This window comes from Sciurus vulgaris, assembly GCF_902686455.1.
Source record: "Sciurus vulgaris genome assembly, chromosome: 8".
Taxonomy (NCBI): domain Eukaryota; kingdom Metazoa; phylum Chordata; class Mammalia; order Rodentia; family Sciuridae; genus Sciurus; species Sciurus vulgaris.
Genome location: NC_136468.1, coordinates 135732876 through 135802356, shown reverse-complemented (window position 1 = coordinate 135802356; position 69481 = coordinate 135732876). Strand labels below are relative to the sequence as shown.

The 69481-nt window shown below is 55.5% G+C and overlaps 1 protein-coding gene and 1 long non-coding RNA gene across 6 annotated transcripts; one reads left to right on the top strand and one right to left on the bottom strand.

Moving 5' to 3' along the window:
• The first annotated feature begins 13059 nt into the window (after window positions 1-13059).
• CMKLR1 (chemerin chemokine-like receptor 1) lies at window positions 13060-51022 on the top strand. Of its 5 annotated transcripts, XM_079151418.1 has the most exons (4): window positions 13060-13170; window positions 13412-13608; window positions 48597-48703; window positions 49228-51022. In XM_079151418.1, the coding sequence occupies exon 4, from the start codon at window positions 49231-49233 to the stop codon at window positions 50344-50346; it is 1116 nt and encodes a 371-aa protein (XP_079007544.1). In that variant the 5' UTR covers window positions 13060-13170; window positions 13412-13608; window positions 48597-48703; window positions 49228-49230; the 3' UTR covers window positions 50347-51022. The 5 variants fall into 5 exon arrangements, with proteins under 5 accessions (XP_079007544.1, XP_079007547.1, XP_079007543.1 ...); XM_079151417.1 differs by lacking the exon at window positions 13060-13170 and having other exon boundaries at window positions 13250-13608; XM_079151419.1 differs by lacking the exon at window positions 13060-13170 and having other exon boundaries at window positions 13250-13715.
• LOC306668251 lies at window positions 25998-31568 on the bottom strand. Its single transcript, XR_013765786.1, has 3 exons — window positions 29682-31568; window positions 27994-28281; window positions 25998-27348 (listed from the first exon to the last, which is right to left on the bottom strand). It is a non-coding gene; the product is annotated as an uncharacterized lncRNA (long non-coding RNA).
• Window positions 51023-69481: the final 18459 nt, after the last annotated feature.

The window sequence follows — 69481 nt, the reverse complement described above, 5'->3', positions numbered from 1 at the left end:
GTTTTTGCAGATTTGAGGGGTTAGGATGCCACTGCAACTGGGGACTCCCCTGGGGAGCTTTCGATATTGCTCATCAGAGATTGAAAAACAAAACAATTTAATGGACACAAATAATCTATTTCTGGGGTGCAGTGCTGTTTCGATACATGTACACACTGTGCAGTGATAGCATCCGGGTAATTAACAATTCCACCGCCACAAAGCGTGTGGTCGCTATGCAGTAATAACTTTCCAAATCCTCTTCCTCCGATTTGGAGGTGGACGACACCTTACTGTGGACTAGCGTCACCCCACTGTGCTAGAGCACCTCGCATCTCACTGCTCCTGTCCCACTGGCCACCCCCCATCTCTGGTCACCACCATTCTAGGACACCGACTTCAGGTTCCACGCGAGTGAGAGCACGTGCTATTCGTCTTTCTGCGCCTGGCTCCGTTACTTAACGAAACGCCTTCCGGATTGGTCCGTGCTGTCATAAATGACAGGAGAGAGTCTAACGCAATTGGCCTGGGCGTGAAAGGGGCGTGGCTTAGTTGCAGGTGGGCGTGGCCTGGGCGTGGAGGTTATAAAAGCTTCCCCGAATCCCAAGTGCAGCCTGGACTGAGAACCACTCCGACCGCTCCAGACCTCGGTTGGAAGTTCTAAGTGGGCAAAATTACTCTTTTAAATCCCACAAGGAGGCGGCTGAGGCCCGAGACCCACAGGGCATCCTCCTCATTTTCCCTCCTATTGGAATCGGAGCGCCGCTTCCTTAGGAAGAGCAGGAACCCGGGCATTTCGGGACCAAGACTGGAAATATACGTCCCGGAGCCCAAGCATCTCAGCCCAGGGGGACGTGCTGTGGCTGCAGGCCAAGCCCCGCCCTTTCAGATCCCTCTTCCTCTTCCACCTCCCCTAGTTCACACCTCTTCTGTCCTAGATCTCAGCTGGGTGGTCACTTCCTCCAGGGAGCCTTCTCTGACCACCCACAGGGTGTTACATATATTCGAAGAATGGGGCTTTTTGGGGAGCCAGGCTGGCAGTTGGGTGCTGAGGCCTGGAAGGCTGGGCTGGAAGCTCGCGGTGTGGTGGCGTTGGTGATGTTGGTGTATTCCAGGGCAGGAAACAGGGACTGACTGACATTGCTCCTGATGAGCGAATGCAGGTCCTTGAAGGTGCCACACGGGGGGAGGGCTCCTCTTTCCCACATGTGCTAGGTGGACATGGTTTATCCAATTCTCGGGAGGTATTTGGTCGGCCCTCCCGTGTGCAGTGAGGCAGAGCCATGATTCCTGGGTCTGTAATTTTCCAATAATTAGACTTTCGTGCTCCTATATCTTGTGGTTGAAATATGATTCAGTTATACCTCTGTTGCTAAAGTAGCTGCATATGCAAGCCCTCAAAAATTTGCTTTAACAGTGCCGGGCTACTGTGGATGTGTGCTATTTAGGTAACTTGCAGTCTACTTTCAGGACAATATAATTACATGGCTGGGTTATTTTTAATTTCATGGGGCAGAATTTCTCAAGCCTCAGTCATTCCAATGCCACTTTTTTTGATTTTTCTCCTCTACGGTGTCGTGAATTTAATATTTTCCTTTAACTCTACCCATTAAAGATATCAGTAAGTGCACTCATTAAAAATATCAGTAAATGCAGCTCAAAAGGAAAATTATATGACCATAGAAAATAGAAAATCAGTTATCACGTTCCTCAGGTAGATGGTAACCGTAAAATAACCTGCTTCCACATAAACAACGAAAATAGAACAAAGCTATTCAATGTTCCCTAGGTACTGCTGCCTGTTCTAGGCTTGGAGGTTGCTTCGTTATAGAGGGAGACTGGCAGGTGTTGGAGTAGGTGTTAAAACCCGTCAGCACCAAATTAAGACCTTGGATAGTTATTCCTACCCAAAGGGATTGAAAAAGAATTGAAAAGAGAATAACTTTCTCACACTGTCATTCAATATTTACTGAGCCAATATGTCACAACAAACCCCCACTTATGCATAATTATAATGCACTAATAAATGTAAAAAGTGTTTCTTCAGTGTCTAGCCCTTGTTATAGGATATCATTTTATCATGCAAACTCGTTTGCATGAGCCAGGTGTGGTGGCGGACACCTGTAATCCCAGCGGCTTGGGAGGCTGAGGCAGGAGAATGGATAGTGCAAAGCCAGCTTCAGCAATTTAGTGAGGACCTAAGCAACTCAGCAAGACTCTGTCTCTAAATAAAAATATACAAAAGGGCTGGGGATGTGACTTGGTGTTTAGATGCCCTGGTTAAGTGCCTGTGGGTTCAATCCCCGGTACAAAAAAAAAAATCAAACTCGTTTGCGTGAACTAACTCATAGTTGCTCTTACGCAAATCAATAGCAATTTCATGTTTGGTCTATAGTTTACCATATTTTATTATTTTTTTCCTCCAGTTCTTTCTTATAGCCAGATCAAAAAGGTGGAGATTGGGTGGGTCTAGAGATCTTTTGTTCTGCCTTAACTGTGAAGTTAAAACCACTGACAATTCCAGGAGTCTTTGTAGTGGAACTGCCCGCAGCTGGAAGTCTGCCTTTATCATTGGTTTGCTCTCTGATCTTGTGCAGAACCCTGGCTTCTCTAATCCCACATCTTCTTAGCTGCAAAGCGTGAACAACAGCATCCTGCAGAGTTCCGTGGGCATCTCCCTCTCACGGGACCCAGGGTCCCTAATTGATAGTTATTGTCCATCCTGGAAGCTCAAGAGAGCCGGACATTGTCTCTCTTACTGTCATAACCTGGCACCTGACTGATGCTCAGTAAAGAGCTCACACTTGAGGCAGGGTGTGGTGTCTGTATTCCTGGCGATTCTGGGAGGCTGAGATAGGCTTGCAAGTTGAAGGCCAGTCTCAGCAATGAAACAAGACCCGGGCTCAAATAAATAGATAGATAGAAAGATGGATAGATAAATGGCTGGGGATGTAGCTCAGTGGTAGAGTCCCCTGGGTCCAATTCCCAGTATATAAAAAAGGGAAAAAAAAAAAAAAAATCTCATGCTTGAGGAAGTTCAAGTGTGCCTTGGGTGAGGAACGCTGTGTGCGCATGAGGCCTTCTTGAGAAATCTCCTATTGGGTGGTTGGAGTATCCTAGAGTATCCTAGGTCAATTTAGAGATTGCCTTTAGGGGCAGAACGGCTCACGAGATTCCTGCCGGGCAGGTACCTTGCTGGAAAGTCAATACAAAGGGCTTCCAACTGTTCCCCGGATGGTGGAAACAAGAGGGCAGACAGCGTCCTCTTTTTATAGAGGAGAAAACCGACATTTGGGGAGAGGAGGTGACTTGACCAAGGTCTGAAGCCAGCAGAGGCCTGAACCCCCGTCTTCGGATGGCTTGTCCAGCGCTCTGCTCCCCCATCTCCTCGGGTCCTGGTTTCCCTCCTCCAACTGTTGTCATATAATGAGGAGCAGCTGGTTTTTCTTCCCAGAACTTTTCAAAGCCTCTGACTTTCTGGGAATCAATCCGCATGCAAGCTGGCACCTGCAGAAAGCAGGCGATGCTGGGAGTCTCCTTGCAGGCCCACATGTTCCCTGCAGGACCAAGCTGCGATCCCGGGGGTGTGAGGTCAGGGTGTGCACAATAGAGGGAGCGCCAAGCCTAATCGACTCCAGAAAGGCGGGGTCTGATGTCTCCCCAGGGTCTCCTCACTTGAATTAAACGATGTTGATTCCTTAATATTATGCAACATGGATGAGAAATATGGAAAAGAAAAAAAGGAATGAAGAAGAAAAACAGCAATTGGAATCCCACTACCCAGAGATAACAACTGTTAGCATCTTACCCCATTTTCTTCCAGTCCTATTCTCTGCGTATATAAAATCATATATATTTCCCTTTCTCTCACCCCCAGTAAGTTCACGAGGGATGTACAGGGCTGTAGCCTGGCTTTTCTCTTACTTGCCATTTTATTATGAGTGTTTGCTCATGTTACTAAAGGTTTTATTTTTTTCTTTTCTCCTGAAGCATCGATTTTATTCATGGGCTTGGAGAAAATAAATTATTTTCATATTTTAAGTAGTACAACCACTTCACATTTTGAAGTAGATGCAAAACGAGCCTGAATTTTGTAAATACATTACAAGGCTTCAAAAAAACTGTAGAAATTTAAAAAGTGTGCTCCTGGCGTGGGCTCCCCTCCAGAGCCTCAGATCTATTTTGTGAGTTCTTTGCTATTTGGGGGGTAGGTGGGAGAAGTATCGGGCTATTTTAAGATGTTTTATCACCAAGCAACACATACGTAATGAGTTATATTTATATAATTATTTCATTATATATGTTTAATAGATCCGGATTTTATATTTTATGAAATGTAATATTCTTAATATATAATAGGTTTATTGAGATATAATTTACATACCCTCCAATTGCATCATTTAAAATACACATTTCAATGGTTTTTAGTATGTTCACAAACTTGTGCAATCATCAGCACAATTTTAGAATGTTTTCATTGCTTCCAAAAGAATTCCTGAATCCCTGCATGCATTAGCAGACACTGGCCATTTCTCTCCAGTCTCTTTCCCCCAGTCCTAGGCAACCTTGATCTACTTTGTTTCTATATATTTGCCTGTACTTTTTTTTTTTTTTTTTTTTTTTTTTTTTGTACTGGGGGTTGAAGCCAGGGGTATGCTACCACTGAGCTACCTCCTCAGTCTTTCTTAAGTTTTTTAAAAATTTTGGGAATTTTGGGAAAGGATCTTGCTAAACTGCTGAGGCTGGCCTAGAATTCAAGATCCTCCTGCCTCAGCCCCCCAAGTTGCCAGGATTGCAGTCCTGAACCACCATGCCTGGCTCGTTCCTGACAATTCCTATAAATGAAATTATGCAATTTGTGACCTTTTGTATCTGACTTCTTCATTTAACATAACATTTTTTAGGTTCATCCATGTTGTAGCCTACATCTGGACTTGATTCCTTTTTAGGGCTGAATAATATTCCATTTTATAGTTGTATCCCATTTTCTTTATCCAGTCAAGCATTGATGGACATTTGGGCTGTTTCAACTTTTTGACTTTGAACATCTGTGTACAGTTTTTGTTTCATTTCACTGAAGGGGGAATTGCTGGGTCAGATGATGATTGCATGTTTCCTTAGGAGTCACCATCTTGCTTTCCAGAGCGGCTGCTCCAAGTTTACACTCCCATGAGCGCTGTAGGAGAGTTCCAGTTCTGTTCCACAGCCCCCCCCCCCCCCCCCGTCCCTGCAACCATTCCAGAGCATATGTTGTGGTCCCTCACTTTGATTTGAATTTGCATCTCCCAACTGATTAATGATGCTGAAGATCTTTTCATATGCTGAGCCACGAGTCATTTGCATTTCTTTGGAGAAGTGTCTATTTGGTTCATTGACCCACTTTAAAATTGAATTATCAGGTTATTTATCCTTTCATTATTGAGTTACAAAAGTTCTTTATATATGCTAGATACGAGTCCCTTAGCAGAGGTATAAATTGCAAATATTTCCCCCTAAGTCTGTGGCTTATCTTCTCACTTTTTGGTTGTTATCCTTTGAAGCACAAAAGATTTTTTTTAAACGTTTTTTTAATGAAGCCTCGAGAGTATTTTCGAGACACGCTTTTATGAGAGGAGTCCATGTTTCCTCTAGGAATGTAGCAACCTGTTGAACTGGCGCTTGTGAAGTGCCTGATTTCCTTGCTGTTATTAGTCTGCTCGACAGCTGGTTGCGGGTGTCACCTAATACGACAGAGGTCTGTGGCCACCAATCGAATGGTTTCCTTGGGATGAAATTCTGGAAGTGCTCCAGGTACGGATGCTCCCGAGACTCACAGCCTGAGCGTTGGACCCTCCTCTGGCTCCTGTCCACCCCAAATGAGCTGGGAGTATCTCGCCACATGTCCTCAGCTACCGCCATTTAAAAAAGACAGCGCTCTTCACCGATTTGTAGGTCTGAATGTTAAAAGGTGAATCTGTGTGTGTTTCTGGCTGATCTGGACTCAGCTGGGCTACAAGCTGATGGGGGGAAAAATTCTGAGGTTGAGCAGAGGCATCTCGGGGCAGAAGAAATAGCTCAGTTCCATCCCAGAAGAGCTTTTTGAGAAATGCAGTTCCGTTCCTTTTGTGGACAAAAATCTTGTGGAAGGACAAAACACCATCTTGGCCCAATTCCTTGGCATCTGCTTTAACCAACGGGGCACCGAGTGGCAATTCTGTCATTTCTGTGCTTGGCGACGGTGGGCACCTTCAACATCTGTCCCTGAGTCCCAATCTTCTGCTTCTCTCATCCTGGTGACAAAAATAATTTGGGTCAAAGGGTCTATTCAAATCACCCTCCAACTCTAGATTAGTAGGGTTTGAACACTCAGGAAATCTCTGGATGATCAGGCAGAATGTGGCTTCAATCTGTCATAGATTTGCATAGATAGGTGTCTTCAGCACCTACTACGTGCTTGTACAGAGTACCAGGGATTTGGGGCACAAATATGAATCAGATGTGTGGTTTTGGGCTTCAAACCACTTGAAGTTCTCAAACCTCTTTGAAAATCTTAGGATCTTCTTCCCCTGTACCCACAGAGGCATGCACACACAATTTGATGGTCCTTGGAGATCACGGAGAGATGACTAAATTCAGAATTGTTATATTCCTATCAATTAAAAAAGATCAGCCGGGCGTAGTGGTGCACGCCTGTCCTTCCAGAAGCTCAGGAGGCTGAGGCAGGAGGATCAAGAGTTCAAGGCCAGCCTCAGCAACTTAGTGAGGGCCTAAGCAACTCAGCACAAACCTGTCTCTAAACAAAATATTAAAAAGGGCAGGGGATGTGACTCAGTGGCTAAGCTTCCCTGGGTACCCCTCTCCCCTCAAAAATAGGATGAAGTTGTCATATTCGCGTCATCTCATGTAACACCTTGAAGCCCTGATGGGGGGTTTCTTTCCTCCCTCTGCAGAATTTGTGGACTTGGATATCGCAACCACGCTGCCTAGTTTCTCTGCAGGAGGAATTTGACCTGTCCCTTGGGGCACCCTCGGATCTCAGGAAAGCATTTGACCACTGGATCTCGCCAACGGCATGTCAGGAAGGAGCCAGAAGACGGGCTGAAGAGAGGGCATGTGGGTGACGGTGGCCGGGTCACCTCCCATCAAGGCGGGGGCTGTGGATGTCTGAGTCCAGCCAGATGAAGGACTAGCAGAGACCAAGGCAGCCGTCTGTGGCAGGACACAAAGCCCAGGAGGTCGGGTACAGGATTCATGATAGAATCTTCTCCACCCCACGACCAAGGTCCCGTTCAGACAGGGAGGAAGGGCAGATGCTCAGCGGCCTCCGGAAGGAGCGAGTCCATTCGAGACAGGAGGGCCTCTTTCTGGGGTGAACGATCCCTGGGTGTCCCTTGCTGAGAAGAACCGAAGACCCCCAGAAACCTTGAGACCGCCGTTTCCTTCCTCTCTCCCAGGATGTGGATGTGTTGGATTTGGGCACGACTGGCTCCCCTGGCCTCTCCTTGGTCACCGATTCCTTTGAGAAGCTCCCGGGACAGTCCTGTGGACAGTTTGAGGAAGGTCCTGGACCCCGGCAGCCCAGTCCTGACTTGCTGGGTGGTACCTCGGGGGCTGATCTTAATTTGCAGAGTCCACTAAGGGACCGGTCATTACCGCTGCTACGCGAGGTCGCCGCAGTATAAACCAGGGGTCGTTTCTGTTGCAACTGCTCAGGCCTGCTGCCTTCCTGGGAAAGCAGCCACAGAGGATGCACCCATTGGGCGTGGCCTGTTCCCATGTTCCAATAAAACTTTATTTATAAAAACAGACAAGGGGCCACATTTAGCTTAAGGGCTGCGGTTTTCTGATGTCTGGTAAAAATAATCGTCAGGGACTAGGAAGGCCGGCCGTGAGCCAGGAGCCGCGCGGTGGGCTTGGGTTCCTGCTCGCGTTGGTCGGGTGAGAAATCCGTTTCAGAGAGGTCCCCACCTGGCCCAAGGCTGCTCAGCAGCTAATGGGTGGAGCCCGGATTCTGATGCTTGGTTCCTAAGAAATGGTCCCTATTGTGTTTCGAAGGTGGAGGACACAGTAAGAGTTTTGATTCTTACCGAATTGTATGTTAACTAGCGCTACTAGTTAATATGAATGAATGGTGAATAGTAAAAAGCATTCATGGGAAGTCTGCTATGCGCCAAGCCCTGGGCCACGTGCCTTATGCGGTGTTACCGTCTGAATGTTGCGTGTCCCCTGAAAAATTCAGATGCTGACATTCTAAACCCCCAGGTGCTAGGAGGTGGGGACTCTTGGAAGGGGACTAGGTCCGGAGGGTGGGGTCCTCATGACTGGAGTTAGTGCCCTCTTAAGAGAGGCTGTAGAGGGATCCACCATCCCTGTGACCGTGAGGTGACAGTGGAAAGATGCGTCCATGAGGAAGCCAGCCCTGACCTGGGGCTTCCCAACCTTCAGAACTGTGAGGAATGACCGTTGTTATAAGCCACTCGGTTTATGATATTTTGTTACAACAGCCCACACAGACTAAAGCATATGGGTTAACACAAGTCACCCTGCCACAATTCTCTTGTTATTATTATGACCTCTACGAGGGAACTGAGGCACAGAGAGGTTAAGCCACTTGCCTTAGGCCACACAGCAAGTACCTACACAGCAGAGTAAGTGGTGGGGTGGGATTGGAACCTGCCCTGTACTCTCTGCCTCTTCCTGGAAGTCTCTGGGCTGTGATTACCTTGCATTCAATGTCTGATAGGACCTGGGCCCTGAGTCCGGATCCTGTGTATCTAGGTTGCCAGGGTTAACCCCTTAGTTCCTGGGTCCTGGGAGGTCCTGGGGATGTGGTGGGCCTTCCGATGGGCCAGGTGATCTTTGAATATTTATAGGTCGGTATATCCCGGGCAGTGCCTTGCAGGGCTGGGCTCTTTGGAAGACGTCTGCTGTGGTAGTCTGCAGGAGGGAGCAGAAAGCCCAGGACAGGGGGTTCCTGAGGCCTGGGACCCCCTGGGAATACCCTGGGCCATTGGGCATCACCCACCGGGTCTGGGGCAGCCCCACCTTGAGTTCTGCGTTGTCCTCTGAGTCAGAATCCCCTGCAGGAAAATAAGCTGTCTGTACCTAGGGGAGGAGGGCGGAGCTCACTTTTCAAAAATAGGAGAGGCAGCCCGTTGCTATGACGAATTCCTCCTGTTTTCAAAATGTAGAATTTTTTCTAATGACCCACATAAACAGGCCCCCACGCGCTCCTTGTGAAAATACACGCAAAACCTCTGCATCTCAGGCTGATCTGAGGGGGTGGGGCGGGGCGGGCAGCTGGTTCCAGATCAGGCCTCCAAGGTGCTGGGATCTTAGGTACTCGGGGTCCCCGACCCCTTGCCAGCCGACCCCACAAGGTCCCCCCCAGAACCACTGCAAATGTGCATTTCTTGCAAAAATATCTGAAAAGGGTTTGAAATAATTGGCACGATACGGGTTTTTATGGAAAGTAAATGTTTCTTGGTGCTCCTGAGCCTGGGCTTGTGTGGCCCGGCTCACGGGTGGCGGGTCCGGCGGATATGAATTTGATTCTGCAGTTTCCGCTTGGCCGCCTGGGGCCAGCTGGCACCTGACTGCAGGCCTCACACGTCTCTGCGGGTCCTGGACAAGCCGCGGCCTCTGAGTTCCGAGCTCCTGATCCTGGCCGTGGGGGGCCGGGCCTCAGTCTTCCCATATGCCAAATGGGAGCGCAGTCCAGGAAGCAATGCAGAGAGACAGATGGAGGGACCGGCAGGGGCAGGAAGGTCCAGCAAAGGGGGCTGAGAACAAATCACTGGCCCCTCCTGGGAGCCCTAAGGGAAGGTCTTGTCACCAACGGCCAGGCAGGGGCGACTCTGCATTAACTGAGCTTTCAGGCTGTGCTGTGATGGAGCCCAGGAGGCCACAGGGGGACCTGGGGGCTGAGGGGCGTGGATTTCATCCAAGCAGGTCCAGTTCCATTCGCCATATAGTTTGGGGTTCCATACGGGTTCTTCTGGAAGAAAGGGTCCTCTACAGAGAAAGACGGAGGCTGGTGGCTGGGAAGGCACCCGAGGGCGAGGAGTCTCGAGGAGTCGGGTGTTCTGACAGCAGGGAGAAGAAACCAGACCGCTGGGTATAGACGAGTCAGTGGATGAAACAGAAGCTCAGAGAGGTAAAGTCACTTTCCTGAGGGTGCACAGCCACACGTGGCAGAACTGAGGTGTAAGGGCAGGCACCCGGCCCCAGGGTGTGGCTCTCCTTCCTCCTTGTGGTGAGAGAGTGGGGGCTGGGGGCAGGCAGGCTCCCAAAACGACCCACAGAGGCAGCGACACCAGGTACTGTGCTGCCCCTGAGTCCTGGGTCACGACCACAGCAGTGGCCACCTAGAGAGCCCTTTTAATTGATCTAAGAGCTGGAGATTACGGTCCCCATTTTACAGAAGGGGCCAGGGAAGCCCAGAGAGGGGCGGTGCCTCACCCAAGTTCACACAGCGAGAAAGTGGCAGGCTTGGATTTGAATGCAGGTCTTTCTGCCTCCAGAAGATTTTCTGCCTGCGCGCGTGCGCAGTGGCTTTGGCACTTCTTGCCCTTTGCTGGGAGCTTCTCCCGACCGCCGGCCCTGGGGAGGAAGGGAGGCCCAAGTCAGGAGCGCTCCGGGGCTGGCGGGGGCCTAGGGTGGAAGCAGGATGGATAGGGCTGGAAGAGAAGGGCCGCCTGGAAGCCTGCCTGGAGGAGGCAACCTCCAAGCGCAGTTTCCAAAGAAACCCGCTACCAGGGGCTGGGCACACGCTGCTGGGGAGCTGGGCTGTTTCGGGACACAAGAAGCCCTTGTGTGTGCCTGTGTGTGTGCATGTATGTGTACATGTGTGTACATGTGTGTATGCATGAAGCGTGTATGCCTGAGCGTGTATGTGGATACATGAGCGTGTATGAGTGCACACGTATGTGTATGGGTTCGTACATGTGTGCACGCATGTATTTTGTATGCATGTGATCTTGTGTGCGTGTATGTTTATGTGCGTGTGTGTGGAGTGGGGTTTGGGAATTAGGATGATTCAGGACTTGCTGTGTGGCTTTTGGGCGGTGGCTAACCCTCTCTGGACCTCTCTTCCACTGGCTGGAAAATGAAAGCTTTCCCAGAACACCGCCACAGGCAGTTCCTGTCACCTGAGAGCTGGCCAACAGCCACATGTCTCGTGTGTCTCCTGCCACCTCTGAGGTCCTCCGTTTGTCTAGGGTTCCAGAAGAAATGGGCTGAAACACCCCTGCAGGCCCCCCCCCCCCATCGCGGGTGGTCTCAGCCCGGGAGTGGAAAGCTGTCTTCCAAGAGGAGGGGCTGGGGCGGAGGCCACCTCGTGCCCCACCGGGAAGGCTCAGCCCCGCCCCCTGGGGCCCCTGGAGGTTAACCCTTTCCCATCATCCGTCTGCTCTTTCATTTGGGAACGCAGGCTTGTCAACGCCCAGTAGGAGGAAGAGAGGAAATCCGACGTTTGTGGCTTGTCGGCTGCATGCCGGACCTGTTCTGACGTCCGTGGAGTGTATCAGGTCATTTCCCCAACAACGGTCTAAGGCAAGCACTCCATCACTTCCACTGGGAGAGCAGAAAGTTGAGATTCAGAGAGGTTAGGAAACTGCACAAGGTCACACAGCCAGAAGTGGAGTAGGGCCTCAGGCCAGATCTACCTGCCACCAAGGTCACTGAAATGGCCCAGCTAGCTTCCTCTGGCTCCACAAGAAACCCCCATGAACTCAATGGTTTAAGACAGTGCAGTTATATTCTTACAGTTATGGAAGCCCAAAGTCCAAGCCGAATGTCACGGGGCCGACACCACGGAGGGCAGGGCTGGGTCCTGGGGCACGCTGTGGGGCAGAATCTGCTCCTCACCTCTTCCGGCGTCCAGAGCTGGCCCCGTGGCTGTGGCTCAGACTCTGCTTCCTTCTCCACCACTTCCTGTTCCCATCTCCTGCCTTCCCCGACACCCACCTGGATGACCCAAGCACATCTCCCCATCTCCAGGTCCAAGAGCAAGTCCCATCTGCAAAGTCCCTTCCATGCCACTATTGAGGTGACATCTTCTCAGGATCTGGGGACTAGGACGGGACATCTTCTGCCGATCACGGCCTCCAGCGATGTCCTTATTTCTGTGGGTCCTGGACACATTCAGGACACATGCCTCCTGTTCACCCCCTAGGACTCCATCCTAGAGATTAAGGGGTTCTTAGAAAACACCGTATCTCATCCGGAGTGGGGAGTCTCCAGCAGGCTCACTCCACCAGGGTGAGGCATGCACGTCCTGCTCACCAGCCTATGCTTGGCACAGAGAAGGGGCCCCGTAAATGGTTCTGGAGGCTTGAATGAATCAGAGAAGTTAGGTGACTGACCCAAGGCCACACAGGCAGTTGGGCCAGAACTGAATTCTTCTCCATGCCTTAAAGAAAGTGCAAACCGGACCCGGTTTGGACTATGGAGGATCCTTCATGTCACAGAAAGCATCTGGCAGCCCAGGCTAGCCATCGGAGGACCAGAGGCAACTTTGGTTTCTAGAACGTTAGGAGCTCAGATTCCCTTGACACACGGCTCCAGGAATCCAGGCCCCAGAGCTGAGCTGGACGTGAAGGTGGAGGCTGATTCTGCGTCCTGACTCCAGAGCGTTCCTTGCACTCTCTGCGCCCGAGCGCCTCTCTCAAGCCCCAGCCTCTCTCTTAGGCCAGGCCTTAACTGCAAAATTCTATTGAAAAATAAAAGTAAAAACAATAAAACAAAAACATGGCTTTCACTCGCGGGGAGAAAACCCCAAACTTTTCAGCCAGGTTCAAAAGGGCGCCGAACACCCTGGCTTCGGATTGGCTGGAAGCCCCTGGTGAGGGTCCTGGGCGGGGAAGCCCAGGGAACTTTTCACTGGGACCCCAGCAGGCTGCCTGTTCCCATGTCCCCCTCCGGGACCCAGGGGCCCAGCTGGCCAGGAGCCCAGCACCCTGGCCTTGCCAGATGTGGCCCCCAGCTAGGAACTCCGAGCTCAGGACAGCGGGGGTGGCTTGGAGGCCCGGCGTGGGCGGGGCGTGGGCGGGGCTTGGGGCGGCGGGGAGCCCCCGGCCCCGCATCAGGTCCAAGGCGGGAGAGGCCCTTTCCTAATGGGACCCATCGGCAGGCTGCTTCTGCCAGCGCCCCTCCCAGGAGCCCAGAGTGTGCCCGAGAGCCGGCGCAGACAGGGCCAGGAACAGCACCCAGGTGGGGAACAGCATGCACCAAGGCCCAGCCCGCAGCCGGTTTGCGCCCAGACAGTGGGCGGGGCGCCCAGCTGCACTCGGCAGCCAGAGGGCGGGTCGCCCCCGGGGCCCTGCGGCCACCCCGAGCCCAGGCCCGGGCTGGCAGCTGGCGCCCCCGCCCTCGCAGCCGCTTCCTGCCCCTCCCGCCCTCTCTCCTCCCTCCAGCTGTTTCTCGGGCTGAGTTCTGTCCCTGTCTCATTCAGGGCAGCAGCCCTGGCAGGCAGGCGGCTGGGGACCGACGGGGCTCCCCTCGAATGAATGGAATGGCCCGCTTCCTGGGGAAAGCCACTACCCGAGGAGCCGTGTGACCGGGAGGACGAGGCCGGGGGCACCAGTCTCCTGGACATCTTGAGTGGCTGAAGCCACAGGAACCCGCGGGAAGACGGAGACCAGAGAGAAGGTACCAGGTGGCTCTGTCGGTCTTCCAGAGGCGCCAGGGGCAGGGACGGCGAGAGCGGTTCCGTTCTTCTGCTGACTCAGCGTTGGCCTGAAGCAAAGAGTTTTAAGGTTCTTTTCAGATTTCCAGAGTAATGCATGCTACTTGTTAAGGGGGGGACTCGGCAAAGACGACATCAGCATAGAACTGTGGACCCCCTCGCACACACACCCACGTGCATGCACACGCACACGAGCTTAGTTTCCCACCCTTAACCACAGACCTTGAACTTCCTTCCAAATCGTTTATATTTTTCCAACATACATTTTAACGGCTGCAGGGAAAGGAAGTTTGGGAATTTCTTGAACTCTTTGCTGTTGCATTCGCTGCCATTTTCTTTTTGTGATTCTAACGGTGCCTGAAGGGACTCTCACCTAGTGCGTCATCTCTGGGTGTTTGTCTTGGGGATCCTTTTCCAGGGCTGAAACGGCTGCCTGTTTGTCCGTCTCTGGACCCTCTTGCCTCCTGGTGGGTCAGCCAGCTCCCATTCTCTACGTCGTTGTATTTGGGCGCTGTATTTGCACAGGCTTACCGGCATCACCTGCGTCGTGTTACCCACCCCTTAAGCCTTCCCCTGAGAATCCGAGACTCTGATCTGGGTGCTTCTACTTGCATTTCTTTATTGATGTTGATTAGTTCATTCTTCTGACTATCCTGTTCAAGTCTGTTCCCATTTTCCCCCTTGAACATGTTTGTCTTTTTATTGATATTTAGGAGTTCTTTGCATATGAAGGATGAGGTCCCTTTGCCAGTGTTCTCTGTTGAAACTACCCTACCCCCCCCACTACCCCGGCCTTCATCCTGGTGCATTCTAAACGGAGGAGCCACGAAAAATGAGCTTTGGGCAAAATTCCAAATAAGCAACACATTGCAATGATCAATTAGCTGCTTTTCGATGTAAGCCGGATTGCTCAAAACTTTGTGGTTCAGAGAGGCCAGGTCACAGGTCTGAGGTCACACAGCAAGGAAGCAACTGAGGAGGCCCTGAGTTGGCCTTCTTTTTTTTCGGTTAGGGAAAGCCCAACTTCCCTTTCTGCACCCCTGCCTCCTTCTCCAGAGCAGGCTTCTCTGTGGTTCTCGCTGTCTCTGGAAGGACAGACTCCTCTAGAGTCCTTCATGCTGAGCTGCGTGGCTGTTCATCCAGGAAGCCACTTTCTGGTGCAGGAAGGCACTTTCTTAAGAAAGAAGGTTTAACTTGAACTTGTGGCACACAGGTGGAAAGTCCAGGGGAAGAGTCACCTTTTCTGGGTGCCTTCTCTGGACTCCCCCAAACTTAGTGGGATAGAACCATTACACTTCAGGCCCCTCTCTGACCGAACCCTTCCAAAAAGTCCCCACACCCAGTAGCCAGGGCCTATTTTCTAGGCCAACCAGGGCTTGCCATTCTGTCTGTCCTGCTAGCCTGGGGGCTCCTGGAGAGCTGAGTACCACTCTCTCTGTATCCTCAGTCCCTTGTGCAAGAACTAAAACACGTTAGATTCATGGAACAGCATTCGTAGAGAAAAGAGGAAGCAGGCCTCAGTTTCCCCATATGGAAAATGGGGTTGGTGGGGGGGTTGGACTAAAGTCCTACCTCTGGGATGTGTCCTCATGGACATCTCTGTTATTAAGATGATTTTCTTGAGTCGTGTGATATGGCTATGTGATAAAGGCAGCAGGAACACACCTGTTTTACAGAATAGAAAACCAAGGCCCAGAGAGGGGTTCCGAGGCTAGACCTCTGCAAGACGCCATCAGGCATTGTGCTCAGGGGTCAGTTTGAACTGGTTGGCCATTTGACAAGTGAGTGACAGGAAACAGGTTATCCCTTCCTTGCAGCCTCTGTTCGAACCTCTTCTAGAGAACGGGGCTGTGAACTGTAGCTGCCTCGGAGGATTTTTATAAAGATTCAGTGGGATCACCCCTGTGAGGCACCTAGCACAGGCTCGTCACACAGTAAGGTAGATGTCAACGTTACTTCTTCTTCTCATCATCATTTTTATACGACCATGCTGTTTAGACCTGTAACATTCATCTGAGCCAAACAGAAATGAAGCCGGGCATGGTGGTGCACACCTGTAATCCCGGCAGCTTGGGAGGCTGAGACAGGAGGATGGCGAATTCAAAGCCAGCCTCAGCAACTTAGCGAGGCCCTTGCTAACTTAGCAAGACCCTGTCTCAAAATAGATCAGTAAATAAAAGGGCTGGGGATGTGACTCTGTGGTTGAATGCCCCTGGGTTCAATCCCCAATAATCCTTCCCACCCCCAAAATATGTACTAATGTCTCTACAATAGATTATTAATGCTTAGATTCCTGCCAACATGCAGGAAAACCAAAAGCCTATTTCATTCCCATTGAGCTACATGCACTGCATCTGTGCAGCCATTGCTGCCTGCTGCAAGGCTATGATGTGGCCTCAGAGCATTTTGAGGTGTGAGCTCCAGACCACTAGGATCAGAACAATCGTGGGTGTTTCAGAGTTTGGAATCAGAGTCTCTGGAGGTGAGGTACAGGTGTCTACATGTTGAACCAACTCCTGGGGAGATGTGATGCACCCCCAAACTTGAGAACTGGCGACACAGTTACTTGAATATCTTTTTTTTTTTGTCCTTTGTTCAGGTTCCTGGGATTTTTGCTAGGCAATGAGGTTTCTTTTTTCCTTTCTAAGCAAATACCCACGTGCTTCTGTGAAGTCAAATGTCCTGTGTCAGCAATTGAGATCAGGAGAGTTGGTGGAGAAGAAGTGAAACTTAGTCTTACAGCAGCACCACAGAAAGTTGGATCACATTAGCAAACCCCCAGTGAGGGAACTTTGAAATTATTGTAAGCCACAGAATCCTCTTCTCAAATGAAAGCAGGCTGGGAGGTGCAATTTGGAAACAGATAAAAGGGGTACAATTCAAGCTGAAATGGAAGTGGGGTGCATCAGTCTGCAGCTCATCTCACCTTCCTCTTGTTGCTGAAGGGCCTCCAAGAATCTGATGGACTCTCTGGGGTGGGTTCAAGACTGCAAATCTACTCCAAGGAGTTAAAAGATCAAGCTTCTAGATCTTTACTGGACTTGCTGTGTGATCTAAGGCAAGGTGTTCCCTGTTGCTGGTCATAATCATTTAATTTATGAATAAGAAGGTTAAATGCCGTATTAGTCAAGGTGGTCTGCAGTAACAAATAGGCCCAGACATGTATAAATGACTTGAATAAGACGTGCTTATTTTAAGGCAGGTGTTTCTTTTTTTCTTCTTTTCTTTTTTGTTCTCCTTCCCTTTTTTTGAGACAGTTTTTTTCTATGTTGCCTCAAACTCCTGGGCTCACTTGACCCTCCGACCTTGCCGCTGGAATAGTGGGGATCAGGCGGGTGTTTCTGGATGGAAGGAGGGTCTTCTTCTTCCCTGCAGTAAGTCAGTGACCCATCCTGTGGTCCCCTTATCTCCTGGGACTGGCGGAGGAGAGTGTGGCAGTAGCGTGTTTGCACCCTGATCACCTTGGCTGGGGGCAGCAGACACCCCTTTTCTCAGGGAGAGCTAGTCTTGGGCCAATCTGGTTGCAAAGGGGCCAGGATAGGGGGGTTCTTGTTAAGGGAAGTTCTTTCCCGGCTGTAGCTGGGCACACATAAGGAGGGGGAATGGTTCTTTGTGGACAGCTAGCTGTCTTGTCACCAGTACGGTGACCTCTTAGCTCTGCTTCCTTCTTTATTCCAAATTTTTATTAGTTACCCTTCAAGTTAGCACGGTGACACTGGGTCCTCCAAATGTTTTCCTATCTTTAAGATAATTCCCACCAATTTGGTTGAGTAAACCCCCAGATTCCAGGGCCCTAAACATGAATTTCTCTAGAACACGGACAATGACTATTCTTGGTCCCTACTGGGTTAAAAGAAAAAAATAAAACAACAACAACAACAACAAAAACCCAAGGATAGCAATTTTACTGAGTGCTTGACATTTATGGAGTTGAAAGTTTTCATATCCATTAACTGTCTCATTGAGCTTCGTACAGCCCTATGTAAAAAGGTTTCAGGATTATCAACACCTCTTCATAGGTGAGGAAAAGGAGGCTCAGAGAGGTAAAGGGAGTTTGTCAAGGTTGCACAGCTCTTAAGTAAAAGAGCTGGGATTCAAACTCAGAAAATCATACTCTACTGGAACGTTCACGCGCAGGTGCGTGCGTGTGTGTGTGCGTGTGTGTGTGTGTGTGTGTGTGTGTGTGTGTGTGTGGTTACAGTCAGGATTTTCCTTGGGCTGGACTTCCCTGGGGCTGGGCTATGGGAAGCAGAAGCTCAGATCCAGGATGGGCCAAAGTTGCTGATGTAAGGCAGCTGGGTAGCCGCCCTGGCCTGGGGAAGCCCAGTGTGACAATATTACAGCCACTGGTCATGGAAAACCAGAAGGGACAGTGTGTGCGGGCATCTTGGGGTACAGGGTGAGGCTAGGCCTTGGTGGGGCTGGGCCCACTGTGGGTGCTTGGGAGTGTTTTCCTGTGTGAACAAACCCAGGCAGGATGAGGGCTTTGGCCATGTGGGGAACTCCGTGAGCCAGGCCCACTTCCTGCCCCGGGCTCTGGAGGGAGGGGAGAACTTGCAGCACATACTTTTACACATTCACTCAACAAACACTAACGCCTACTGCGCGTCGGGCACCCCACAGTGCAAACCCAATGAAGAAAGGCAGAAAGGCAGGGTTTGGACCTTCTTGGACCTTTAGCAGTGCCACGGGGGTAGTTATCTTTGTTCCCATTTTAGAGATGAGGAAAGTGACCCAGGCCTCTAGGTGGGATTAAGATTTGTGTTCTTGTTTCCCAGGCCAGGGCTCTTTCTAGATCCACTGCTGAGAGGGAGGTGCTAAGCCAGGCCTGGGATGCAGGGATAGGGCCTGGTTGTTGGCAGCCACTTTGTGCTGCTTCTGGGCTCAGGTTTGAGGCAGTATCAGGAAATCCTTTGATTTGTCTTGGGAGTGTCTGCATTTTTGGAGAAATGGGTATGAGTATTATTGATGAAGAATAGACTTTCTTGCACTGCTGGATGGAACCAAGAGGCAGTAATCTTACCCGGTGCCAGAACTGTTCATGTTGGGATGGCATCTGCTGGCAGCAGGACCCGGCGATGCTCATAGACTCCCGGGCCAGTCGCTCTAGCATACAGCTCCCTGCCTTCCTGACCCCCTCAGCTTCCTCCTCGGGGTTGTGGTGGGGTAAAGTGATCTAAGGCACACGGGGTCCTGAGCGCACCACGGCAGCTCAAGGAAAGCACGTTCATCATCTTTCTCGGGAAAGGGAGAAAGTTCTCTTTGTGAGTCTAGATTGGCGCCGGCATCTGCTGCTTTGAGACTTCGGGTTCCCAGACTGCAGAAGGTCCTTGGCTTCCTGCTGGCCCCATGTCGGGGCTCTGCTGGTGGGGGCCCCTCGGGCCTGGCTCCTCTGAGCCTCACGGCCTTGGCAATGCTGGAAGCAGCCGAAGCTGAGTCAGCAGGCGTCAGCTGCCATTCAGACAGGGGGTCGGAATCGGTTCTGCTTTCTTGGGTACGTGACTGGGGTTCTTTGACCATGCCCTGGGCTCCTGCTGAGGGCAGCATTTGTGAGAGGAGGTGGGCAGGTGGTTCAAGAAACAGCGAACACAACTGATTTTCCACCTTGGAAATCAGGGAGGAGAGACAAGGAGAGCTGGTGGGGAGCAGGCCCCGCACCAGGCAGGCCTGGGCCCCAGTCCCGAGCTTGGCCTGCTCATTCCTCATCACCTGGGTTTGTCTGAACGGTTTTTAGAATCTATGAAATCCTGGTGTTGGACGAAGTTAGAGTTTGGGTGGCAAGTGTATTAGTTCCTTGTTGGCTGCTCTAACAATAAGGACTACAAACAGAGTCAGTGAAAACGGCACAGACTTATTTTCTTCCAGTTCAGAAATGCCAAACCAGGGGCTGGGGAGATAGCTCAGTTGGTAGAGTGCTTGCCTCGTAAGCACAAGGCCCTGGGTTCAATCCCCAGCATCCCCCCACCAAAAAAAAAAAAAAAAAAAAAAAAAAAAAAAAAAATGCCAAACCAATTGCACTCGGCTAAAATGAAGGTAGAGGCAGGAATGCATTCCTTCCCATATGCTCCAGGGGGTGATGGGTCTTTGCCTTTTCCTAGCTTCTGGTGGCACCCAGGGCTGGGCTGGACTTCCCCCAGCCGAGGTCTCTTGGCAACCCTCGTCCCTGACCCTCCTGCCTCTCTTTTATTTATACAGGCCCAGGTGATTACCTGGGGCCCACCTGGGTCATCTGCATTACCCCATAAGGTCACAGATTCGTCGGTTCTGTGGATGTGGATGAGGACATCTTTGCTGGGCAGAGGCTGGGGGGTGACTTATGCTGCCTGTCACTGGAAGGGCCAGCTCAGACTCTGATCTGAACCTGTTTGTCTTACGGATTTGGGCTCTGAGAAAAGAGCTGGCTCTTCTCTCGCTTGGTTCAACAGAGCACTGGCCAGTCATAATGGACGCAGGTGGGGACGACCAGAGAGACCATGCCAGGGCCTCCCGAGTGGCAGTCAGGCCTGACCTTGGCCCCAGACTTTGACATTCATCACTGAGACTGGGGTGGGAGCCCCGCTTGACCACAGCTGAGCCTGCTGACTGGGCCAGCCAGCACTCTCGGCTGTGAAATGAGATGCTACTTAGGACTTCCCAGGGCGCTTGATAAGGGGGAGGACTTAGCTGGAGCCCAGCTCCTGGCAACGCTCAGGGCTCAGCATGACCACGTGAGACCCGCAAATCAGTTTTCCAGGGAGGGCGCTCGGCCCTGCGGGTGACTGTGCACAGGAGAACCCATCAGTTCCTGCCCCAGCTGGGAGCAGCGCTGGCCTGTCTGTCGTGAGCTGAGCTCCGTGGGGCTCACGGTGGAGGACGGCTCCAACCTGGCGGCAGGTCCCGGCTGCCCAGCCAGGAAACTTCTCAGGGATCTGAGTTAGCTTTGTCCCCTGGGCTGCAAGAGCCTGCAGCTCCCTGTTCTGCTGTCCACCTGGCTGGCTTGCCCCGCCTCCCGCCTCCCGCCTCTTCCCGAGCCGTCTTTCTGCTGCTGGTCCTGCGCCGAGGGCTCGTGCTCCCTCCAAGTCCCCGTCTCAGTGGCCGCGGGGGAGGGGCGGCTCGCGGTTCGGGAGCTCCTGCCCGCATCCCTGCAGTCCCGGGTGGGTTCACTGTGCTTCTGACGGTGGATCGATTCCCTCTCGATCTGGAACCTTCCTTTCCAGCAGGGCCTGGAGGAATCTCGATGGGACGTGGAGTGGACAGTATTGACCTGGGCACATTCTAGTCCAGGGATGCCAGTCACGTCCTCACCCAAGTCCTCACCCCAGCAGGTGCCGCGAGTCCCCTCGCCAGCTGGACGCTTCCGTTGCTCCCTCCCTCCCTCCTGTGCTCTGTCACCTCTCACGGGCCTCAGTCCACGTGGGCTGGGCCATGTCACCCCGTCGCCGTCTCTCTCCGCGTGACCCGTCTGTCCCGCGCCTCTGTCCACGGATGCTCCGTGCTCTGCAAAAGCTGAAGCCGTCTGACCTCTCGGGACTCCGGCTTGGGACTAACTGGGTATCACTTCCGTCCTTCATGGCAAGGGACCAGTCCAGTCTAGACTCAGGGAAGGAGCCGCAGGGTCCCCCTCTTCATGGTAGGAAGGACAGCTGTGTATTGAGACAGGTGATGTTAGAGTCTGTTTTTAAAAACTGTAGGCCAACTAGGTGTGGCAGTGACCATCTGGATAGCCATTCCCCCTTCCTGCAAGTGCTCACTCCCATTTCTCAGATGGCACAACTGAGGCTCAGAAAGGGAGAGAGGGAGGCCATGGAAAGAAGTACAGGGAGATGGTGGGAAAGCCAGGAGAGCGCCTCCATTCACACCATTCGTTTACTGAGCACCTACTATACGCCAGGAGCGTGGGGCCCAGGGAGGAGTGAGCCCTGACCTCAGGGAGCTCCTGGTCGAGTGGGAGAAGCAAGCAGAGGGGTCCTGTCTACTCAGAGGGTTGGCTTTGAGCTCAGCGTTCGGGGGAAGGTGCTCCTGGGTCCTGACCACCCCGGGGACTCCACCCGTCACCCATTCAGTGGGGCGCACCCTGGGTGGTTTTGACGGAGGGCTGATTGTGAAGTAGCCTGCCGAGTGCTGCGGGGACAGAGGGGGGGCTTTGGGGGAGTCCCCAAAGGGAGTGTGGATTTGAGCTGGGTTTAAAGGACAGGTCTGCCTGGAGGGGAGTCGGCGGGAGATAAAAGAGATTTCAGGCCGAGAGCGCCGGGCGGGGTGGAGAGTCTGGAGGCCCCACAGTGTGGGGCGCCTGGTGGAGGGCGGGCGGAGCCCGAGGCTCTGGGGTCCTGGACGCTCCCGCCCGGTTTGTTTTCCGGAGGGCTAGTATTCTTCGTTTTCCTGGAAGGGCACCCCGGCCCTCTCCACACGCAGCGCTTCGACTTGAACATTTGGACAATGGAAGATTCCAGACAACCCCAAGCTAATTGAGTTTGCAGTTGGAAGTCAACAGAGGGCGTGAGGCGCTGTGGCTTCGCCTCCCCGCGGGGGTTGTCTGTCTCATGGTCCAGCTTGGAGGAGAGAATAGTTCTCGTGTTTTGCTTGTCCAACTCTTGGGACTTGATGTCAGACGTGGGCACTGAGGCTGGGACGAAATCCGGCCTCTCCTTTCAGATTCATGGGGGCTGGATTAGGAAGGCATCTCTGGCCTGCCCCGAGGTATTCTGTGATGTCTCGACTGGCCAGAGGGGGGCTGGGCCACTGCCTCTGCAGCCAGACCAAGCCGGGTTGGCATTAGAGGCTCCCCGGGCCTCCAGGCTGTGGGGACGTCAGGAGCAGGTCTTCAGGGAACCTGGGCCATTTCCAGTCTCCTTTACAGCAGACCCAGCTCACAAGGGGCTTCTTCAGCTGTCTGGGCTCTGGGTCATGGAGAGGGCAGGTTCCTTCACTGCGGAGGGCAGAGGCTGGCAGACGAGGCTGGCAGACTCCTCTTGAGGCCTTTTCCGCCATGTGCTGGGCGGGCCTTGGAATAGTTGCTTCACTGCTCTGAGCCTTGGTTTCCCCACTGTGAAGGAGCCAGCGTGAAAGGACTTTCCTCACAGGGACGTCGTGGGGCTGAACGTGCCTGACCCAGAGTTGAGGTTCAGAAATCAAATGTGGCCTCCGTGTGGGGGGCTGGCCTGACCAAGGAGCCCAGAACTCTTGAGCCACAGAAGGTGGACAGCAGCCAGCCGTGGACAATGCCGGTGCCCCAGTTTGTCCCAAGTGCTTCCCCTGCGCTTCCTGCCTTGGCCAAAAACCATGGCAGGGACCCGAGAGAGGCTGAATCACCCGCCCTGTGTTTCCTGGGGCCGGGGGCCTGTCTGGCCTCCACGGGCCTCTCCTTGGCTCTTTTCCCCTCTCCTCCCATGAAAAGCCACAGACGTGAAGGAAACCAGGACTCTGGGCTGAGCGGGGAGAGGGGCCCCGTCGGGATGGGCCCCGTTCCTCCTCCCTGTCCTGGCCCCGTCTGCTCGCTCCAGACTCCGGCCCTGTCCCAGCTCTGGTGCGGCCAAGAAGCCAGAGGTGCCTGAGGTTCCGGCTCCTCTGCCTGAAGGGACAGGTAGATGTCACTAGCTGTGTCCAGGCAGAGCTCCTGCCCCCAGCATTACTTCCCACATCCGAGGTTGTCCCTGGGGCCATCACACTGGGAGCCACAGACTGCTGGTGAAAGGGACGCGCCCTGCGTGCTTCCCGCACACTCCCCGGAAGCCTGGGAAGGAGGCGCTCGGCCCTGTGGGACAGCCAGGGACACTGAGGCCCCAAGTGGGGACGCGCTTCATCCTCTGACTCCTGACACCTTCGTCACTCAGACGAGGGAGCCACCCTCCAGTGACTTGAGCTCTTTCCCTTTTGGTGGGGCAGATGGGGTGACGATTCCCTTTGAAATCAGGCAAACCTGGGTTCGAATCCCAGGCCCCTGCATTTCCAGCTGGGTGGTCCTGGATCATCACCTCTGTCATCACCTCTGCACTGTGAGCTCCAGTTTCCTCACTGAGGAATCCAAAGTGGTGGCAGGATCTGCCATGAGCTATGGCGAGAGGATCGGGTGAAACCATCCACGGAAGAACAGAAAGCAAACCAGCAGAAAATGACCAGCCTGTCACCCCAGCGGCTCCGGGAGGCCGAGGCAGGAGGATGGCGAGTTCAAAGCCAGCCTCAGCAAAGCAAGGCACCAAGCCACTCAGTGAGACCCCGTCTCTAGATAAAATACAAAACAGGGCTGGGGGGGATACATCAGGCTACTAAAGATTGGCAGGTTTGAATACTATACGGCTGTTATAGTGTAGATTTTCTTTTTTCTCCTTATTGAACAATTTTAAGTTTTTATTTCTTTACTTTTCTTGCTCTCTTTTCCTTTTGTTTACCTGTTCCCTCAGAGTCTCTTTCTCCCTTTTTTCGCATGCTAACAACCAACTTCTTTTGATTACACTCTCACCCTTTCTATTTTCTAGAACTTCTGTATATTCTTTTCTTATCCCATTAACAGCTACATTCTACATCCCTCTCCATCCTCTTTGTCCTTCATTAGAAACTGCAGACCTTACTGCAAATCTGTTTGTTATACTGAAGATAATAATTGAACTCATTCTGTTTATTATGACAATATTGTTAACGTCCTCATAGGGGCTATTTGGTCTAGGATTGCATAGTGTCTGAATTGGGCACTGCTAATATTGATCTCCACTTAAAGAAAGGGTTTTGGAAACCTATAGGGCCACTATAAGCCTATAGGGGGAAATCTGCAATACCCCAGATCTGCACTGCTAGAGGGGAAGATACATGAACAACATGAAAAAACAAGGGAAGAAAATGATCCAGACAAATCTAGATTCTATAGTAATAGAATCCAGTGACAGTATGTTAGAAGAAATGTCAGAAAAGGACTTCAGATTATACATGATTAAGATGATTCGCGAAACAAAGGATGAGATAAGAGAGCAAATGCAGGCAATGAACGATCATGCCAATAAGCAGTTGAAAGAGCAACTGCAGGAAGCAAAATATCATTTCAACAAAGAGATAGAGATTCTCAAAAAAACCTAATGGAAATCCTTGAAATGAGGGGCTGGGCATGTGGCTCAGGGTTGGAGCGCCCCTGAGTTCCATCTCTGGTACCAAAAAATAAAAAAATCAGGAAAACACCACAGCACGTCCCCCGTCAAGGGAGCCCGCCCAAGAACTGGGGGCTTAAGACAAGGTGGGCCACAGGCCAGGCCTGGGGAGGTTCCATGCGAAACGGCCTGGATTCGGTGGCTGTCTCCTCTGCCTCCTCCTCCTGGCCAGCGGCTGTGACCTCCTTGCGGGCACGCGGCTCAGAGGGAGCCAGGCCCCTTCCCCGTCCTCTTCTCCAGAGTCTGCCCTGTGCCAAGCGGGGACAGGACGGGGACGGAGCCTTTCATGGATCCGCTTCTCCATTGCGGCCCCTTCCCTTAGAAGCTGGTTCCCAGCCATACGTCCAGCTGGAAGCCAGAGCCCTATACCCCGTGCACGCAGGCCAGGTGGGTGACCGAGCGGCCTGCTGGAGCGGGGTTTGCGGGCCTCGGCCAGCAGAGAGCACCCAGGCGGTGCCCGGCCCGGCACTGGGGACATAGGCCAGGGGAACCCCTCAGCCAGCAGGCCGAGCCCCCTCTGCCTCAAGGGCCCATGGGCAGGGAGCGTCCATTCCCCGGGACGGTGTGTAGTTCTGGCTTCCTGGCACCACCCGGGGCCCTCTCTGTTCCTCCCTTTGCTCGTAAACCAAATGACCAGAAGAGGCTTGACTTAAAAAGCAATTCTTTTTTAATGTGATGAAGCTGCTCCCTGGCGGAGCTTGTAGAAGCCGAGCCGGGAGCCTGTGGAGACCGTGCTGTGGTCTGGACACCCGTGTCCACACAGCCCGCCGCCCACAGGCAGAGCCCGGGAGCAGGTGTGGTGACCCCAGCTGCATCCCGTGCTCCAGATGAGGAGGCGGGGGTCCCTGTTGCTCTGGGTGGATGCTCAGCGCCTCCCTTTCTTGCCTGGGCGTTGGAAGGAGGTACGGGGAGAGGACCGGGCACCAGCTGGTGGTGGGGGAGGGAGTTCCACTGAGGTGGGTCTGGAGAGGGTGCCGGGCCTGGCTTCCGATTCCTCCATGTCCTAGCGAGATGGCCTTGGTTTCCTCCTCTGTCAGTTGGGGGTGGGACTGATACGCGCTCACATCACAGGGTGACGCTGGTGGCTTGCAGGGGTGTGACTTTTCTTTTTTCTTCGGGAGCGGGAGTTGGAATGGGAGGGGGGCTGGGAATTGGGCCGAGAACAGCTGGAGCACCCGCCGTGCCCCCCTGCCTGCTTGGCTCAGCACAGGATGCTTTACCACCAGTTTCTCCAGCCCTTTTTATTTTTTATTTTGAGACAGAGTGTCACTGAGTTGCTTAGGGCCTCGCTAAGTTGCTGAGGCTGGCCTCGAACTTGCAATCCTCCCGCCTCGGCCTCCTGAGCCGCTGGGGACGCAGGCGTATGCCCCTGTGCTGGGTCTTTTGAGAGGTGTGTCCCCAGAAACCAGGGATGTATTCTGCGTCCTCCTCTTGGGTGGTCGGGACAGGGTGGTGGTGATGTAGAAGGAACCCTGGCCCAAGGCAGGGAAACGTTTCTGGAACCATCCATAAGGCGTGTCAGGGGCTCCCCTGGCTCCTGTGGTGGCACTGGGCTTGTCTCTGCCCTGGGGTACCCAGTAGAAACCCTGGGACATCTCCAGACCCTTGAACTCCTCAGTGGGCTCCAAGGCTCTGAGGGTCTCGGGGTCCCCGGGGACCCCCAGCCGCGGGATGCGGGACACAGTGCATGCTGGGTCAGCGGGGCAGCCACACCGTCTCCTCCCTGCACTGCTGACCTGTGACCTCTGTCCCACCCTGCCCTTCCTCCTCCTCCTCCTCTTCTCTCTGCTCTCCTTCCTCCAATGCCAGCGCCCTTGTCGCTGCGGTTTTCCAGAGGTTGAGCGGAGCAATTTGGGGCTAAACCAAACCCTGCCTGCCCGCAGGGAAAGTCCTGGAGGTGTCCCGGTCTCACAGCCCCTGCGGTCCCCACCCCACCCCCCACCCGGCACCTGGGGGCTGCTCAGTGACCCGTGCTCCTCAAGGGACGGAATCAACGAGCCCCGCCCACAGGGCCGCAGGGGGCGTCTCTGAAGGCCTCTTTACCTCGGGGGAAACCAGAATTCTCGCTAAAATTATTTTGAGATCATGCACTTTATTTTTAAAATGCATAAAATTATTTTGATGACATATACGCGGTTTGTTTTCGTTAAAAGCCTGGGAATTTTACATTCGGCACCATAAAAACCCCGTGCCTCTAAACTGGAATCTCGTGGCCCTTTGAGTCTGTTCCAGGGAGGGGTGCCTTGTTTGTGCCTTGACCTCCTGTCTGGGTGGCTCATTTGGAGAAACCCCGGGGGTGGGGAATTCGTGGGCTTCCAGGTCTGAGGGTGGGGCTCAAGGATGATGAGGTCCTCTTCCCTTTGCCTTTTCATTGTGTATTCAAGGAAAGGCACAGAGAGGTTAAGGAACTTGCCCAAGGTCACACAGCTGTTGAGCAGCTGAGCCAGGGGGTTTGAACCCTGGGGGCTTTAACCCCAATTCTGGGAAAAGTGCCCCTTTGCTAAGCCCGTCTGTCCCCCTGTGTCTGCAGCTGGGCAGCTGGGACAGGTTTCCTGGATGGCTAAGATGGCCTTCCTTCCAGAACCCAAGAACCTGCTAGGGAAAAAGAATGTGTAAAAGAACATTCTAAGAAGTCCTGTGGGCTCTGATCCGGGTTCCTCTGGGTTCTGGGTGTTCAGAGGGCATGTGTGGGGCGGGGGTGGGTTTCTGGGGAGAAGCAGGGTATGCGAGTGCATAGTTGGATCTTTGTTTAAAAATGTTGATTTATCAGGAAGTTTTGCATTTTGTGATTTTAACTTTTTTAAATATTACATTCATACAAAATTTCAGATTAGCAAGTTTCGGGGCACCCCTGTGCCCCCAAATTTGAACTCAAGGTGAGTTCCTCACTTGCCCAGTTATGCTCTCAAGAGGGGGAAGGATCCTTAGTCCATTTTCTGCTGCTAATAATATAACACCGCCCCCCCTCCCCCACGGTCTGGGGAAGTCGTAAAGAAAACAGGTTTGTTTTGGCTCATGGTTCTAGTCCAAGGTCAGGGGGCCTCTCTGGTGGCTCTCTTGCTGGCAGAGCCCCGCGGTGGAGTGGGCATCGCATGGCGGAGGCAGGGAGGACGAGCCCCTCCCCAGCAGGACCCTAGACTCTCAAGCCGTGAGTCCCCCGCCCCGGTGGTGCATCCCCTGCAGCGCCAACTCCCAACCCGCCTCAACACCATCTCCCAGCTACCGGAGGAAACACACCATTTCCAAACCACCGCGAGGAGGAAGGAGGCCACCAGGCCTCAGGTGGAGGCTGGTCTCAACCTGGTCCCTGGAGAAGCCTGAGACGGGTGGGAGAGGTTGTGTCCCAGGTGGGTCAGGGACAGGCAGCTCCTGCTTGGCAGAGGACAATTCTCAGGCAAAGAGGGCAGCAGTGACATGCTTGCTTCTAACGTCCTGTGCTGGATGGGCAGCCTGCTGAAGCTTCTGGCTTCTGGGCTGTGTTTCTGTGGGTTCGATTGTTGGAGCTTGGGGTTCCAGCTTCCACTCCTTCACAGAACGGATGAATGAGCAGAGTGTGGGCGGGGCTAGAGGCTGTGGGTGGAGCTAGAGGCTGTGGGTGGAGCTAGATGATGTGGGTGGAGCCAGAGTGTGTGGGTGGAGCTAGAGAGTGTGGGTGGAGCTCGGTGATGTGGGCAGAGCTAGAGGATATAGGTGGAGCTAGAGGGTGTGGGCGGAGCTAGAGGGTATTAGTGGAGCTAGATGATGTAGGCAGAGCTAGAGGGTGTGGGCGGAGCCAGAGGGTGTGGGTGGAGCTAGATGATGTGGGTGGAGCTGGAGGGTGTGGGAGGAGCTAGAGGGTGTGAGTGGAGCTAGATGATGTAGGCAGAGCTAGAGGGTGTGGGCGGAGCCAGAGGGTATGGGTGGAGCTAGATGATGTGGGTGGAGCTGGAGGGTGTGGGAGGAGCTAGAGAACATGGGTGGAGCTAGAGGGTGTGGGTGTAGCTAGATGATGTGGGCAAAGCTAGAGGGTTGGGTGGAGCCAGAGGGTGTGTGTGGAGCTAGGTGGTGTGGGCGGAGCTAGAGGGTGTGGGCATTGCCAGCAGGTAACTTGCACATCTTGCCAAGGGGAGGGAGGCAGGGATGCCTCCCCTGTGGGATTTCTGCAGGTTCCTGGTGAGCCGCCACCTCTGCCCCACGCGGTGCCTGGCTCTCCACTATCAGAACGAGCTCGCACCATAGGAATGTGCAGAGCTTCTGGGCCTCTGTGGACCTCAGCCTGCAACTACCTGCCCCTCAGGTGTCACTTTCAAGCAGCCTTCCCTGACTCAGAGCTGGAGTCGAGGCCGTGCCCAGTGCCCCCCAGCACCCTGGGCTCCCTCTGTCCTGATTATCCCTCCTCTATCTTCCGGACCGGGCTCCAGGGGTCAGGGGAGTGGATCTCTATCTTGGATCTCCTCCTTCCTGCACTGGTCCTGGCAGATAATATATGCTCAGTAAGGTCTACTAACTATGTGAGTGAGAACCATGTCATCTGTCATCTGTCTGAGAGGGGGATTTGAAAAAATCAAGCTCCCTTACATTACGGCATGTGTGACTGGGGTAAGATTCATGAGCATACACAGAATAAGAATAACAGTAATAATGCCAGGCTTTAGCAGGGGTTAGGCACTGTGTTCTCCTTGTGCCTGACCACAGAGCGTGTACTATGACTGCTTCATTTGACAGAAAGGGAAATGGAGACATAGAAATCCAGCAACCCAGAGGTCTCATACGCAGGTATTCTGTGGCCAAACTGGCCCTTGAACTTGGATGGTCTGGCTTCAGAGCCTGCACCCTTAACCATCATGTATTAATCATGGCTGTGGGTTCAAGTCTTGGCTTCTCTATTTTTAAGCTGTGTGACCCTGGGCAAGTTGCTGGACCCCTCTGTGCTCCAGTTTCCTCACCTGTGAGATGGGGGTGGTTAGGAGAAGTGAGGGGTGGGAGGTTCCCGAGGGTTCACAGAGATGGTTCCTGTGGCTCGGCAAGGCAGCCGTCTCTGCTCTTGGCCACAGAACACAGCGTCCTGAAGTCAGCACCAGCAGACGTCACAGGCCAGGGCTCTTGGCAGAAGGCTGAAGAGGCAGGGGAGGGAGACAAAGGCTCCTCTGTCAGCCACTTAGGGCCGGCAGGGAGGGGAGCCAGAGGACCATGCGCGCTACAGAGAAGGTAGACCGGCCGCGTGCCCAGGAGCCGGGCGGGGACCCTCCCGCCTGCCAGGATGTGTTCTAGAGCCATGGACGGAGAGTTCCCTTGGATCATTTCCTGCGGGGCCAGGGAGGTTGGGGCCGAGTCTGTGGAAGGGAGGCTGTTCTCCGCACCCCAGGAATGCCATCTCTGTTTCAGGTTAGGCTGAATCAAGGCGGAGTTTTTAGTTGGTGGCTGTGCAGGGTTGGCCAAGCCACCCCCAGAACCCGGCTCCTTGGGGGCTCAAGTGCCAGCTCAGGGACTGGGGACAACACTGGACACCTGCCTGCTGGCCGGTCAGTGCCGTGTGCTCTGCAGAGACTCCATCCCCCAGCCTGGAGGGGCTTCACTCTGGGAACCTAGAGTCCAGTTCCACCCTGGGGCCGAGGAGGGACCTCGGCGGACGTCACCCTCCTGTGGGTCTCTGCTGCGTGCTTCCCTGATTCCTGATCCCCCGGCATCCCTGGGCAGGGTTGTTGTCTCCCTTGCTGAAGGTGGGACACTGAGGGTCAGGACTGGGAAGAGCTCCAAGATTCCCTGATTCCCGCGAGATCTTGTTCTGCAGACCTGGCCCGGGCTCTGGGGGATCCACAGTGTAGGTCTTAAGGAAGGTTCTTGGTAGTACATTTTGTAATGAGCCCTGTTGGCTCATTATAAAAGGTGAAGGCTTGGGAGTTCCAGACTCTTTGAGGATAGTTGGAAATGATGGGGTGAATTGTAACATTGTACCATGTACACTATTAGTTATAACATTGTAACAGAAAGAGCCAACAAAGAAGTACCCATCCCCAGGGGACTGGTTAATTAAAAGCCCATAATTCTAACACTGGAATGCTATGCAGCTATCAAAAAAGATGGGAGGTCTTTTACATACTGATATGCAATCATCTCCCAGATCTATTGTTAAGTAAGAAAGGCCAGTTGCAGAATACCGAGGCCCGTATACAATCTTTGATGCCCAACGGGAGAGAAATCAGAACATACATTTGTATTTGCCCAAAGCAACTCTGGAAGGAGATGAGACACTGCTTCAAGGAGAAAGGAACATTTGGAACTGGTGGATGGGGTGGGGGTTGGGGTAAGAATGTTAATCGAACTTTTTATAGTGTTAGACAGTTTGAATGTCCCCAATGAGATGGCATTGCCTAGTCAGAAATTCAGTTTTTAAAAAAGCCGAGTGGCATTGTGAAGAGATGCCCATTCGTCTAATAGTGATATTATATTAATAAAAATGTCATTATGTGAATAAAAAGCATCACAGGGTCTTCACCCCTGCCATCTCCTTGACCATCGCACGAACATGCTCGAGGTTTTTAAATGTCCTTCCGCTGCCTCTAGCTCACTGTGAACTCAGCCAAAGAAGGTTCAGCTGGGCCTAGGTGGATCCCCCCCCCCACTGTCCTTGTCACCTGGTGGCCTGGATGGGCTCTTGGTGGCCCCCTGTGGCCTCCAGAGCTTAAGCTGATGCTTCTCAGTGGAGCTGCTGTTTCATCCAGAGAGTACCTTGAACCCTTTGGTGAAATAATTTTAAGAAAAACTGTTCTGGCGGGGCTTCCTCGATGCTCCAGGGTGAGACCTTCTAGAGAAGACAGTGACCCGAAACCCCACACTCAAATCGATAACTGAAAATAAAGATAAGTTGGACACGGTGGCTCACGCCTGTAGTCCCAGCAACTTGGGAGGCTGAGGCAAGAGGATCACAAGTTGGAGGCCAGCCTCAGCAACTTAGGGAGGCCCTCTCTCTCAAAAAAAAAAAAAAAAGAGCTGGGGATGTGGCTCCGGGATAAAGCGCTCCTGGGTTCAATCCCTGGTACCCCTAAACAAACAAACAAACAGACAAACAAACAGACAAACCCTCTTCCTGTTAAAATCCACCAAAGCCATTGGTGAGCTAGCCTTGGCTCCCGTGAGCAGCATGTGGGCAGACCAGTTCCCGGGTGACGCTCGCTCCATCCAAAGCCAGGGCACCCCCCATCTGGATGCTTAGCTCATAGGTCTCTGGTTTTGGGAGTTTGGAGATCCTTGCCTGTCGTTCCTGTTCTTTTAAAAACATGCAAATACGACAGGAAGCACTCCCGACCTCCATCCAAGCTGTTTGGGGGTCTCCCTGGTGGGATGGCCCTCCCTGTGTGCATGGAGTGGCTCTGGTGGGTCTTCCTGGACCCTCCTGGGGGGCTGGGGAAAAGATTCCTTTTAGCTTTGGCCCTGACCTCTTCTCCATGGTCTCTAGATTCTCATCTGTAAAGATGCGACAAAGTGAGGTCCAGAGAGGCCAAGTCACTTGCCCAAGGGTCTACAGCTCATGAGCCCGGACTGGAGAAAGCTGATCCTGGGATGTGGGCATTCTGTGGCCCTTCCTGGGCTACAAACCACAGGGGCCCTGGGAGGCCACCCCTTTTTTGCAGAGGGAACACTGGGGGTTGAACACAGGGGCACCCCCCACCCAGACACCTGGGAATCCAGGCTGTGACCACTGAGCCACCTCCCCAGCCCTGTTTTGTGTTTTATTTAGAGACAGGGTTTCACTGAGTTGCTTAGAGCCTTGCTTTTTTTCACTGAGGCTGGCTTTGAACTCACGATCCTCCTGCCTTAGCCTCCTGAGCTGCTGGGGTGACAGGCATGTGCCATCGTGCCCAGCGAGGCCACCCTCTAAATCTGTGAGCTGAGGCCCTGTCGCTATGCCTGGCAGATGGAGGAAACCAGAGGAGTCCTCTGCGTGCTGAGCCAACTGCCCCTCTAACTCCTGGGCAGCTCCTGGCACAGGTGCTTGGCACATGGTAGCTGCTGCTGAAGTAGCTATCGAGCCTCCGTTTCCTCATCTGCCACTTGGGAGTCATGAGTTCATGGTACTTGCAGGAGCATACTGGCACGGCACGTGTGGTCAGCATGGGGTCCCAGGGTAGGGAGTGGACAGGGGAACATGGGGGTTATTCCGCCGGCCCGTCCCACCTCAGGGACACAGGAAGCGAGGAGACCAGGACCCACTGCACACGCTGGGGCACTGAGGGCAAAGGGGACAGGCCTGGACCCCAGGGGGCACCTGAGGTGCAGTGGGGTGGTCCTGCATAGGGTCCCCATGTTCTCTTCACAGGGCAACAGGGTCAGCCCAGGCCTGGCCCCGCTGACCAGGAGCCGGATTGTCCCCCTGGGACAGCTGGGAACTCCAGGCTGTGAGTGGTCAGCTCCCGTGGAGCCCTGTCCCCAGACCTCTGGAGAAAGTCCTCCGCCCGGGCAGCAGGAAGCCTCGCAGTGCCCGGGGGTAGGTTTCTTTGAGCGACAAGCTCGTGGCCTCGTGACTGACGGGTCTCGCTCTCAGCCCAGCCCGGGAGGCTGGCGCCCAGCTGGGACCCCGCCCGCCAGCAGCACTGGGACTTTGCTGATGGCCTGCGTTTTCCTCTGGGTCCTGGCTCCGTCCTGCGTGCCCACCACATTCCCCTGCCTCCTGTCACGCTCACTTTGAGCTTGGGGTCCCTACGTGAGTGGACCTCAGGCATGTCCCCCTCCTGGACCGAGTGGGCCAGTAAGCCCTGGCCTGGGCCCCCAGCAGGAACCCGGCTGTGCCCGCCCGGGGAGCCCGCTGGCTAGGGTTAAGGTCCATGCAGAGGAAGTGCTGGCCCAGGTTGGGGCCAGGAAGTGGCCTCTGCCAGGGGCGGGGTGGGAGGTGGCGGGCAGCGCGTCCGGCGTGACTCCAGGGCCGCACCCAGCCTGAGATGTTTGCAGCAGGTCGCTCAAGTTCAGTCTTGTGGAAACAGGAAGCTGTTCCGATGGCGGGGGTCTTTCTAGCCGCCCACGCTGCGTTCCGAGGCTGCAGGAGCTTCCGACAGGCCTTTGACCTGCCCGGGGTGCCCGCGACGCTCCTGGCTTGTGCACTTTGAATCCCACGTCCTAGGGTGCCCTGCGGTCCCCTCGAACTGGGACAGCGGTCCCTCCATGCGCCCCGCGCGTGTGATCTCGTGAAGTCCCTCCGTCGCCCAGGGGGACTGTATGGAGTTCAGCCACCGAGGGTGACGGGGCCAAGCAGGGCACCGAGCCCACTGCAGCACGGTGGCGGGAGTGGCAGGGTCTGATCCCACGGGCTCCGGAATTTCCTCTGACGCCAGGCAGTTTTCGGTAGAGGCCAGGGCGGGACAGGGCCGGGCGGAGCGCTTCCCAGCAAGACCCCTCCCGGGGCCAGGCTGGGACTTTGCCTGGGAATAGGTGACCCTGTGATGAGGGGCGGGCAGGGCTGGCGGCCGTCCCCCTCCCCAGCCTGGGGCAGGGTGGGGTCTCCCGCCCCATCCTGGTCACAAGCCTCAGCGCCTTTGTCCTGCGCCTGGGCTTGGCCAGGAATTCCCAGGGGCTGGAACCGCCTGGTCTGGGGCCCAGAGCCGGGCAGGGGAGCCCGGGCTGGTGGGGTCAGGGTGAGTAGGGGTCTCCAAGGGCTCACGCAGGTGTTTGAGGGGCTGCTCACCTGCCAGCCCTGTGCCTGGGCCGGGGCGCCAGTGCGCGATCCCAGACCTCAAACACGGGACGGTCCAGGGCAGGAAGAGTGGCCCTCGGAGCTGGGACCGCCCGGGCTCCATCCCGCCCCTACCCCTCCTCGGCCGTGGGGTCCTGGGCCAGCTCCCTGGCGTCTCTCTGCCCGGCTTCTGCACGGGAAGGTGGGCCGGGAAGACCCACCTTGGAGGTCTGAGCGGAGGCCCCGGGGGCAGGCCGGTTGGGAGCTGAGGTCCCCTGCGGTGGCCCCTTGCTTCCTGTTCCTCTCGCCCCTGGGTTGTACCCCGGGACCCTGTGACGGGAGGGCAGTGAGGGCTTCTCATGGAGAAGCCCAGCTGGTGCTGATAGGCACTGGGGCACTTTTTGGTGCCAGGATTGAACTCAGGGCTGCTTACCCACTGAGCCACGTCCGGGCCCTGTTTTGCATTTTATTTAGAGACAGGGTCGTATGGAGTTGCTTAGCGCCTTGCTAAATTGCGGAGGCTGGCCTTAAACTCGAGTCCTCCTGCCTCAGCCTCCTGAGCCGCTGGGATGACAGGCGTGGGCCACAGGGCCCGGCTCACAGGGACGTCTTAAACAGTGTGTGGGTTGTGCCGGGCTCTTGCTTAGACACAGGCTGTGGGCTCCCTCTGGTCTGAGTTTGAGTCCTGGCTCCACCAGGCGCTTGCTTTCAGAGCCTCAGTTGCTGCGTCTGTAAAATGGGAATACCGACATCCTCTGTTCTGGCCAGGGGTGGGCTGGCAGGACCCCAGGAGGTGAGGAGGGCCTAAAGCCCAGCCAGACCTGGCAGGTCCAGCACGATCCTTCTGGTTCTCCTTGGTGCTGCAGCGTGGCCCTATCGGTGAGGCTGGGAGGAGGGACGCGGGCCTTGTGAAAGGCACGGAGGGCGGAGGGTCCCACCTCCCGGAAGCCCCGGGGGCCTTGCTCACCAGGCCCCGGGCGCTGGGCTCCTGAAGCACATGAGTTGGTTTGGAGGGACTTGGGCTCCGAGGGTCCCCACGGTGACCCCCTTGCTGGCTTCGTAGGAGCCCCTGGGCCCCGTCCAGGCTCGGCCGCCCAGGCAGCCCGGGAAGGCCTCCCACAGCTCAGGGCTCCCTTGCTCCCGCTGCCTCTTGCTCTGCTGTCCCCTCCCCGGCCGGCCTTCCTCCCTCTACAGCCTCTCTGGGGACATTTGAGGCTCACACTCGCGCATGGGCACGCGTGCCCCCCACGACCTGGGTCTGACAAGATACCAACAGCCCTGGCGTCTGCGTCCTGCTCCCGTTTTGCTGGATGACCTTGGCCTCGCTAGAAGCCCCTTCCTCCCCTGTCTGGGCCTGGGGTCCTCTTCCTCCTCCTCCTCACCTTGACCGCAGTGCGTCCGGGTGGGACCCGACTGGAGAACTCGGACAGCGGGATCCAAGGCGTCCCCCAGGCGGGGCCTCCCGAGCTCGGGTGCGGGGTCCTTTCTGGAATCCGGACTCTGGACTCCAGAGGTGGCCGCTTCACCTGCCAGCTGGCGCGTCTGCCGGGGTCTTGGGACTTGCTTCCTCCTGTCTCAGGATGGACCTTGCAGACCTCCTGGTGAGGTGGCCCCTGGCGCCGCCTGCCCTGCACCTCCGCCGTCCCCATGCGGGAGGCCCAGTGTCAGGGAGGCCCAGGATGGGGAGCCGGCACTGCTTGGTGACCAGATCTCACCTGCAGCCTCCCGGACTCCGGCGGGAGGGGCTTCCCCATCGGCCGCCGGGGTCGGGAGCGGAAACCCTCAGGATCCGTTGGTAGGAGTGTCACTCTGGACCCCTCCTCTCCTCTGCGTGTCTCCCGTGGTCCCCCGCCACCCCGCGCGCCCCGGCCACACTTTCCGGGGTCGGGGCCCTCCGCCCTCCGCTGCTTCATCTCCCAGCTCGGCACAGATGCCTCCTCCTCCCGGAAGCCTCTGCGGATCTCCCAGCCACTGGGGCCACTTGCTTGAGCCCATGGAAGGCGGGAGCCCAAGTGGCTCACACACAGGCGACTTCACCGACTCCCAGACGCACTCTCCGCTGAGCGAGGGAGCCCGTCCCTCCGTCCCTCTGTCCGTCTGTCCCTCTGTCCGTCTCTCCTCACGGCGCTGCTCTTCCGCCACACTGGAGGCCCAGGGCCGGTGGGAACCGCCCTCAACTGATTGCCCTAGAGCTAGGGGACAGTCCAGAGGGACAGGGACTGGTCACCCACCCCGTCTGCGACATGGGTCCGGGATGGCCAGTTTGCTGGAAGCCTGGACCTTAGGTGACATGGCACAGCCCTGACCATGCCGTCCTTTGGTCCTGCACCCGCGTCCAAGGGAGGGCAGGGACGGGTCACCTCACCTCCATAGCGTCTGGCAAGGAGGTGGCACTTAGAAGGTGCCCACTAGTGGCTTTTGCAGCGGACATCTGAACGCACGGACTTGCTCGGTTTCTTGTCCCTTTCCTGGAAGGCGGGAGGAGAGGGGACGGGAGGGTTGGAGGGTGGTAAGGAGGAATCGCTGGCCCTGGAGCCCAGCCTGGCGTCCAGGCTGTCATGACGGAAGCCGGGCAGCCTCCAATGGAGTCTCTGTCCTCCCCTCTCCCGGGCGGAGGAGCCAGACCCTGCTCGGCCCCCGGGCCCCTGCCGAGCCGGCTTCCTGCCCTGATGGGGCCGTGGACCTTGGGAACAAGGTGGCCTCTGTCGGGCGGCCAGCGAGAGGCCCAAGTGAGGACGCTTTGGCCAGATGTGATCAGGCCTGGAAGGGGCCTGGGCCCTGCCAAGTTCTCCCTGGACCTGGAACAGCAGACTCCACCGAGGCGTGTTGGAAACACACGAGACCTTTACCCTGTGACTGCTGCTCCTTCCTGCAGTGCCAGCACAGGGACCGGGGCCACGGCCAGCAGGTCACCAGCCTTGTTTTATTGTTCCTCAGGACTCCCTGAGATGGAGGCTAGAGAGCAGGAGCCTGAGGCCCAGAGAGGCCAAGTCACTTGCACAAGGTCACACAGCCAGGAAGTGCCAGAGCCGGATGAAAACCTAACTCCGAGCAAGGATTCCAGAGGAGGAGAAGCCGGAAGTCCAGCTGGAAGCTCGCATTCTGCCCACTCGCTCGCTTTCTGGGTGACTTTAAGGAAAATCACTCAGTCTGCTGGGATCTCAGTCTCCTCATCTGCGACATGAAGGGTATTGGAATCATTTCAGACCCGACAGAGGCCTGGCTGGTTTTCCAGGGACACCTCCCCGGCCATTGTCCTGCCCTGCAGGGTCTGCCAGGTGATTCGGATATCCCGGAAATGGAAACGGGTGTGGACAGGTGCAAGGGGGCTGAGACCACCCAGTCAGGGACACGTCCTTGCTAAGCTTTAATGCCCTGTGTGGAGAGTGGCAGGATGGCAGCCTGGCTCCTACCGGGGGACTTCAATAAAGTGTCAAAATGCTTTACAGAAACTGCTGTGGTCAGCAAGGACTCCAACCTTGCTCATGGGGTAGTTGGGGGAGGATGGGTTGTAAACGAACCTTGACCCTCTGAGGGGTTTTAGAGCTGCAAGGGTCCCAAAAGATCCCTCCATCCAGATCTCTCCCCGCAAGGACGGTTTTATTATGGCTATTCCATGGGCAATTCAACAACAGCTCAGAGAGGCAAAGCAATTCGCCCAGGGTCACACAGCATGGAGCCAAATCATGTTATGTTTTTATTGTCCCCTGATCCCCGCCAACCCAACACCAAGCTGAGAACAGACACTTGGTCCATTCAACGATGGGATCTTTTAAAGCTGGAAGGGAGATTTAGATCATCAACTCCAACCTCCTTGTTTTATAGATGTAGAAATTGAGGTTCCAAGGAGTCAGCAGTATTTCCAGGCCCATTTGCTAAGTACGGCCTGTGAAGTATAAAAGAAAGAGCACGAGATTCTGAATTCTCAACCTGGGTTCAAATTCCGCCTCCGTTCCTGGTTAGCCAGGTGACCTTGGGAAGATTCTCAACCTCATGGGTCCTCCCTCTTCCCAACTCTAGAATGGCTGTAAGATGGCCAGGAGCTTTGAATGAGCTGATGCCTGAACATAGTAGGTGCTCAGTAAACTGGGGCGGGTATGGTGGTTACTACTCACAGTGAATCCTGCCGACCGGGGGTCCAGCCACCGCGTCAGCATGAGCCTCTGGGGCTCACGCCAAGGCAGAAACTCCAGGGGTCGGCGTGCCTGGGTTCCCACCCTCTCGCTCTTTGGGCACTGGCTGGGCAGTTTCCTTCTCTGCCACCCAGGTCCCTGAAGGTGCCAGGGAAGAGAGGCGGTTTTTCTGGAGTGGTAGCGGATGCAGGCTGGCCGTCGGCACTGAAGGTGGGCACATGGGGTGGGGTGGCTTCTCAGGGGTACCCAGGGGCCCCTCAGATGCCAGCCTCCAGCCCCAGCCCCGGGGGCACAGCCAGCGTCCCCACCCTCCTTCCAGATGCAGCGCGTGCACACCTGGGGGTGGATTGCAGGTGTGGACCCCGGCGGACTCCGGGGGATTAGCTGAACACAGGCTGGGCCGCCCGGTCCAGCGGATGTAAGCCAGGGAGGAAATCTGTTCACAGGCCACTCCCAGGCCGGGGGCAGTGTTTATGGGGAGAAGAGTGAGCCGTCTGCCTGGCGACTTTGTACAAACCCTGGGTGCTTGAGATAATGCCTAGTGCTTAGTGCTGGGCTCATGGTTGGGGTCTGGAGTGGCTCTCTGGCCTGGAGACACATCCATCCACATGCTTGCTCTGGAGGCCTTTTGTGGCTCCGAATGACTCTGGGGAGATGGCTGCACGGGCAGCTGATCTCCAGGGCCATACTGGGGCTGGTTTTGGAAGAGGTGTCTGTACTCACCTGGACCCATCGAACCTGCTGCTGACTTAGGGGTTGTTCTGGGGCTGGGGTCAAGCCTTAGCTCAGTACTAAGGTAGGCAGGGATTTTAGCCAGGGGGTGACCTGATGTGGTTTGCATTTTAGAAAGATCTATGATAGTCAGCTTCCTGTTACTGCAATAAATACCTGACATAAAGCAACTTGAAAAGAAGAAAGGTTTCTTTTGGCTGGGTTTTGGTTTCAGTCCATGGGCAGTGGGCCCATGGATCCTGGGTCCGTGGGAGAGTGTGGAGGAGGAAACCGATCACCTCCTGGTGGCTGGGGAGCCAAGAGAGAAAAGAAGTGGCTGAGGTCCCCTCCAGGGCAGGTCCCAGTGGCCTCACTGCTTTCCAACAGATGCCACCTCTTCACAGTGCCAACAAGCTGGTGACCAGGCCTTTAACACGTGGGCTCTTGAGGGACGTTTAACCAGACCCGGCAGCGTAAGAGACCGGTTAGGAGCCTCCAGTGGCTCTACAGGTGAGCCAAAGTGATGGGTGTGGGGTCTATTCAGGGGACAAGCTGGACTGGAACGGATGGACGTGGAGGTGTGTGTGGAGGAGCACGGGACGCCCGTCTCCCAGTCGGGGTGCTGGCGGGAGACGGGCCACCCACTCCGTCGAGGAGGCTTGCAGGGTGTCCAGGAGAAGAGAAGGCCAGGAGTCCGGGTCCAGCCACAGCGAGGAGGACGTTCCTCCCTAGGCTGAGGGGCGGGGGAGGGCGTGGCCGCTGGGCCCAGAGAGGGCATCTGTGGCTAAGCCATGGGCGCCTTCCTGCGCTCTCTTCTGGCCCAGAGCGGAGGCTCCAACTGGAGGTCCGAAGGCCAGGAGCCTCTTGGGGTTTTGCAGCCAGGTCTGCCCGCAGGGCACGGGGCAGGAAGGGCAGTGGCCCTGGAGCTGAGGCCCCAGTGAGAAGATGTTTTGGCCCCCAAGGAGTGGCGCGCTCCTGGGGAGTCTCCCTGCAGCAGTGCTCAGAGCTGCAGAGGTTTCTTGGGGTCTCCTGGCCCCCGAGACCCCATCCTCAGGTCCTAAGCTCAAACACGTCCCCTTCCCAGCCCAGGAAAATGTGGGGCGGCCTGTCGGGCTCCGCTGGGTGACTCAGTGTGAGCTCCTGCACGTGGGCGTGAGACCGTGGAGGAAGAGCTAATTCTGTCCCGGGGCTGGCGGCCAGACCTGTGGCTGGAACATCTGCCGGGCTGTCCGGGTTCCAGGTTGGAACTCGCCCCAGCCTAGGGTCCAGGGACTGAGGCCGTGGAGCCATCTGGGGGAGCCAGGAGGCCCCTGCCCTCTACCCTGGAGGGTGGGCCATGGGCGAGGGGACCAGCCAGGGAACAGCAGCAGCAGGCAGACATCCCGACCTACAGCTGCCTGGCAGGTGGGGTGCAGGCACGGTTAGCTCTAGGCTCTGGGGCCCGCCCCGCACAGTGGACCACAACTCTCTTCTGTGTGGCTGAGGGAGGGCCACACCCCCTCTGGGGGAGCCTCAGTTTCCTCGGCTGCGACGTAAGACCTCCTCTGAGGAGCTTCCCAGCTCCCCAAAGCCTTTTGGAGGCCAAGACAATCAGGGGAGAGGCATCTGGGCCGCCCAGCTGGACTGTTGGGGAGGGCGGTGGGGAAGTGGGAGAGGGGACAGGAGCCAGGCCAAACAAGGCCATTCGCAGAGTGAAGAGCTTCCAGGCTCCTGATGGGCTCCCACGCCCACGGCCCTGATAAGGCCTTGTATTTGGCCTGGGGCCTGCCGCCTGGGCAGGGTAGCCGCACACGGCAAAGGGAGAGCCCCAGGCTGAGCGGACTGCTGGGCTGGCCGGCGAGCAGGTGAGTGGGGGAGCGGCAGGTGAGGGGCCCAGAGCCGCTCAGCCAGGAGGGGAGGGGGCCGAGGCACGGAGGGGTGCGGATTGGAGAGAGGGCAGAGGCTGAGAGGGCCAGACTGGGGGAGGCCAAGGGGAGAGAGACGGGGAGCGACCCAGAGGTGGGAAGATAGCCAGCAGGGGACAAGGCCCCTGCAGATGCCCAGGGAGGGGCACGGGAGGGAGAAGCAGATGCCAAGCATCCCTGAGCCCACGGGGACAGGCCAGCAGTGAGAGGCGGAGGGGACGGGCCCCAGGGTTCACGGGAAGCTGGTTCACGCTGACCAGGCAGCTGCTAAGGGGTGGCCCAGGCAGGCCGCGGTTCCCGTATCCCGGCTTGGTAACCTGGGGTCCCTCCAAGTGACCTGATGGCGCTAGGGCCAAGCTGAGCTGAGGCCAGTTCCCCCAAGGGCCGCAGTGTCCCGGCACCCACGCCAGCGCCCGCGGCCCTGTCCATTCAGGAGGGCTGGATGGACACGTCCACCTCAGAAGGGCCTCGGCTGCCCTCTGGGCCACAAAATGGAGGCAGAGGCCGTGGAGGAAGATCAGAGGGGCTGGACCCGTCAGCCCCCTTGGCCGCTCCGTAGGAGGCAGACGCCAAGTCCTGTGGGTTGCTCTTGCTCTTGAAGGGCCTGGAAGGAGCGGAGGCCCAGGAGGAGAGGGCAGGTCCCCAGGCTCCGAGTTTGAAAGCCGGCCCGGGCCCACCTTGAGCCCCCACCTCTGTCCAGAGGAGGACGCGTCCTGTGCTGTCTGAGGCTCAGCTTCCTCTCCTATGAGTTCTGGGACGGGGGCTGGAACATGGGGCGCCACAGGCCTGCTTGCTCAGTAAGAAGGAAGCCAGTGCGACCTGCCTGAGGTCTCTGTTCTCCACGTGGAGAGGAACCAAGGACAGCCGCGCTCTGTCCTCGCAGGGGTCCTGTGGTGGGGTTGTGGTCAAGACATGGCCTGCTGGCCTCCTGTCCCCAGCTGAGGAGGTCCTGGGGCCAGGCCACCTCCCAGACGCCTCTGGCTGAGCAGTCGCTGTGACTTCCGTTGGCTCGTCCAGGTCCAAGTCCACCTCTGCCCAGCAGAGGAGACCGCGGGGGGTGGGCCCGCGTGGGCTTGCCTGGCCCTGCGCCTGCCCGGTGCGGCCCCGCCAGGCTCTGAACCCCAGGCAGGGAAGCGGGTGCTTGCTGTTTCGGGGCCTTTCTGACTCTCGGGAGGAGGGCACTTTGACCTGGTCACACTGGTCTCCCTCGCAGCCTCCAGGAGTGTCCACGCTGGTCCACCCCCTGCCCCCGTGTCCCCTGGTTGTAGCCCCATCTCTGCACTGTCCCCTCCCACAGGACACTCTGCGCCTTGTCCTCTGGCCGGGTTCTTGCAGAACATGCATGCACTCTGCGTCCCCATGTCTCCAGCCTGCGTCCTGCTCTCGGGCGCTGGAGCCCCGTCACCCTGCGGCTCTCAGGAGGACTCTGGGCAGTGGCACAACATCCCGGGGTGGACACTCACACCACTCGCCTGTCCCCTCCACCAGGATGGGCTCTCGGGCTTCCAGCATCCCCGGGCAGAGGCATCTGTGTCCTGCTGGCGAGTCCTGGGCCCTTGGGGACTGTGTTCACGCACGGCCTCCTGTGGACGCTTGCTCCAGACAGCTGGCACCTGCCACCGTCTGGGCAGACGACCTCAGGACTGCCCAGTACGGGTGGAAGGACGTCTGCCTCCCGCCTCCTGGGATGCGGCTGCCCGGTTCCCAGGGCGCTTGTGGGCCTGAGCCAAGGCCACCTCCGTGGGCCTCTGCAGGGTGCGGCCCCAGCCTGGCCTCGTCCCGGTCCTTCCTCTCCGCGCCCCGATGGCTTCCTTGATGCATCCTGTTTGCAGGAATCCCCACGCAGGGTTTGCTTCCGGAGGGAGCGGAGGGCACCCCTCTGCCAGCCATGAGCGTGAGCGCGCGGCTCTGAGTTCGGGGCCGCGGGGAGCTGCCTGGACGTTCACTCCGGGGCCGCGGGGAGCTGGTGCGTGGCCGGTGCCTGCGCGCCCTCCTGGTGGCCGGGGTGTCTCCGGCTTCCTAGCTCTCGCTGCGGCCTGGTCGGGCTGCGGATCTCGTGCTTGTCCTTGGCAGTTCTCTGATCGTGGGTTTGTCCTACGCCTGGGCTTGGGAGGTGCCCGCCTGGACGCTGCCTCGTCCTGACATGTCCCCACTTTCCCGTGGGGGTCGTGTCTTCTGGCAGGAGGGCGTTTCTTCTTGGGTTTGGGGATTATAAACATCTTCCCGCACTGGAGTCAGAGCTGTGTCTGTGTATGTGTGTGTGTGTCTGTGGGTGTGTGTGTGTGTCTGTGTGTGTGTCTATGTGTGTGTGTCTGTGTGTGTGTGTGTGTGTCTGTGTATGTGTGTGTGTGTCTGTGTGTGTGTGTGTCTGTGTGTGTGTGTCTATGTGTGTGTCTATGTGTGTGTGTGTGTCTGTGGTGTGTGTGTGTGTCTATGTGTGTGTCTGTGTATGTGTGTGTGTGTCTGTGTGTGTGTGTCTATGTGTGTGTCTATGTGTGTGTGTGTGTGTGTGTGTGTGTGTCTCTGTGTGTCTGTGTGTGTCTGTGTGTGTCTCTCTCTGTGGGGTGTGTGTGTGGGAGCCCAGGGACCTGAGCCCGGGTCGGTGAGGCTGCAGGGCGGTTCTGGCGGGAGGCTTGGGAGCAGAGCAGGATCAATCGGGAGGAACCGTGGGTTGCGAGGCACGCGCTCCTTGATCTTTGACGGGCTCGTGCTCATTCTGAGCTCAGAGCATTCCAGGTCGAGAAGGCATTTGCTCCGCTGAGCCGGCCTCGGGATCCGGGACCGGCTGGGAGCTGTGGCTGCCGCCATGCCTGGCGTCTGTGAGTGACGGAGCAGCACCCGCCTGGGAGAAGACCAGGCCTCGGAGTCCGAGTCTGGATGCTGTGGATGCGGACGGCCTTTGCGCTACCAAAGTCAGAGGATGGTGGGCCGGATCCTCCGGTGCCCCGACGGACACCAGTGACAAGGACATCGGCCTTCCTTAGGCGTCGCGTTTCCGAAGCCTCGGTTTCCTCATCTGTGAAATGGGCCGGAGGGTACCGGCCCCCTCTGCAGAGCAGGAGCCGTACGTGGGTCAGTCTGTGACAAGGTTGGGCGCCCTTCACACAGTCAGTGCCTAATAAGTGGGGATGCTGGTAATCGTAAGTGTGCGCTTATGAAGTGCTCACTGTGTGCGGGGCATTGGGCTGGGCCTCGACCAGAAGTGACGGGGTGTCAGGCCCTTGGTGTGCGGGTGGCCTTGGGAGAAGCCGTGCACAGGACGTGGTCGGCAGCAGAGGGAGAGGCCTGGAGGCTGGAGAGAGCGAGGCCAGGGAGGCCTGGTGGACACGGAGGACAGTCAAGGCCGCCACCAAGGAGAGAGATAACAGTGTCGGCGGCGTGCAAAACGCTCCAGAGCACGTTTTTGGCCTCCCTGAGCATCTGTGTCCCCAGCTGGAAGTGGATCAGTTGGGACACTGCAGGGCTCCTGGGTGACAGGTGTGTGACACCAGCTGGTGGTTGGTGGCCCAGGAAGTGCTTCGTTAAATGCCAGTGGCAGCTCTCCTCGTGCCCGGCAGCGCCCGAGCCAGGAACGGTCACCGCTGACGACAGGCAGTCCTTGAGCGGCCCTGGAGGGGGCCCTTCGCTCCGCTCACGGCACTGACGTGGAGGCTTCTGAAGGTTAAATGACGGGCTCAAGGTCATGGGGCTGGCGGGGGGGGGGGGGTGTGGAGGCGAGTCCAGGGCGGTGGGGCGAGGACCTCCGTTGGCATATGATTAAAGTCGTCCATCCCTCCACCCATCCACCTGCCAGACGATGGTCCAGGGTTATGTAAGATGACCGTGGGGGACGATGGGGTGACAGGCCCCCCTGTTTTTGCATTCCTTCTTTGTCTGTAAAGATTTATAAAAAGAAGAGGGCAGAAGTGACCCTGTGTGATTTCCAAGCCCTGAGCCTGAGGGGAGGTCACAAGCGGCCCTGCTCCCTGGAGCCTCAGGGGCAGAGTCCAGGGCTTCCCTGGATGCGTCCACCACCCTGCGGCCACCATGCTGGTGGTGCGGTAGTGGATCATGTCAGAAAAATTAAACAAGACCGCACGGAAACCGGTTGGTGCCCACCATTGTTCTGGTCCCAGGACCTGGAGCAGAAAAAGACCCAGACGTCCTGTGATCTGGTCAGAGGTCTCGGCTGGCCATGGTCACCTAAGTGCCACGTGACACAGAGGTGAGCAGACATGGGGGGGAGCCAGGAAGGGGAGCGTGTTCACCCCCTAAGGCTGCTGTAACAAACGGCCACCAATGGGGTGGCCGGAACCGACCCGCGCATCCGGGCGGGGGGTCACGCTGACGTCCTGTCAGCCTGGCTGTGACAGACGATGCGGATGCTGGCCAGTGACTCCCCTCCCCTGACCTGTGTTCCAGACCTGAGCCAGAGTGTCCCCACATTGGGGGAGGGTGGGTTCCTTGAGAGGCTCAAGAGGGTGGAGCAACAAGAAAGGTGTCCCTGGAGGGTAGGGCTGGGGACCTGCAGCACCAGAGGGACGTGACCTGACACAGGACAAGGTGCTCGGCTTTCTAGAAATCAATGTGGTTAAGAGCAAAGGTGCCAGTCAGAGCCACCTGCAGGCGAATCTGCCCCTGGCTGACCGTGTGACATTGGCTTCGCTTCCGTGCAAGTGACACAATGCCGCTCCCGGGATGCCCGAGCGGATGCCATCGAGTGGACTCAGGCGTGTCGGGCTCTTGTGTGCAGCCCATCAATCACGTATGGCAAGGAACTAAAACCAGTGGAAAGTATGATCTGACGCAGACCCAGGACAACCAAATCCCAGGCAGAGGCCTGCGGACCAGCAGAGCTGAGGGACTCGCTGCTTTTGACCTGCAAAGGGGACTCTGAGCTTCCTTGTAGCCACATGGAAAAGGGAACAGTGATCATTGCAGGTCTGGGGTTATTAAGAAAGAGGAAGCAGCTGGGTCCTCAGGGGAAACAGTGTGGACTTTGACCAGGAAGTGACCCAGGCATTTCTCCTGGGGCAGGAGGCTTTGTGAAGGACCCACAAGGGAGGAAACAGTAGCATCGCTGACCAGGAATTACACAGCATGGTGGGCAAAAGATGAGGGGAGGCGGCTCAGAGAGGGCAGCCCTGTGAGGGCATGAGGAATGTGAGGAGGGTCCGGGCTTGGGCTCGGGGGTAGGTGGGATGGGGGGGGCTGCTAACCCTTCAGGGGAGCAGGGGGCATCTGAGCCTTTTCACCTGGGATCCTTAGGAGTCAGATTCTGGAGGCAGACCTCCCAGCTGTGTGACCTCAGGCAAGTGGCTTCACCTCTCTGAACCTCAGTTGCCTCGTCCGCAAACTGGAGTTATCCTTGCGGGGCTGTGGGGAGCCTGGCACGGAGTCTCGCAGCGTCTGACATAAAGTGAGCACCCAAATAAGTGTGAACTATGTGTTCGCACATAGTAAGTGTATTTAGTCACAGATTTTTTTTTTTATTCGTGAGCTTCCCGATTGTGGAATACAATGAACTGAAATGTTACTTGTGTGCCAAACACCTCATCCCTGGGCCCCGCCATTCAGGATAACGGCGATTTGTGCAGCGTGTGCCTGACATCGAGTGTGACAAGGAACTCAGAGATGATTCAGGCCACCTGCAAGGACGAGGCGCTTGGGTGGCTGACGGTTGTGAGAAAGGGAGGCCTGTCCCATCAGAGGACACTGGTCCTTCAAACCCCAGCCCACCTGCCCCAGGAAGCCTCGGGCTCCCAGGCTGGGTTGCGTCCCTCCTCCGTGCTCCCCGCGGCCCTGGAGACAGGCCCTGGTCCAGCGGCATCTTTCCGCCTTGTACCTGTGAACTTCCGTGGGAAGGGATGCCAGCCATGTTGTGTTCCTTGAGAGGCCAGCACAGGGAATCTGGACAGGGCCATTTCTTCCTCAAGGCCCTGCCCTGGGGGTGGCCAGTGACGTGGACAGGTCACAATTTCAGGGCAGGGCGACACGATGGTTCGCGCTTCCCACCAGCTTCCCACCCGCTGTCTGCACGCGCGGCCGGGGTCCTCACCTCCTGGAGTCACGGTAGCCCCTCCTGGGCTTTGAGTGGCGGCACCTGGGTTGAGGGCTCAGCCAGGCGGGGTGCCTGTCGGCTCAGCATGTCACCCCAGTGGCCATCAAGCCCAGTCAGGAGAGGGCAGCTCCGCGTCCTGTCTGTTCCAATTCCAGCACCTTTGGGGACACTTGGTGGACGCCCTGGGCTACCCTGCAGAGGGCGGAAACATGGAAGTTCAAATTCTGAACCCCTTGATCTCAGAGTCCTCGATGGGACTTTTCCAATTGCTTTTATTTAGTGAAAGCACAGGATGACTTTCATGGAATAAAACAGAACCTCAAGTCCATAAGGACCAGTGGCAAAGTCATACACAGGAAAGCTGGCCTTACTTATAGTGAAGCTTCCAGGGACATTCCTGCCCGGCTCCAGGGTCTGCTTTGGACCCAGTGTGTCACGACGGGAGGGCCAGGCAGTGGAGGGATGTGGCCTCCAGCGGGGCTGAGCCCTGGCTTCCCGCTCTGCTCATCTGCTGTGCACCTGGGGCTGCCACCCCGCCTCACTGAGGGCTTGCTCTGTGCCAGCTCCCAGATTGAACCCAGGGGCGCTTAACCACTGGGCCACAGCCCCAGCCTGCTTTATGTTTTATTTAGAGACAGGGTCTCCCTGAGTTGCGTAGGGCCTCGCTAAATTGTTGAGGCTGGCCTTGAACTTGTGATCCTCCCGCCTCAGCCTCCCGAGCTGCCGGGATGACATCTGTGTGGGACTGCACCCTGCTGGCCTTTATCCCGTGGTGCGAAGCGGGTATTCTCATCTGACCAGCCTCTGAGGAGCTCGCGGGCTCGGGAGGTCTCGGAGGCAGCGTCCTTGGAGGCAACGTCACGTGCAAGGTTCAAATACCACCTGGGCCGCTTCCCAGCTGGGTGGGCTTTGGGGCTTGGTTCCTCCTCTCTGAACCTCTGTTTCCTCATCTCTTAAAACAAGAGCAACACACCTGTGTGGAAGAGGCCCAGGACTACCTGGCAGGAGGGAAGCAAAGCTCTGGGCACACCTCAGGTGACCTGGCGCTTCCTGTCTGTCTTCTTGGTGCCAGCACTGCCTGGAGGGGTGTTCTCTGCGTCCCTCCCAGGCGGGGCTTGTGCGGGGCCACTGTGCTCTCTCCTCCGCACCTCCCTTTCCCCGGCCCCTGTCTTGGGCTCCATCTTCAGAGGTGCTGGGGGAGCGGAGGGGTTGGGACAATGGCTACTGCAGTGAGCTGCTCTGGGCGGAGCCCTTGATCTCCCTGCGGGGGCTCCACCTCGTCCCAGCCCGGTGACCTTGGCTGAGTACTACTCAGACTCCAAACTTCCGCTGCCTCCGCTGTCAGGTGGGAACAGCAACAGGGGACCCCGATTTCTGGCTCTGAGCTGGCTCCATCCTCTCTTCCTCAGACCTGGATCCTCCTGCTGCCTCCCTCTTCCCTGAAGGGTCTCCAGCTGCGCGCGGGAGCTGTCCCCGACGGACGGGGGACCCCCGTTGGACACCGCAGCAGTGAACGGTGAGGGACTCCCGTGGTCCAAACTCGGGTCTGTGAGGGAGACCAGCGGCCCCGGGCCAGGCTGGGAGCAGGGGGCGGCTGCCAGCTGGGCTGTGCCCTGGGTTCCGGGAGCCCGGCTGGAACCAAGTTCACGGTGCCACGCGTCTCTCCCCTGGGACGCCATATCCCCATTATCTCAGGGACTTTTTGGCGAATATTTCCTCCTCCCCCGCTAGACGGTGGGAGAGGAGAGGATCCCAGAGAGGCAGAAGACATGATCGTCAGCAGGGAGACCCTGAAACTTGGGTTTGAAGGACAGCTTTGCCCCTCTCCAGCTTTCTGACCTTGGGCAACGGACCCAAGCGGTCTGTGGCTCAGTTCCTCACGCGAGTGGTCGTGAGGATCCAGGCGCGGGAGAGGTGTCTGCGGGGCGAATCAAACCGCAGAGCGGGAAGTGGCCTGGCACGGAGCCAGGGCACCGCTGGTCAGCCCCTCGCGGCCAGCTGTCCTGCGGCTTCCCTGATGGCTCCTCTCTTCCCTTGCAGAGGATGGAGGATGGGGACCCCTACAACTCCTCGAGCTACGAGGACGAGTACCCCGACGATCTGGACTCCATCCTGGTTCTGGAGGAGCTGTCCCCGCCGGAAGCCAGGGTGGCTAGGATAGTCCTGGTGGTGGTCTACAGCGTCGTCTGCCTCCTCGGGATCCTGGGCAACGGCCTGGTGATCGTCATCGCCACCTGCAAGATGAAGAAGACGGTGAACGCCGTCTGGTTCCTCAACCTGGCCGTGGCGGACTTCCTGTTCAACGCCTTCCTGCCCGTGCACATCGCCTACGCCGCCATGGACTACCACTGGGTGTTCGGCACGGCCATGTGCAAGATCAGCAGCTTCCTGCTGGTCCACAACATGTACACCAGCGTCTTCCTGCTGACCGCCATCAGCTTCGATCGCTGCGTCTCCGTGCTGCTTCCCGTCTGGTCCCAGAACCACCGCAGCGTCCGGCTGGCCTCCGCGGCCTGCGTGGCTATCTGGGTCCTGGCTTTCTTCTTGAGCTCCCCGTCCCTCGTCTTCCGGGACACGGCCACCGTCAACGGGAAGATATCCTGCTTCAATAACTTCAGCCTGTCCACGGCCAGCTCGTCCCCCTGGCCGGCTCACTCCCGCCTGGACCCCGTGGGGTTCAGCAGACACGTGGTGGTGACCGTCACCCGCTTCCTGTGTGGCTTCCTGGTCCCTGTCCTCATCATCACGGCCTGCTACCTCACCATCGTCTGCAAGCTACAGCGCAACCGCCTGGCCAAGACCAAAAAGCCCTTCAAAATTATTGTGACCATCATCATCACCTTCTTCCTCTGCTGGTGTCCCTACCACGCTCTCTACCTGCTGGAACTCCGCCACGCCGCCGTGCCTGGCTGGGTCTTCAGGCTGGGCATGCCCCTGGCCAACGCCATCGCCACCGCCAACAGTTGCATGAATCCCATTCTCTACGTCTTCATGGGTCAGGACTTCAAGAAGTTCAAGGTGACGCTCTTCTCGCGCCTGGTCAACGCTCTGAGCGAGGACACTGGCCACTCCTCCTACCCTAGCCACCGCAGCTTCACCAAAATGTCATCCATCAACGAGAGGACTTCCATGAACGAGAGGGAGACCAGCATGCTTTGAGCCCGGCCCGAGAGGAACCTGCAATGGGCACTCCCAGCCTGGGGTGCCCGGGATGTGGCTTCTGAAGACCGGGGCAGGCGCCTCTTTACTGCACCCCCGTGATACTCGCTGCGTTTGCGTGGGGCTGAACCATATTTTGAGCTGGAAAGGGCTGCGGAACCCCTTTCTCCAGGTGGCATGGTGGCCGGAGCCAGCCATGTCTCACATGGACCTTGGACTGGTATTCTGAACCCCACGGGAGACCAGCCTTGACCGGCTCAGAGCAGCCAAGGAAGGATTCTCAAAAGCACTGCCATGAAATGAGATTGGCACAAGATTGTGGTATTCAGCTGCCTGCTGGGCACCCCGGAAATACCGTGGATACTCTCCAAAGCCCCTGGTGTGAGCAGGAGAGGTCAGGGAAGACCCAGTGTAAGACAGCTGACACTCTGTCCCCTGAAAACCCCGGCCCTCCAGCCGCCCCTTGGGTCAGGCACGTGGAAAGGCACAGGAAGGTGACCTAGCAGCCCACAGACGCCCAGGACCGTGAACTTGACTTTCAGACGAGTTGAGGAGATGGAGACCAGGTCCTGAGGGCTTGGTCTTTGCAAGGTCAAGACCAGGGAGCCTGCAGGCAGGGCTTGGGGTCTGGGAAAAGAACAGAAAAGGTAAAGACCCTGCAAAGGTGTGGGCGCGGAGAAGCTCGCCCTAGAGCGACACGGGGCGCCGGTGCCTTCAGCCACGGGCTTCTGGGCGCAGGGTGCCGGCCCCTGGCATTTGCTCCCCGGGGGGTGGGTCTGGTGGGCAGCCCCACCCATCTCAGCTCTGGCTGGAGACGCTCAGAGGGAAACAGGTGGAGGGCGGGGGCTCGGCCCTGCTGGGGACTGTCCCACACACAGCGTTGGGAAGCGGCCACCAGTCGGAGCGGGGGGACTTGGCTGCTAGGCTGGAACCCACCTTCCTGAACCGTGTCCCCAGAGCCAGGCAAGCAGTTCCTCGTGGCCTGGCTTTCTTCATCCTGCAAGTGACACGTCCCATTGACAAATAACGAAGCTGAGGCTCTGAGGAAGGAAGCCGCTCACCCAAAGTCAGGCACAGCTACTCAGCAGCAGAGATAAGATCTGCCCCAGCCCTGCCTGCCTCCAGGGGCGTCCCCTACGGAGAATTTATCTACTGAGAAGATTCCAGACTAACACCCTGGCCTGCGCTCACTTCTCACTTTTCACGTTAAGCACTTTGGTGCCATACTCATTCCTCACAGCGATCCTGAGTTAGGTACAGTGATTATTTCCCTTTTACATAGGAGGAATCTGCAGCTCAGAGAGGTTAAGTCGCTTGCCCAAGGCCACCCAGCTAGTTCGCTGGAGACTGGCTCTGAACCTCGGTTTGCTTTCTTCCAAGGAGGCTGCAGAGTCAGGAAGGAACTGGAGGCGTGGGGGGTCTTTTGGCACCGGGTGGTCCTGGGGATCGAACCCAGGGGCGCTTTACCACTGAGCTACATCTCCAGAGCTTTTTCGTTTTTTTGTTTGTTTTATTTTGTATCTTGAGACAGAGTCTCGCTAAATTGCTGAGGCTGGCCTCGACCTTGTACTCCCCTGCCTCGGCCCCGTTAGCTGGGAGCAGAGGCGTGCGCTGCCACGCCCGGCAAGAGGTGAGGTTTTGAGCGTGACTGTTGATCTTTTTAGCAGATCAATGTGAACATCTCAATGACCTTTAAGAAGCTTTTCAAAATGACCCAAAATGGCAAAGAAAAGGCACTTGGCCTCCAGCTTCCTGGATGCCCATCAGCACCCCGGCCCTGTGGCTCCCATCCTCAGTCCGCCGGCCCCAGGACTGCAGAGAGAGCAGGCGGGAGCGGCCTGGCGGGAGGCAGCCTCCTGTTGGACGGAAGCCCCTTGGCCCCCTGTCTGCATTCTGTCCTCCTCCGAATCTCCTCGTGGTCAAGCCAGTTCTCCAAGATGCAGCGGACAGATGTTCTGTCCAGCTCGCGCTGGGCCCGTGCCCGAGCTGCGGGCTGTTTGGAATCAACTTCCTGAGGGACACACCGTTCCGTCCTTGTTGGGTCTGGAGGCTGACGAGGTGGTTCTGAATCCACCCCAGCTGGGCCTCCAGTTGCTTCCAGGAGTTGGAACTTGTCCTCTGAGAGCGAAAGGGAGCTTTAAAGATGCCGTCCCCTCCCCAGGTTCCCTCGGTGGTGGGGGTCTGTGCCACAGAGGCAGTCATCTCACTCCGGCCTCCTGGCTATAGGGACAGTGCCCCTTCTGGGCTGCGGAGCAGGCCTGGCCAGGCGGCGGAGCCAGGATCGGTGCTGTCATTGGAAAAGCTGATAAACCGGAGCGTGTGACTCAGACCCGCTGTCGGCCCTGGAGCGGGGCCTCCCTCTCTCTGGTTGCCACACCAGCGTCCCTGCTCTGTCAGGGATGTAATGCCATCTCTCCGTGTATCCGTGATCTCTGCGGTTGGTGACGTGCTCTGGGGTCGGCCCACGGGAAACCAACACGCCCAGGGCCTGACACCTTCTCTCTGGGCCAGGACCTAGCAAGCGGTCTCAGGGCTGCCTCTTGGGTCAGGCGGGTCCAGGGACGCGGGGACGAAAGGCGTCTGGCATTGGTTAAGCACCTACCATGTGTCAGGAGACGCCTCCAAGCCCAGGACTGGCCCTGTGGGTGACCAGCCACCTGGGTCACGCAGATAGGGCGCTTGCCGGGCCAAGCTAGGGAGGCCGCGGCCGGGCTGGAACCAGGGCTGCTGTCTGAGCTCCTGTGCGTCAGTCCTTGGGTGGGCGGGAGAAGGAGGGGCGAGGGGAGAAAGAGAAGAGGAGGCAGCGGAGAGCGGGAGGAGAGGAGGGGGACGAAGAAGAGGAGCGACTCCAGCCCACCCAGCGAGGCTGGGCAAGTGCATAAATGGCTCGTGCTGGGTGACCGGGTGCCTAGGGCCAGCTGGTCACGCCCCCTCAGGAGCCAGGGTTGGCGCTCCAGGGAGCCCCGTCCAGGGAGGATGCGCAGAGATCACGGCCCCCCGTTTCAGAAGGGCCAATGGAAGGAGGAGTGTGGGCAAAGCCGATGCCCGAGGCCACGCTGGTGGGGGTGAGGAGCCAGGCTGGGCAGGAGGGAGGGGACAGGGTTCATGGTGACCAACCCCAATCTTTCCCACTTTAATAGGCCAGGGCCCTGAGGTCGCCCCAGCTGCCCTGGATCCTCAAATGCAGCTGGAGCTTGGCCTGGGTGGACTGAGCCAGGGTCCCCAGGCCCTGCCCTGGCCACCTCTCTGCTTCCTCCCTGTCAGGTCGTGTTGCTGAGTCGGGGTGCCCGACTCCCAGGGCCGTGGACCCCCGGGGGGACAGGGGCTGCTGGGGTGGCATTCGGGACAAGGGAGGAACCAGAAAGTCACTCCTCCCACCCTGAGCTAACTCAGCAGGCTCTGCTGGCCTGCTCCCCAGGGGACAAAGCCTCCCCTGAAGAAAGAGACGGAAGCCAGAGGGCGAAGTCGTCCTGGAAGTTTCTGTCACAGCCTCTCCTGTTCACCCTGTGGAATAGCAGCTGAGGCCTAGAGAGGCCAAGCCACCTGCCCAAAGTGTCCCGGCTCTTTTCAGGGGACATTCCCAAACGACCATTCCAAAAACTGTGGACTTCAAGGAGTCCACATTTTGAAAAAGAAAAATTCTCATCACTTAGTTTTCTAGCAACCAAGCATAGGAAGGATGCTCAGTCCCTAGCGAGACCTGGCGGGTGGGCGGAACCGCCAGGCCTCCTGCGCGCAGGCCTGCGCTCTTCAGCACCGCTCGGAGCAACCCAGGATCCATCCCCATCCGCAGCCCCCCCAGCGTCCACCCACACACCCCATCCCCCAGCGTCCACCCACCCTCCAGTCTCAGTGCGTCCACTGCCTGCTCCTTGCTGGGAGCCCGGGAGGCACCGGGCATGCAGGAAGGATATAGCCACTCTGTCCTCACCATCTCCTCGGCCGCTAGTGGGAGAGACCGCTCACCCTTCAAACCAACCAAAGCAACGCCTCCCGGGGCAGAAAACCCACCGCGGAGTGCGACTACAAGGACCCGACCCCATTCCGGAGCCAAGGACGCTCCCTGGGGAGGATGCACTGGAGTTGCCAGGGGAGGGAGGGTGGGCGTCGGGAAGGGGTGCTCCTGGGGAGGGGCTGGGGGAGGCCACAGAGGTTCCAGGGGCCCAAGGGACAGGCACTCTGTGTGGGCAGGGTGGAGGCAGGACCGAGGGCGGGCGGCCTCCGCCCTGAGCGCACGGGGCACGGCCTGCTCGTCCTGCTCGGTGGAGAGGACCCAGCAAAGCGGGCGGGAGAGGCAGCGGAGCCCAGGGGCCCCAGCTGAGCAGGGACGGTCCCCGGGCTGGGGAAGTGAGGGTGGAGCCCCAGAGAAGAGGACGATCGATCTGGGAGATACTGAGAAGCTGCCCGGCTTCCTCAGGGGAGCGGTTAGTGGGAAACCAACTCGAGCCCATTTCCGCTACACTGAGGTCTCCTTGCTTTGCTTTATTGACAGAAATTAATAGTAAATATGATTCAGATTTACCTCCCAGCGCAAATTACATTCCTCGGGGAGCCCTCTGAGCTCATAATAAAGCCCTATAAATAATACATAGATTAACCTAAGAGGAGCGGAGGCGTATTAACGCACATTGCGGGTGGTGCTGCTGGGGATTTGCACAGACAAGATTTCAAGTTGCCTGGACTGGGCTTTAGCCTGGCGCATCACCTCCGCTTCTGTCTTGGGGGAATCCTCCAGAAGTGCCTTCTCCCGAGGATGGGGATACTCCCAGGTCAGTCAGTAACTGACCTAGATTCCTGGTCCTAGGACAGGTGGGGACAGGGGCAGAGTCCATGAGGGCAGGAAGGAGCTCGGGTCTGTAACACTTGAGTGACAACATCATAGTAACAGCTGATATGAATCTGGCACGTTCAGGTGGGGGGCGACCCCTTTTGGCTCATTATTTCATTGAATCCTGACAGCCACCTTTGGGGTAGGGCAATTGCTGTCTCCATATACAGATGGAGAAGTTGAGGCTCAGAGAGGTGAAGTGACCTGCCTGAGGCTACACAGCTCGTGAGTGATCAAGCTGGGATCCCAGTCCCGTTTGTCTCAAAAAACTCTTGCCGGTTCCCCACGTGACTTGCAGACACAAAACTGACCCCTGAAGAGACTCCTCTCTGGAGGGAGGATGACCCGCTGAACTTCCTTCTCTGGTGTCAAACTTTGAGGAGGGGCCATCTGAGGGACTGCTTTGTCCTTGGCGGGAAGGAAAGGGTGTCTGGGTGGGCTTGTCACACTGCTTTATTATGTCCCTCCCTTCCTGTCTCCCAGCTCACAGATGGTGACATGAAGTGGGGGTGCAGCTAATTTGGGGACCTCCTGCCTCTGACCTCTGCTGGAAGTGTGGCAAAGGCTCCTGCAAGTCACTCGGAACCTGGCATTGGCCAAGGTCTCAGTTTGTCCCCAGGGACTTCCCTGCTGATCTGTCCTGAAGGGCGGCTGGCCAGGAGCTGCGAGCTGCCCGGGAGCTTCCAGCAGAATCCTGGCTGGAAGGGAAGCAGATCTTGGCCAAAGTCACTGCAGGGCAGGGACGTGATGTATTTGGGGCACGAACTCTGCCTTCATGGTTTGCCCCGGACGTGGGCAAGGGTGTGTCTTGAGCTGGCATGGTTCCCCGGGCGTCCTCACGGAAAAGTCCATTTCTCTGTGCACCTCAGGTGAATGCACTTCACAGCAGTGAGTCCTGCCTTGGTAAAAGTCTTTTAAAAAATAAAATAATTGGTGGCATCTGCAGAAAGGACTTCCCACCTTCTCAGGCACCCTGGCCAATTGGCAGTGGGAGAGAACCAGGTCTGGGAGCCTTGTCCTTGGTTGGAGAGAATCCTCCGAGGGGAGTGGTCCCGGCAGAGTCTGCCCAAAGAGGCAGAATCCCGAGAAGGACCCAGCCCTCCAGGGCCTATCCCAGGGCGACCCCAGCCTTGCCCTGCCTCACCCCAGCTCAGAGGGCCTTTGATGGCTGTGACAGGGGCAGGTAGGCTCAGGAGTCACACCGTCTGAGCTCCGGTCTACTCTACATCAGCTGGAGACCTCCCATGAGCTCATTCGACACCCCGAGCCTCAGTTTTCTCATCTGTGCAATGGGTCTGAGCAGAATTTGCAGCTCGCGGGGCGGCGGGGGCGGGGAGTTAAAGGAGACGCCCCATCTCAGTGCTTGGCTCTTGTTCATCTGGTGGTGCAACCCGCACGCCCCCTCCGCACAGTCACTTTTGCCCCTCCCCCACTCCGGATCGGCCTCCACTGTGGAAAACCAAAGGATGGGCCACCACCTCCTGCTCCACCTTCACCTCGGTGGGCTGCAGCCAGGCGACCCTCCAGCCAACCGAAGGGAATCGAACAGAACAGCTAAACAAGGGTACAGAGGTGCTTCCCACCCCCGCCTACACACTGGCTGCCGCTGCTCTTCCATCCTAACTGCGCATGGCTGTTTCCTCCGCCTCCTTCGGTCCGGGGTCAGAGAGGCCAGGCTAAGGTGCCCGGTCCCTCTCTCCAGCAGATCCCCGTTCTCTTTCCTCTATAGCGCTCACCGCTGTCGGATCGCTTTACTTCTTTCTGCATTTAGCTGCCCCCCCACCGGGTGGCCGGCTCCTTCAGGGCAAGGACCTGTCCATCTCTCTGTATCCCCAGCGCCCAGAGCAGAGCTGAGCTTGAAAAAGCTGCTCACAATTTTCTGTTGAGTGAAGAAATGATCAGAAGCTGACGTTATTTTATCGCCATCACCTTCAAGGACCATGGCAAATCACTGTCACAAAGTACCCTTTCCACTCACGAATGATGAACAAACAGAGCAAAAAAATGTTCGACATCTCCAGCAACTAGAGAAACGCAAATTAAAACTACACTGAGATTCCATCTCGCTCCAGTCGAGTGGCAATTATCAAAAATGCAAGTAACAATAAATCAGCAGGATGTGGGGGAAAAGGTACACTCATACATTGCTGGTGGGACTGCAAATTGGTGTAGACATTCTGAAAAGCAGTGTGGAGATTCCTCAGAAAACTTGGAATGGAACCACCTTTTGACCCAGTTATCCCACTCCTCAGTTTATGCCCAAAGGACTTAAAATCAGCATACTACAGTGACGCAGCCACATCAATGTTCATAGCAGCTCAAATCACAATAAACTGTGGAACCAACTTAGTACCCTTCAACAGATGAATGGCTAAAGAAACTGATATATACATATTTACACAATGGAATATTATTCAGCCATAAAAAATAACAACTTTATGACATTTGCTAGTAAATGGATGGATCATGCTAAGTGAAATAAGCCAATCCCCAAAAACAAAGGTCGAATGTTGTCTCTGAAATGTGGATGCTGACACACAATAAGTGGGGGAGGGGTTGGAGTATAGCATTTCATTGGATTAGACAAGGGGGAATGAAGGGAAGGGAGGGGGAGGGGAGTAGGCAAGGCAGTGGAGTGAATTGGACAGAACTTTCCTATGCTCAGCTATGAATATATGACCAGTGAAACTCCACACCCTGTACAATCACAAAAATGGGCAGTTATACTCCATGTATATATATGTTGAAATACACTCTTCGTCATGTATCTAACAAGAAATGTATTTTAAAAAAAGAAAAAATATACACCATTTCCAAAGGACTTCTACTTTTTTTCCTCTATGGATGAAGGCTGGGGAGGGTGTGATTTCTCCCCATTTCGCAGAGAAGGAAACTGAGGCCTGGGGCACTTGGTTTGGAGTGGAGGGGTTTTGATTTCTCCCTTGCACAACTGGGAGCAATCGGACGGAGGAGGTTTCCATTCGGGACATCAACCTCCCCTGGCCTTTTCCTTTCCCCGCTGCCTGGAAATAAAGGAACCAGATGTGTCCCCCGCTCCTCCTATTGTTCTGCCGTTCCTTCCGGAGCAGGGTTGTGTTACGAGTCTGGCTGGCATGACAGTGACCACAGACTTCCTGTGTTTACGACCCCTTTGCTTAGAAATTATGGATAAAGGAACCGACTGGGCATCAGGCTTGCGCTGGGGACAGATGATGTATGACAAAGAGCACATCCAGATACTTGAGTGTCCTGGACACCTGTGATCCTGGAGCCCGGAGAACTAACTCTGGCAGAGGCAGACCCAGGGCCACCTTGGCCCTGGTCTCCGTGACGCAGACGTTTGGCGTCCTTGGAGCAAGCATCTGGGTGACTGAAGCAGCTTCCAGTTTGCCTCCAGATGTCCATGCTGTGGAGCAGGGACACGGCCGGGGCGTTGGGCAAGGGGACTCTCAGCCTCGGCCTGCGGCCTGTGGGCTCCTGGTTGATGGCCCAGGCCACTGATGTCTCCCTGGGAAGCACTGACTTGGGATGAGATTTTAGGCATTGTGACAAGTGGCCATAGGCCATTCCACCTGCGTCATCCCGTGTCATCTCCATTAGAAGCCTGGAGGGTAAAACCACTGTGCGTCCAGGGATCAGGCGAGTTTCCACAGGCCTCCATCCTTCCGTTTGGCGCGCTCTGCCCTGTGCTGGCGACAAGCTAGCCTCGGCCGCAGCCTCCTCCTCCATGAATCTTACAACCACTCGGCCGGCGGCAGAGCTGGGATTCGAACCCACGTCCACGTGACTTCTTCTCTTTCCTGCACATTCTACTTCCCGAGTTCAGTAACACAGATACTGAAGAATTAGTACAGAACAGAGAGAGGCCGTCGGTTACCGTCAGAGGGAAGACTCACACGTGGCTAGAAAAAGAGCAGAGTGGAGGCAGAGTCTGGGGTCCCAGAGGCACCCGTCAACCTCTGCCCCCCACCCCAAGGTTCTCAAAATAGGCAAGGGATCTGATTTGACGGCTCTTTCCCTCCTTGGAGAGAACAGCCAGAGACAGGGCGCTGAACCCACATGAATGGCTGCTAAAGGTAAAAAATGCAGAAACAGAGGCAGGTCGAAGGGCGACTAGAGAATGAGATGTGTCTTCCCCGACCCTCTTCCACTCTCCATCTAGGAACACTTGGCTTTTTAAATTTATTGGAATCAAACCGTCTCTGGTTTGTGACTTCTGGCTCCTGCCGACATGCTGTGCTACTATGAACCTTGGCTAGTCCCTGGCTGCAGATCTCCGGGGGTACAGCCAGACCTTTGGAAACCCCTGGCTTAACCTCAACAGGTGGGAGATGAAGGGCCTGTGGTCTGTCTAGTCCAGCCCCTCCCGGGATCTTCTATGGGACAAAGCAGGAACTGAGACTTCCCCAGGCCTATGATTCCATTTTCCAGTTTGCTTCAGTGACTCCGTCTTTCCCCCACATTTTGGTTCAGATACGCTGATCCGTGGAAGTTGAGAAGCAGAGAAACGGACAACCAGCATGCATTCAAAGGCTGGGGACATAAACGGCATGAATAAAAGTCCTGCAAACCCGTGCGTGACAGTTAACATCTGCCTTTGGACTCGCACTTTGAAGTAAACCAAGCAAGATAGGAAAGAAATCAGATCGTATCAATTAGGGTGCTTTGGGCTGCAAGTAACAGAAGCGATCAAGATGGCAGAGGCCATAAGCAAAGCCCATTCCCTCTGGTGCCTCCTTGACACCAGAGCATTTCCTACCCTGTCACCTTCAGAGAACAGACTTTGTCCCCAAGATACATCTCTCCTGGTCCAAAGGTGGCTTCTGCAGTGTTGATGTTGCAGCCACCGGTGGTACCAAGCAGAAAGGGAGACTGTTCCCTTAAGAAGGTCGCAGGGAAGTCTCTCCCAGGAGCTCCCAGCGGAGCTCCCCTCCCCTCACATCTCTTTGGTCAGATCTGGGTCACATGGCTGCGGTTCCACCAATCACAGTGAAGGAGAGGAGACTGGCTTACACCAATCAGGATCCATCCCTGGGTCCCATGGGGAGAGGGGTGACCATTCAATAAGAGGAGGGCTCCACTCCCAAGGTCCAAGGAAAGCAGTTGAGGGTAGGCCGGGGTGGTGTCCCCACGGAGAAGACAGGAGGTGCCCTAAGGAATCAGGCTGGATTCACCTCATTGTTATAAGGAAACAGACCATCAGAGGGGAGGCACAGTGTCCCCAAATTAAAGAGAATCTGTTCCTTCCCTAGTTAGAAGTCTACCTTCTGACAAGAATGATCTCCTTCTGTCTTTTATATTAAGTAATGCAGATCTTTGGCAAAAAAAAAAAAAAGAAAAAAAAGAAAAAGAAAAAATAGAATATATGAATAAGCAAAAGAAAGTAAAAATCAAAGGAAAATTACCGATAGTTCCAGGGATCAACCAGAAATCAATGACCACTATTATCATTTTCATTTAGAATCTAGGGTCTCCTCTGTGTGTCTACATCTTTTAATATCTATCTAGCCAAAAAATGTATATATTCTGTTCTACAACATTGTTATTCATTAATCAGGTCACTAAGTGTTCCTCAGGACAGCCTTGATGACTCACGTGACTACATAGTGGACCTCGGTGAGGTGCCATGATTTATTTAGTCAAAACTTGATCGGTAACTAACTTAGATGCCCTTTGACAGATGAATAGATAAAGGAAATGTGGTATAGATACACAATGGAATATTACTCAGCCATAAAGAAGAATGAAATGATGGTATTTCCTGGTAAATGGATGGAACTAGAGAACATCATGCTAAGTGAAATAAACCAGTCCCAAAAAACCAAAGGTTGAATGTTCCTTCTGATGTGTGGATGCTGATGCACAAGGAGGGGAGGATAGAGGTTTATTGGTGAGACAAAGGGGAATGAAGGGAAGGGAGGGGGATGGGAACAGGAAAGACAGTGGAATGAGTGGGCCAGAACTTTCCTGTGTTCATATATGAATACACGACCAGTGAAACGCCACGTCCCGTGTGACCACAAGAATGGGGTCCGAATTAGGATAAGTCACACTCCATGTATATATGTCAAAGTACACTCTCCTGTCGTGTGTATCTAAAAACAGCAAATATAATAATTAAAAAAAAAAAAAACTATTGGTGGACATTTAGGTGATTTCTTTTCCAGTAAATTTTAAGATGATGACATAGTGGCTCCCCAAGGGAGTCCTTGCTCCAACGGAGTGGAGCTTCTGAAGCTCCTGGGAGGCCTGCAGAGCCAACTGACCTGGACTTCCTGCCCACGAGCCCAGCCTCGGCCCCGGTCCCTCGCTGACAGCAGTGAGTACTTTTCTGAGGCTTTTGGAGGCTGGCTGGCTTGAGAGAGGGGACGGGAGGGTGGCGATGGCCCACAGCCATGCTCTGGCATCGGGCCTGATCGGGCAGTTGATGTTCGCTCCCTGTGCCTCAGAATGTACTAGAAATGCCTCGTGGGGTTGTGTGAGGATCCGGCAAAATTGTCCATGGGCACGGTTTGCTCCAGAGCTCGAGAACGTGGAGCTCGAGAACGTCAGGCGCTTAAGGAGCTGCTGACTCCTGCTGTCTGAAGGGTCTCCTTCCTTCTCCTTCTCTCTCCTTCTCCTCCTCCTCCCCCTCCCCCTCCTTCTCCCCCTCCTTCTCCCCCTCCCCCTCCTTCTCCCCCTCCCCCTCCTTCTTTTTACTTTACAATACTGTGTGTGCTTTGTTGTTCTGGGGGCCACGCCTAATCCCGGCCACCAATTCAGGAAGCTGCTCAAATCTGCTCAAACGACCTGCCTGGGCTGCACATGTAATGCTTGCTATGACTGGGTAGGCGAGGAGTGTGCCATTTCTTCCTTGACAGCTGATCTGGTCCTTCTCATCACTGACCCCAAGCCCCTATCCCATGGTGGCAGAGAAACAAAACAAAAATTAAGTTTTAGCTGTGTCATGGGTTGAATTGCATCCCCCTCCTCCCCCTACCCCAAAGAAAACTAAAGAAAAAAATAAATAAAGGGAACTTACACGTTGACACCCTAGCTGTGGGAGGTGGGGCCGTGACCTGGGGGCCCCAGAACAGAGTCGTGAGAGGAGCAAGAAACCAACACACTGGCTGGTCCCCTCTCCTGCTGCTGCGGGGTCCCTCTCCCTTTCTCACACCCCTGGTTCTGGAAAAGAAGCGGCTTTTCCTCCTCATCCATCATACTCCTCCCTTCTCATCTGGCCAGAAGCCTTGGAGTGACAGACGGAGGTGTTTGGCTTCTTGCTCTGGCAGACTCTGGGAGCTGGGTCTTCCAGGCGCCGCCCAAGTGCATTAAAAAGAGTTAAAAAGGCCTGGGGGTGTGGCCCAGTGGCCGAGCGCTTGCCGAACATGAGCAAGGCCCTGGTTCCGTCCCTAGTACTGCCAATAATTAATAAGTAAATAAAAGTTGGGAAATCGTCCCTGGAGACGAGAGCCCTGCTGAACAGTCCAGTTCTCATCAGGAGAACATCACATCCTTCTTCCTCTTAGGTAACAGACCCAATTTGCTTCCCATGCACGTGGACTCTTGGGGACAGCTGGATGACAGTCCTGTCCTTGGGTTGCTAACCACAGGAGTGTCCTCATAATTACCAGAAGGTCCAACTGGTCACAGTCAGATCTTGATTCTCAGTGCTTTTCCCAGCAGGCTTTGTGTTGGCCAGTTTGTGCTGCTAGAACAAAATGCCTGAGACTTGGCGGTTTATAGAGGACAGATGTACATGTCACAGTTCCAGAGACTGGGAAGTCCCTGATAAGGCAGGGCTGGGGTGTGGTGAGGGCTGCTCTCGGCTTCCAAGATGGCACTGCCGTGGGGCAGCCCCCTTTCCTCAGATGGTAGAAAGGACAGCAGGGCCAACTCTGATCTTAAAAACTGGAATGACAAATTCCTAGTGAGCATTATTAAGACCATTTTTAATGACACCTCAACCATGAATCATATCTTTTTCCCACATTTTACAGAGGAGGAAATGGAAGCTCAGGGAGGAGACGTGGTTTGCCCAAGGTGACTTGGCTGGTGACCTGACTCAGGGACGGGAGTGGGGCCCAGCTTCTAGTAACTTCCGGCGGCTCACCTGGGGCAGCACAGAGAGCTGTCCTCAGCCTCCTGTGTACGGTGACACCTGATTTTCTGCTCACTTATGTGGAGCTGCGTCCTAGATGTCTGAGAACCCCAGGGTGGCCAGGGATGGGGTTGGAGAAGCTCCATGGAAACGCTGGTGCTTCCGGCGAGGCCCCGAGGTTCCTAATGTGTGTGCAATGGATTTGTATTGCCTGGGGTCCTGGGCATCTGTTCTTCCTCCAGCATCTCTGGGTCTCCTGGGTCTCAGGGTTGCCAGGGATTAAAACCCATCCCAGGGCCTTTGGAGATGGCGAGAACAGATGCCCCGCAGACCCTCGAACTCTCTGTGTGGTGCTGTTAGAAGCGGCTCTGCAGCAGCAGTTTCTGGCTTGCACAGGGCTTCACCTGCCTGATGACACCCCATTCCAAACATTCAGTGTGAAGGAGTGATCAGCCCCAATTTTTTTTTTTTTGTTTTGTATTTTATTTTATAGCAGAGATTGAACCCAGAACTTAGCCACTGAGCCGCACCCCTAACCCTTTTTATTTTTCTATTTTGAGACAGGGTCTTAAGTTGCTTAGGACCTTGCTAAGTTGCTGAGGCTGGTTTCGAACTTGCAAGCCTCCTGCCTCAGCCTCTGGAGTTCCTGGGATTAAAAGTGTGCACCACCACGCCTGGCCTTAAGCAGCCCCATTTTCAAAGAGAAGAAATCAGGGGCTCAGAGAGGTCAAGCCTTATGCCCAAGCCACACAGCTGAGGAACAGCAGTGTCCAGGGCACTGGCTGCCGAGGACACTGGTTCAGCACTGAACTCAGTGAGCCTGGGCCAGTCGCTTCTACACTTTGGGCCTCAGTTTCCTCATCTGCAACATGGAGGGGCAGCATGGATCTGAGGTGGGATGCTAGACCCCAAGGCAAGATACATGTCCTGGGATCAACCTTGGGTATACACTCCTTTTCTGCGTCTCCGCTTCCCTTCTGAAAAACAGCAAGAGAAGGAGAAGATGGTTTTTACCAGTTGTGTGAATGTCGGGGTGTAACACAGACCGTGTGTGGGCGGCTCTTGAGATGAGACCCTTCATTGATTCCTCCTGGATCCCCGGGGGGGCCGCGTGGCTGGGTGCATTTTATGGGTGTGGATCTCAGGTGGGTGTCTTCAGAGTTTTGCTCTTGGCCAGACGGCTTCTCAGGACCCTGTAAATTCTGGCATTCCAAGGGTCCAAGCAGAGGGTCAAATCCTGCCACACCTGGATGCGGGAAAATGGCTCCGCTTCTCTAACCCTAAGTTGTTCCTTCTGCAAAATGGGTCTGATGGTGGCCACCTTGCAGGGCTACTGCTATAAGGAAAGGATCGATTCCGGGCTGCCGTCTGGCACGTGGTAACTTGGGGTTCGTCTTGCTCACCTCCCACCCACGTGCAGGCAGCGCTGGAGAGGAGCCAGGCCAGCAGACCGTCTCTGTCCCCCGCAAGCTCCTGCCCTCCCCTCTCCCGCTTCTGTTCTGCTCCACCACATTCAGGCTCCAGCAGCTGCATTTAATTGGATTTAACTTAATAGTTTTATTGATGCCTTTTGGTTCAGGGGATGCAGGGACCTCTGGGTAATTTGCACATTTTTAACGAACCAAATACAGAGCGAAAAGCATAAACAGGTCCATTTTAATTGGATTAAGGGGAGGTTTGGCTTGGGGACCACAAACCACAGAGGAACTGGATAAAAAGGACTCTTAGAGATGGCAGATTTTCTGTTTCCTCCGACCTCACAGGACATCTGCCCCCGGCACTGCTTCCTGCTGAATACATTGTGCCCTGAGTCGTTCTGTCCACATCTTATACAGAGATACACGGGTTGGTGGTTTCTCTCCCCTGCCCTCCTTCACTGGGTGCTTCTGACAAATGGTTCAACCCACTGGCTTAGGTTTCTGATCAAAGGTCCAAGTCCTGGCCCTGCCTGTTTCCTGCTCATCCTAAGCCACTCATTCACTCCTCTGGACCTTGGTTTCTCTCACAGTGGAAGGTGATGCTGCTGGTCTCCATCTGTAGGTTTAGTGTGGGGAGTAAATGCTAGCAAATTGCCCACCTCCAAATAGATCTCCCAAACTGGCAGCCACGGATAAGCCAGTTGGAAGCCAAACTCCAGCTGGAGTCCCAGCCAGTAAGCAGGGAGCCCCCATCAGGGGCGGAGGGTCACCTAACACAGCCTGAGGGGCCAGGGATGGCTTTCCAGAGGCAGTGGGACTTGAAGAAGGAATACGAGTTGGTTGGGGCTGCATTTCCTGGAGCTCCATGTACAGTTGTCCCTCCTCAGTGGACGCTTAGAAACCACGGATAGTACCAAACTTGAAATGTACTGGCTTTTCCTCGACACCGGCACAGGGAGAAATGAATACTACTATTTAAACAACCATTGCGACATGCTCAAATGACAGCTGGTGACTATGGTCTCTCTTGAAAAAAATCCAGACGGTGGTTCATTAGAAATACCGAGGTGCCCCCAAGCAATCAAACACGTGCTCGAAAAAGTGGGTGGGCGAAGCCAGACTCCACTTCTGGCAGAAGGGGCACCAAAAGAGACTGGCTCGCAAGCCCTGGGGCGGGAGGTCTGCCTGCTTATATGGGGAACCCAGCGCAGCACCGCCCCTTGCTCTGATTGGAGGTGGTCGGGGTTTCCCTCTACGCGATTGGCTAGTTTGAGAATTAGGGCGGGCAAAAGGGAAGGGCTCCCATTGGATCCAAGGAAGACTGACTTCTTCCTGCTGCAAAAGGACCTCTAGACTTTGCACTCACAGGTGGACCAGGGGCGACCCAAACTTGAGAAGGAGAAATTGTGGGCAGGCGGGATGGCTGAGAGGCACGTCGCCTGGGGATCTTGTTACGATGCAGATTCTGACTCCAGCGTCGGGGGCGGGGTCTGAGATGGTGGGGGTCTAATCAACTCCCGGGGCATGTTGGTGGGCATGGACCCAGGGCCAGATCTTAAGTAGGAGTCAGTGAACGGACAGAATTGCGCTGAAGGCAGCCACTTCCACCCCATACCACAGCCTGCCTTCTTAACTGCCCTCTGCTAGCTCAAAAGCCCAGCAGGATGGGGAATAGGTATCCCCCAGGCATTTAGCACTACAAGGTGTGCTTGTAGCCTGGGCGGGAGATTTTATTGAAATTCCCTTATTTTATTTTAAACTTTCGTAGTGATTTGGCATGTGGCACTATGCAGTATTGGAGCCTTTTCTTAAATAAAAATATTTTCTTATATAAAAATATTCCTGAATATTCATCTTCTTCCCGTATGTGAAATTGTTCCCTTGGGAAGCTGTGACTTTCCATGACTCCTTCTAGTGAGGGGTAGTCCTCTGGGATTAGGGGACCCAAGCTTTTCTGGAGACTAGACTGTCCCTTGGATCAGGTATGTGTCCTGAGACATGACGGGGTGTGGCTGTGTGTACAAAGCCCTGACTCAGGAAGGACATCCTACAGAAAACCTCACTATCATGGTATCTGAGCAGGGCAGTAGGTTGGAGCCTGGTTGCTGGTTCTAGGACTAAGGGAGAAATAAAACAACACCTGTCCATTTTAATGTTCAATAAGCACTTGTGATGATTATAATTTAAGCCCGTCCTATGTCCAGGGACTCTTACGAAGTGTTCCACTTGGGTTTTCATTGAGCCATTTAACCGGATATTGTATATGATAATTTATTTTTAAAAGCCCACCAAATAGCATGGTTTGGTCATTAGAAGCTGTTAGTTTTTTCCTCCTAGGGTTCAGTTTACTCCCCTGTGGGCTGCAGCCTGTTTGGGGGAATGAAGGGGTCCTCGTGCACAGCCACGCCTGCTCATTTACATATTGTCCCCAGCTGCTTTGCTGCTACAAAGACTGAGGTGGATAGTTTTTTTTTTTTTTTTTTTGGTGAGGGGAGGGGGTACCAGGGTCTGAACTCAGGGGCACTTGACCACAGAGCCACATCCCTAGCCCTATTTTGTATTTTATTTAGGGACAGGGTCTCACTGAGTTGTTGCTTAGGGTCTCTATTTTGCAAAGGCTGGCTTTGAACTCTCAATCCTCCTGCCTCAGCCTCCTAAGCCACTGAGATTACAGGTGTGCACCACTGTGCCCGACTTGAGGTGGGTAGTTTTGACAGACTTCATGTTTGCAAAAGGTGAAGTATTTTCTACCTGGTCCTTTGCATAAAAATTTAAAAAAAATTTGTTTGTTCTTTTTCGATCTACATGACATTAGAAGGTATTTTGACGTATTATACATACATGGAGTACAACTTCTTCTGATTAGGAGCCTATTTTTGTGGTTGAACATGGGGTGGAGTTTCACTGGTCATGTATTCATATATGAACAACACAGGAAAGTTATACCAACTCATTCCACTGTCTTTTCTATCCCCACCCCCTTTTCCTTTCATTACCCTTTGTCTAATTCAATGAACTTCCATTCTGCACCCCCTTATTGTGTGCTAACTTCAGCTCTCTGAGATTGTGGAAATAACAAACAAACGTCATATCAGAGAGAACATTCAATCTTTGGTTTCGGGGGTTGACTTATTTCACTTAGCATGAGAGTTTCCAGTTACATTCATTTACTGGCAAATGCCATAATTTTATCCTTTTTTATGGCTGAGTAATATTCCAATGTGTATATATACATTTTCTTTATCCATTCACCTGTTGAAGGACATCTAGGTTGGTTCCATAGCTTAGCTATTGTGAATTGAACTGCTATAAACATTGACGTGGCCATGTCACTATAGTATTCTGATTTTAAGTCCTTTGGGGATAAACTGAGGAGTGGGATAGCTGGGTCAAATGGTGGTTGCATTGCGAGTTTTCTGAGGAATCTCCACGCTGCTTTCCAGAGTGGTTGTGTCAATTTACATTCCCACCAGCAATCTCTCACCCTGCACAAAACTCAACTCAAGGTGGATCAAGGACCTAGGCATTAGACCAGAGACCCTGCACCTATTGGAAAAAAAAGTAGGCCCAACTGTCCATCACGTTGGCTTAGGAACTGAATTCCTCAATAAGACTCCTAAAGCACAAGAAGTAAAATCAAGAATCAATAAACGGGAAGGTATCATACTAAAAAGCTCCTTCACAGCAAAGGAAACAATCAAGAATGTGAAGAGAGACCCTATGGAATGGAAAAAAAAATCTTTACCACATGCACCTTAAAGACAGCCTTCATCTCCATGATACACAAAGAACTCAAAAACCACACACCAAAAATCCCCACAAATAACCCAATCAATAAATGGGCTAAGGAACTGAACAGGCACTTCACAGAAGAAGAAATACGAATGGTCAACAAATATAGGAGAACATGTTCAACCTCTCTAGCAATTAGAGAAATGCAAATCCAGACTGCACTGAGAGTCCATCTCCCCGAGTCAGAATGGCAGTCACCAAGGACATGAGCAACGACAAAGGTTGGCCAGGATGTGGGAGAAAGGTTCACCCCCAGTCTGGCCAGCCCCTGGGCTCCTCCACTGGACTGCAAACTGATCACGTGACGCAGGAAGCAGGCAGGGTGGGGCCTATAATCCTGGAGGCCGAGGCAGGAGGATCACAAATTTCAGGCCAGCTTTAGCAACTTCGTGCCACCCTATCTGAACATGAACAATTAAAAGGCCTGGCGGGTAATGTAGTGACAAAGCACCCCTGAGTTTCATCCCCAGTACAAAACAAAACAAAAAAAGTGATAACAGGGACACTTTTATTTGCCTACCTGTTCCCAGCGGGTTTTTCAGGGAACCCAACTCAGATGGATTTCAGCGCACAGCATTCTTATTCTTTGGCGGGGGCTACGGGTGGAGCGTGCCCTGGGAGCCACGCCCCTGGAAGCCAGGAGCAGAAAGGATGGGGCCAGGAGAAGTGACACTGTGATGTAGACACTGACGGGCTCAGTAGACCCCTGGGGCTTTTCCCCCATGGGGCTGAGGCACCCAGGCCTCTTGATTGGCAACAGCTGGTCCTCGGGTCTGGGCTGCCCCAGAGAGGGCCTGACCTTGGCAGCTGCAGCAGTCCTTGCAGTGACTGGCAGCCGAGGGCCAGGGGTGGGCAGGGCAGCCCATCCCAGAGCCCCCCACGCCGGGCCGCAGCCAGGGCTGACGCACGGTCAGGTCCGGGGCTGCAACGCGGTGGCCCCCAGGGGTTGAACCTTGACTCCTTCAGCCTCTGGCGCCTCCTCTCCCGGGTGACCGCTCACAGCCATCCCTCTGCATG

What these genes read in the sequence shown, in the direction of transcription:
- CMKLR1 (XM_079151418.1), top strand. Translation starts at nt 49,231, where the DNA reads ATGGAGGATGGGGACCCCTACAACTCCTCGAGCTACGAGGACGAGTAC.